General features: G+C 38.0%; 3 protein-coding genes across 3 annotated transcripts; all 3 read right to left on the bottom strand.

The window, feature by feature from the left end:
* Window positions 1–16478: 16478 nt before the first annotated feature.
* On the bottom strand, window positions 16479–38419 carry Dmrt99b (doublesex-Mab related 99B). Its single transcript, XM_070294002.1, has 6 exons — window positions 38150–38419; window positions 35894–36227; window positions 20948–21070; window positions 19477–19763; window positions 18333–18639; window positions 16479–18040 (listed from the first exon to the last, which is right to left on the bottom strand). The coding sequence occupies exons 1-6, from the start codon at window positions 38417–38419 to the stop codon at window positions 17712–17714; spliced, it is 1650 nt and encodes a 549-aa protein (XP_070150103.1). The 3' UTR covers window positions 16479–17711.
* Window positions 38420–46723: 8304 nt separating this feature from the next.
* Window positions 46724–47654, bottom strand: LOC138932706 (thioredoxin domain-containing protein 12). Its single transcript, XM_070294797.1, has 2 exons — window positions 47389–47654; window positions 46724–46973 (listed from the first exon to the last, which is right to left on the bottom strand). Exons 1-2 carry the CDS (start codon window positions 47652–47654, stop codon window positions 46724–46726), a joined length of 516 nt encoding a protein of 171 aa, XP_070150898.1.
* Window positions 47655–51920: 4266 nt separating this feature from the next.
* Reg-5 (Rhythmically expressed gene 5) lies at window positions 51921–65512 on the bottom strand. The gene is made up of 4 exons (XM_070294484.1): window positions 64838–65512; window positions 58821–58992; window positions 58608–58700; window positions 51921–53863 (listed from the first exon to the last, which is right to left on the bottom strand). The coding sequence occupies exons 1-4, from the start codon at window positions 64967–64969 to the stop codon at window positions 53451–53453; spliced, it is 810 nt and encodes a 269-aa protein (XP_070150585.1). The 5' UTR covers window positions 64970–65512; the 3' UTR covers window positions 51921–53450.
* Between the last annotated feature and the right edge of the window lie 6577 nt (window positions 65513–72089).

Here is a 72089-nt window from a genome sequence, read left to right as displayed (position 1 = left end):
GGACATTCTGCTCTTTAATAATGTCCATAGTTAATCAGCCGTATTAATAGGCACGATTATAAACTCGTCGCATTAATTTCGGAATTATCGATCTCGGAATATGAGCGATTGGCATTAACGAGTCAATACGAGATAATATAAAACGTCGAAAATATTAAAATATCTCTGCGTACCTATTCGAAATGTGATGATTACGCGAGCGCGATTACGATTGATTTATTCTGCGGCACGAAATGCGGTTACGGGCGCAATAAAGATTCTGATGGCAAGTCCGCATGCGACACGTCCTTCATCCTGACAGGATCGAAAGCCGTAAAAATCCTTGTCCGGACGAAAGGGTAGCCAGATCTAGGTACGCATGCGTTTGACAGAAGAGATATATTTCGATCATGGATTTTGGATAGCCGGCAAGGATTAGGGGTACACCCCATTCGTGTGTTTGTTGGAAACAATGGGCGACTCTCGGCTGATTGGCCGTTGCCGGCCATGTACAAGGTATAACCTCTACATGTCTACATAATAGAGTATATAAGTGCATAACGATCGAATAATGATATTCTACTTTAGTTTAACGTGTGCGACCCGAAATCTCGCCGTTTCATTCGCTTCATTAATCTGGCGAATCGTGAAAAATTTCTCGTTATTTATCAATTGTATTTAATGGCTATTTTTTTATAGGTTACATTTATATATAGAGCCTTTTTAATTTATATATATCTTATAATATTCCTAATACACTTCATATTGATTCATAGATTTTATTTGCAAAAGATTTAAGTATAAAGTAATTATTATTGGCTAACATTAATTATTAATAAAAAATATATATATATATATTTTTTTTCTAATTTTATTTTTATTGTTATATATAATATATTTTTAATATTTACTTTATTATATCTATTTTTTAATTATCTAGGATTTTTAAATCTTAAAGCAGAGAATTTTCTTTCGGGTTCCTAATGCGATATCTTTTAAATCAAGCCCGGTATCTTAATTTAAAACAGCGTGTGTGTACTTCGTGACGTTTAAGATTCGGCAGGAGACGCAGAGACGCGAATAAGGAGCGACCGCGAGGAAGCTCGCAAGTAGTATGGGCGTAGCCGGCGATAATTTGCATGGAAATTTTTATCGGCTCGCTCGAGGGGGCAATATCCGGCAGACGCGTTTAAGATCTCGCCGGTGATAATAACAGACGAGCGGAAACGACCGTAATGCCCCGCGTATACCGGTGACACGAGTATACCCCCCACAAGGCTACGCGTCATCTATAAACACATACACACACATACATATCCGTTATATCTTCGACACGTAGCTTCTGCTTTTAGTAATGCACCATCGGGATGGTGCAAGGTGACAGCCATTGCCCACCCATATCGTGCTCGCGCCGAAGGGAGGAAAAAAAATGGCACCGCGCCCCCTCTCGCAGCTAGATTATATAGATTCTTTCTTTTTTGCCACCCCCGCGCGCGTTCTTTATCGCCGCCTTATGATAATATTATTATGTCGCGTGACACGCGGTCTGCGCTATTTTTTTTTTTTTTTTTTCCCCGAGAAAGAGAGAGAGAGTACGGAACATGTACTCGATTGAATTGTGCGAGCAATCTGTTCCCGGGGTTTTTTTCTTTTTTTTTTTTTTTTTTTTTAAATATCGAAGAACAAATTGAGAGAGAGATTATTAGAGCTAATGCGATAAAATTTTTTTTATCTACATATAAATTTGTCACTCTTAGTTGTATTTTTTCGAGGCCGTTTTAGACGATTTATAATTCAGGACAGAATTCTATTTATAGATTTTTTTATACGTCATATATAATATAAAAAAAAGAACAATCAAAGTTAAATATGACCTATATTAGGATATACATATATTAAGATATATATATATATATATATATATATAATATGATACATAAAACTCTAAATAAATCTCTGTTTTAAATTTGGTCACGAATAACGAATCTAAAAAATGAATCTATGCATTTTCTACTTTTCAAATTGAAATAAAAATGATAATAATTTTGGTGGTTGTATAAAACAATCGGCATTTTATACGATAACTAGAACTCTTTCGAAGATCATTCATTCGTATACGAAAAATGTCAATATAAATAATATATTATCGCCTATTATATCTTTAACAATTGCGATAATATATTTATAGGAGAAAATGTACGACGTTCTTATTAATGATTTAATTTTAATAGTATAAATTACGAGTTTTTTTTTTCACCTGTTATTATATTATTATTTTATTAATACTTTCTTGATGAAAAGGAGTAAATTTTATTCTTCGCATAAACATTAGATTTTATATGCGACGATAACTCATTTATTCAACGTAAAAATCGAACAAAATAAAGCATACGCATACACAAATATTCAACGGGGGGAATTTATATTATATAACACATATTTTAAAAATATATATGTCTTCTTAAATTTGTTATATTATATATATTATATACCAATGACAGTAACAGAACCTCGAGGACAATAACAAAAAATTGATTGGTATGCGGCCTTGATGTTTACGGGGTATAACGTACTAATGTTTACATTGAATTGTTGTCACGCGAAGGTATGCGGCCTTGCCTATACAATACAATGTTGATATTAAATGTTAACATTGGCGGCGCGATCAATCGTGCCGTCAGTCGTGCGGCGAAACTCGAAAGAGGAAGGTTGAGGCGGATTATACTTGGATAAATTCTACATTTATTATAATTAGCTATTAATTCGCGAGTGCGTCAAAACAATTATAATTACGAGTGTCGTAATCATGTGCAAAGAAGAAATAGTAAAGGATGAAATATAAAGTGGAAAAAAAAGACTCAAAGAGACATCGACCGCGGCAGCAACCTCGAGATGAGTGATTTATAACTATATTTAATTTATTATTCATTACTCGAGATTCATTGTGCTCGTTTCTGTCTATTCTTAAGAAAGGCATATTAAGTCGATCGAATGTCAATGAAATGTCATTGCCTCTTTCCGTAATATCGATTGATTTTCTCGCTGTTGTTACGTTGGTCATGGTCAGCTGTCATCGCTAAGATTGCATATTTAGTTCGAAGAGCATTGGTAAGTAGTATGAATATATTGTTATCGCGTTTATAAGTATATATATAAACTTGTATTAAAATATATATATATATTTTTTAATGCGAATATATTATGTATATTATATAATATATTTATTAATTTTTTTATTAAAATTTATAATATATATTTATTAATGTATATTATATAATATGTTATATTATATATTGTATAATATATTTAATATACTTTTAAAGAATGAAAGAAATCATAAGACATTCTTCTCGAGTTTATTAGACGTTGAACGGTCGTCGTTGTAGAAATTGTGTATCTTGAAAACTCGAATATTCACGAGCTTAGAATTCTATATAATTTTTTATTCACATATATAAATTTTTACATCAAATTTGTTTTCAAAGTATATAAAAAATAGAAACACGTTTATTTTAGATAATTATTTTAAATTATTTTGTAAATTAACTTTTCTAAATACATTTGTATACATTGGTATATAATATAACAAATTCGAGAAATTATTATATAATATATATTGATATGAAATAATACGCAAAGTCGAGATAAGCATCGTGAAAAGGAGGCAACAGTACTTGCGAGTATCGATTTAACGTGATGCCTTTTTTAAGAGCGGAATGTCTCGATGTCGTCTTCGTTATAGGTTCTTTCGAATTAAAGAAAGATTTATATCGAATTAATTGGGGAACTTATAACATAGATACGCCTTTTGTACGCGTTTAAATAATCTCGGGTCCAACGCGAGCGCGAGAATGCGAAACCTTGGAAAGAGAAATCGTAAGAAAACAAAGCGCGCGATCGAGGGATCAGAGCGGGATTCTGTATCTCCATCGGAGCGGAGTCGGCTCTCAACGAGATCGATGAACTCTCTCTGCGGGAGGATCTAGAGGATCGATATATGAGACGCAGAAGAGTATACGACTCGACGATATATATACATATATATATATGTACGTAATACTTATGCGAGAGAAGAGAGCGTGGCTGCTCGATCGTCCGGAAAGTTCCGCGGAATGCCGCGAAGTGCCGTCTTACGCGAGCGACCTACTGGGAGAAGAAGAAGAAAAAGAAGAAGAAGAAGAAGAAGAAGAAGAAGGCCTACCCCCGATAAGTGCTCGGCCACTCGTGCACGGAATGGTGAGCACGCAGGCCACCATATTACTGTGACCGAGTATCCAGCTCCCGGCTGGCTGGCTTCTGGGGAATTCCCGCTGAGCTTCTTTCTCCCGCCCTCCATGAAAGAGTATTTAAGAGACTTTTGCGGAAATAAAAAAAAAATATATAGACGCGGGGAGAGGAAAACGGGATAGAGAAGGGGATCCCGATATGTTGGGGAAAGCGGGGGGGATAGAAGCGAGTACGTGCGTGTGTGTGCGTACGCCCCGTGGCGGGCACCCCGTTGATACGCCTCGTCGTTTTCGACGAAGCCCCATTGAAAACAATCAAGCACAATGGCGCTCTCTCTTGAGAGAGAGAACGTTCTTATTTTATTATACTTATATATAGGCGCGCGACGCTGTGCTTAAAACGCGGCCGGCATAAACGGTTCTGGAGCAGCGCGAGCGTTTCGGAGAGGTAGAGAGACGTGCGAGAGCGCGTGTGCATTTTGCGCGGCCTCAAAAAGCCGCGTGCGTGAAAGAAGGCGCGCGCGCGCGCGCGAGCGAGCGAGCGAGCGATTCTATGTAACGGCAAGGGAAGGGAGGTATTCGAGAGAAGGGTGGGATTCTCGTTTTTTCTCTTTCTTTCTGTAAACGCACTGTCAATTGACAGCGACGGGTCGTCTTGTGAACCGAAATTGTCAATGTTCTTTAGCGATATTGGATAAATCACAATCGCGCAAAAATTTCTCTCTCTCTCTCTCTTCTTTTATAATCTCAATTTCATTAATCTCGTTAGAGTTTTCTCTTCGCGAAAATATATAGAAAGAATCAATATTTGACTTAATTCATGTGTATATATATTATATATAAAAATTTCTTTTTCATTATATATATATTTTTGTATTTTTATTTATAAAATGTATTTTATATTTTTCAAATCTTTTTCGTGTTTAAAAACAAAATCTAACGATCGCGCGCTTTCTTTTCTTAGGATCTCTCTCTCTCTCCGAGATTTCGCATTCTCGCGCTCGCGTCAGACAAGATTATTTATACACAAAGTGTGTATCCATTATAAATTCCCCAATTTATTGGATAATAAATCTCTTTTCTTAATTCGAAAGAATCTATAAACGAAGATAACGTTGATTTATATAAAACATGGACTGTTATAATTTTCAATATTTGTATAACTTATTATATATTTTTTATCTCGATTAGAAAAGCAAACAATCATATAGATTTACTTTCTTTAGATTCCTTATTATTCACGATTAAATTCAAGATAGAAATTTATTTGGAGAATCTTATGTATCATATATATATATCCCCTAATTTGTGTCATATTGAAGTTTCGAAAATATATAAAAAGAAGTCTGTCGTTAAAAATTTTTTGATATCGCTCTTAATTGAAACAATTTAGAAAAGAGGCCGCGGGGATAGCTATTTAAGTAAAGCGCTAGTTTAGTAAGGAGACAGAGTCGGTAAATGCATTGAATTAACAATTGGTTAGACTGGTATTGACAATCTTTTCACATGTTTGGAGAGCTCAGTTGGACAATATCGTGTGCACAACGTATGCAATGCAACGTTTTTATCTCGAGTATATTCCGAGAGAGATATACGGCGAGGAGTACGTGAAAAGCGCTGTGGCGTGTACATAGAAACTCACGACGTGTACACACGCATTTCTAATGCCTCTTATGCGGGTATCTCATTGTGCAACGATCTCTCTTGTTATCCGGTAGAATCGTTACGAACCACGAGAGGAGATCCACCCGCGGCAACCCTCGAACGAATGAATGCGCCTACCTGCCGCGGTCGACTACATCACAAAAACTATTAATTTCTTGATTTCTGATCACGCATTCAAGATGAAGGATGGAAATAAAGAGAGAAGAATTGAGTATTATTCGTAATCGAGAATGGGAGAATCGGAATTAGTCGTGCAACTTCTATATCATTTTTATCTTTTTATTTTATTTTGTTTCTCTCTCTCTCTCTCTCTCATATTAAATAGCGATTAAATAATCCAAAATATAAGAAATAATGAGCGAGTATAAGACTCTCCTGTCTCTCCTAAAATATCGATAACGAATTTTACTAATTATTTTTTTCCCGCCATTTCGCTTATGTATTTTTTATCGTGCTATAAATTTAAAGATAAAAATGATATGATTTTATCACCATTATCGGAAAACTTGATGAAACGATCAAAATTTACAATCATTCTCCCGTGTCGCGATTACCTCGGCCGAGGATTTTGTAAACAAAACGAAACGGCCAGCCCGAAAAAGCGCGGGGGGGAACTTTTATCACCCTATCGCGGGCATGTGACATTGGCTCTGAAATGAACGATGCGAAATAATTTTGCGGAGAGGACGGATGCGTGTGCGTGCGTGTGTGTCGCATGTATATTCGATATGCGCGTTTGCTGGCCGTACGAGTGGCCCGTCGTACGAGCGGGATTCGCGCTAGCCCGTTGTAATGGACGACGAATCGTCGTCCGCGCAAGTATAATCGGCGTGTATATACATACTATATCGCCAAAGTACTTATGGCAACGCTGCGTTTATGGCATCGTACGCGACCGACACACCGGGCGGGCCTGGCAGCGGCCGGACATGAAATCCTGCAGTCGAGGACCACTCGATCCACGTCACGTGTCCGCCACTGATTAACATTAACTTCGTCGAAAAAATTGTGCCAAATAGCAGCCGCGCGAATTCGACGCTTTGGCTGGCTAGCTGGGTTGGCTGACTGGCCGGACGCGTCATTGTCGATCTTTTCCTTTTTCTCTATCTCTCTCTCTCTCTCTTTTTTTTTTCCCGTTACCTCGCGATCGAGAGAGCGTAACCCAGTTTCCGTTTTTGACGCGGCCGACAAATACGCGGCTGTTGTCGTGTAAAGGCGCGGTATCGATAACGAGTATTTTAATGTTTGACAGAAACGTTATTAAAATTTCGCCAGAGGAAACGATTGTATATTTTTGTTTATTAATACTTACGAATAACAGATATCGCACGAATCAGCTGATCGTACGTCACATTTTAATTCGAATAATAAAATTATATTATTCTAATATTATTTTATTATTCGAAATAAAATTTGACGTACGATCAGCTGATTCGTGCGATATCTGTCATTCGTAAGTATTAATAAACAAAAATATACAATCGTTTCCTCTGGCGAAATTTTAATAACGTTTCTGTCAAACATTAAAATAATTATTTTCTTTCTCTTTTCTTTGCTAAACGCGCAAGGGATATCTTTTATAATAATAAACATTTGCATTCTTAAATAAGGATTTATAGCTGTATCGGAAGACGGTATCTCTTGCAATTATCGCGTAGCAAGAGAAAAATTATACAAGATGAGAATGAGAAAGGAGCGCAATGAAATGTGTTAAAAATCACAATCTACGTCGAAAGCGTTGGTAACCCGTACGCCACTGTCACCCCCGTATATCGAAGGTCGCCCCTTGGAGAAGCGCGCAGGGGTGCAGTTAATTCTAAAGCGATTAGGCGCACGCGACGGGGCAAAGGTGTCGACCTGCAATTGACAACGACTCGAGGGTCACGAAGCCTTCGGAGATGATCGTGAGGGGGGGGTGGGGGGGTGGAAGGGGCAGATGCGGGGCGAAAAATTAAATTAAATTGCCCGATACGTGAATCGGCATACCTCGTCGCACGATCGGAACGTAATCCCGGATTAATATGTATACATGGTGGGCGCGTAGATTCCACCTATAATAGTATTCGCGCGCTCTCTCCCCCCCCCCCTCCCCGCTTGAAAACTGTGCGAGATCGTTTGATTTTTTGAACGCGGCAAATTTATCAAAGTAATTCTCCCCATCGATATATTATTACTATATTTTTTTATAATAATCTACAACAGAAATATTAATTATACACAATTAGTTTTTGACATGTAGAGAGTTAAATAGGGGGAAAAAAAAAATGATTGCAACAATAAAGAGAACGGTGACGATAAAGAATCGCATTAAATTTGTAGAATTAACTTATTTGAAAAATTATCCAACCGAAATTTTAATTGTAAGCAAAAAAACACACACACTATTCTGCAATAAATAAAAAACATTTTGTTGGATACATCGTCGAGTTTAGAATTGAAGAATGCGATCTTTATAGCGTGCATCTGCGAGGTCTTAAGGAGGTAGCTGCGAATTATTCAAGCCACCGCCACCCTCGATTATAGAGAAGACAATTTTAATATCGTCGAATAATAGAGAGCGCACGAAGAGGGGGCGAAGGGGACGAGGATGCGCCCTGAAAACTCGGGCGGGCATAAGGTCACGGCGGTGCCACCCGATAAAGGATGAGCACGAGGAACTGTCCCGGCTCCCGTGGGCTGCTGGCTGGCTACGTGGTGGGCATGTGAAACGGTATTCAATATCTTTGGTATCGGCGGGAAGAGGAAGGGAAGAGAAAGGGAGAGAGAGAGAGAGGAGGAGGAGGAGGAGAAGTAGGTATGTTCATTGTCATCGCGAAACTATTTCGGGCGATTCCGAGATCACGTAGCCTGTGAAAAGAACAATGAAAATATCGATAAAGAATTGTCGTGGATCGATACGATATATATATTGCAGAGCGAGATATTAATTCTTTCGGATTTAACCACTCTTTCTCTCCTAAACGTCAAGCTTGAATTTTACATAAAAGAGATAACTTTTTTATAATTATTTATAATTAAAATCTGGAAGAGGTAAGTATACGTAACATATTACGATTAAATCTTGTATTGCAAGAATCGTCCCATACAGCACCGCAAGATTGCAACAACATTGCAGCAACATTTTTCTGCAAGATTGCAACATTGCAGAAACATTACGAAATATTGCTGCAACGTTGTTATGATATTGCAGCAACAGTAAATTGTCCGCCTACAGAAATATTGCAATATGATATTGCAGCAACATAGCAATATAATATATATGCAATAATGCTTTATGTATATTTATCGACATAATATCTTTAACATATGAAAAAAATAATAAGAAATTAGGCATATAAGAATCAGGATTTAGTGTGTATATAGATTTTCTATATTATAATAATAAGGAAATTATAAATTGTAAATTTTTTCGATACACATTCGACTTCCTTCAGTGACAGAGAATATCTAAGAGAAATAAGAAAAAACTCAATTTGCATTTTTGTAAATTTACAATCTCTTTGTATCCGAAATATTCAGATATGCAAAAAGATTGTGGTAGATTTACGCATACAACATGTTTTTTCACATCTCTCTTGTCTTCATATAATCTCAAAATTTATTTATTAAAATCAGAAGTATCTTGCATGTTTGTCCATTCTTATATAAAATCAAAAATTATTATCAAATTTTTGATTTTATATAAGAATGGAAACTATTAAAAGAATTCTTAGTCCAATGTCTGAGTCCCCTGTGTTGAGGTTATATCATACAATTTAAACTAATAAAAATAGTTATTATATCTTTAATCTTATTAGCCGCTCTTTGTAAACTTTATATAATTATCGTGACTAAAAATTAAATGCGGAATAGATAGCGCAATATGCGCCGCATAGCGGTAAACGAATGAACTAGCGATTATCGAATACTTTCTTTGGAATATTTTTGGAATGTTGTTAACATTACTAAAGTTATATTGTAAAATAATGTCTTTGTAATATTTCTGCAACATTAAACTACAATATGCAATATTGCAATATTGCAGCAATGTTGCAGCAATGTTGTTGCAAGCTTTAGTGCTGTATGGGGTGCTTGCAATTGATACTTTTTCCGAAACGGAACGAATCGCGCGAATGCGTCAATCTTTTTTTTCTTTCTCTTCCTTTTTTTTTTTACACGTCAGATGATTCGCGAAGATGCCCTTGGTACTCTTCGTACGCCGAAAGCATTTTTCTCACCGCGCCAAGACCCTCTCGATGCGGTATGAAGACACCCGAGATGGGGGGACGGTTGCTTAAGAGGGAATAGGGTCAACATCGCGCATAATATAATATACACGTGAGACAGGAGGGGGGAGAGGGGGGGGGCGGGGGAGGGAGCGCGAAGGGGACTGTTGCGAGTACCGACGGATGAAAGAGGCGTGGGAGGCATAGAAAGAAGCTGACGGAGTGGACGCTCCTTGTTATTGTAGCCATAATGGATGGGCAAACATAGCGACACACACGCGCGGCGGAAGCCGCCCAGGTAAAAACGGGCCCACACGGGGCTTCGGGGTACATATGCGTGTACATATGCCGCGCACCGAGTCCGATTACTCGGCAAATATTGCGCATTATTTCGTCCCGATGTTTTGTCGAACGTTACTCAACTCATCGTCCCGTGACGCGGAAAATAAAAAGCCTGCCGTATAGCAGCCGTCGTGCCCTGTGGCGTGTACGGGATGGCTCTCTCTCTCTCTCTCTCTCTCTCTCTCTCTCTCTCTCTCTCTCTCTCTCTCTCTCTCGCGCGCGCGCGCGCGCGCACGTTGATGTCCACTTGGTTCCCGCGCGTGAATATATACGTACGAATAATTAATCGTCCGTGTAACAGGCAGAATCCGCGGCGCTTTTACGAGCAAATATTTATTTCGTTAGCCTCGGAATCTCGACGTGCCGTCCCGGAGATCCTCCGCCGGGGTGACATGTGACAGTAGCGAGCCTACAGAAGCGTCGCATTGATTATGGACATTGATAGTCGTGTAAAGCGGGAGGAGAAAATAATTGTACGAAAGAGATGGAAAAGCCAGATTACACCGGCCATCTATACAGAATACATGACGTAATATAAAGCATAATTATATTTAATAATAAAGATATTCTCTTCATACAATTCTCTTAAGATTACATATCCTATAAATACACTTATCTATAGTTTCTATCGTTCAAACAAATTTCTAGCGAGTTTATACCACCATATACTTTGTATTCGTATAAATTTAAATATCTCTTTTAATTTATATGAGACAATTTGATACGTTGCGGGAAGCAATTGTTCCAATAGCGCCTCAAGGATAAAGATCAAATCTTGCCATTGTTCGTCGTACTTGGAAATAACGTTAGTCGCGAAGGGAATATCGCGGAAACTACTGAGCTTTTGCTGTCGTGAGGAGTTCTGAGATTCCTCGTCCAACTAGCGAATGGCTTCGCCTCCTGGCGACTCGATGCCAACAATTACAGGCAATACGCGCAAGCGTTGTATTCCGCCTACAATGCGAAACGTATTTCAATGAACGGACGGCGATGGAATCCCGTTGGTATGAGGATAGAAGGAGGGATGGGGGAGGGGGGGGTTCGAGGGGATCGTGGCGATGTTCGCGATGGAGCCGCCGGATGCTGAGGGCAGGACGAGAGACGATCATTGAAATGGAAATGCCATTGACGCAAAGTGAAAGTAATTAATGGAATACGTCCGAGCGATAGAGTGAATTCGATGCCTGGCGCCATTGTCGCCCGCGAAGCGAGATACACGTACCTACGTTAAACTAAAAGGGGAGTGAGGAGAGGCCTCCCCTGGTCCGTTTCTAAAGAGCGCGAGGCGAGTGAGCGAGGAGAAAAACGACGAGAATTGTGCGTAAAAACAAATGAGAATGAAAAGCGGGAAGGAAAATTGGAATGAGTCGAGAGAGTGCGGAGAGAGATGCTGTAACGATACGACGAAGGGTTGAAACGTAATAAAAAGCGGAAATTTTTCAATTTTTAATTAGCGTGAGGAAGGGGGATGGGTGGGGGAGGGGGAAACAAATATTGCAAGCATAGGAGATGCGTATTTCGTAAATCTGGATGAGAAATTAAAAATCCTCAATACAATACGTTTTATGAAGCGACGATTTCACATTTCTCATATTCCACGATTCATATAACAGAGATATATTAAGAATTACGAATATAAATTGAGAGAGGGAGAGATATATATGAACGATGTATAAATATTTTGTACAAATTTTCTACAAATATTTGTTTGCGAAACTCGTATCGTTAAAACATCGACAGACAAAATTTATAGAAATAAAGCAGACAGATTTCTCAAGGCAACGTGTCTGCGCGTAACGAAGGACGCGATGGAGACTGGATAGTGTATGGGAAACTGAAAAGGTTTCTCGTCGAGAAACGATCGCCGGCCGGGAGGAAGAAGAAATAGAGAGAGAGAGAGAGAGAGAGAGAGAGAGAGAGAGAGGGATGGCAAATTTTCCTAGATTTAATTAATATTTCATTTGCATGCTATTTCTCGCCTTGAGCAGCTTCGTATCCTCCCCTCTCCCTCCCCTGCCCCCTCTCACCCCCTGCCCCCTGCCCCCCTCCCTCCGCTACCCAGCTACAGAGAACAAACACCCGGATGGGCGCGAAGGGAGTATCAGCCGCTACGTGATCTATCCACGTGCACCTCGACATACACCGACATTCACAAATACACACACACACACACACACATATACATATACGTATACATACACGCGTACACGTCAGCGGGGCGCGGACGTTTATAACGGCGGCGGAGAATGCGGGGCGGCGCGAGCCCCGTGAAACAGCGTGGTGCTCTCTGTATTTCAATTTAGCACGTCCATTGTTAGATACTAATATTATTCAGTTGGGAATTGTTTCGCGACGCCCCTCCGGTGGTGGGAAGGGGAAGAGGAAAGGAAAGGGTGGGGGGAGGGAGGGGGGGGGGACGGTGCGGGCGAACGGACGGACGGACGGAGGGCGAGATCTCGATTTGCACCGACGCGGCGCGTCCCCTGGACTCTTATTACTCCCCCGTTCTGTTCTCGCGAAATGATCCTGCCCAAACGTCGAAAGAATAATCGACTCGATGGGGAATACTTTATTAAGAGTACCATCAGCTTGATCAACTCATTCGTTTCTTTCGTATTAAATATCTTCGCCGCGAAAACTTTTGGCTTTCGCGTATGAATGATTAGGTGGGGGGTTTTTTTTTATTTTTTTTTTTAATTAAAATTATGTAAAACTTAACAAGAATACAAAGTAAGGGAGTGACTGTTATAATAATTATTTATTTTATTATCGTATATTATATTATTGTGTATTTTATCGCCATTATGTATTACTGGCAATGATTAAAGAATAGAGTGTATTAATAATTATTATGACGCAATATTTATATGAATATTGATACAGAATATATAATATTTATAGTATATAAAATATATATAAATTATATGAGTATCGATATAAGATATTGTTAAAAATATAAAATTTATAAAATATATATGAAATAAATGTACATAAAATATGTACATAAAATACATAAAATATCGCTATTAAAAAATCTATTGTAATTAAAAAAAAAAAAAAAAAATTAAATATTCTTCATACGTGTATTTTATTATGTAACATTATCAGCTGGCAAAGAAATGAATTAGGAAGCTGATAATGTAAAAGGACGTATAAAGAATATTAATGGAATACTTTATTATAGTCAGCAAGTGACACGCGATCTCCGGTGTCATCCTTCGCACACATTGAATCACGCACACGGACACGTTTCTACGTATATGTGCGCACACACGGTCAGTGGTACCGAGAGACCGATCGCTTGACAGGGCGAGCAAATACGACGCCATGTTTGCCGACGTTCGGCAACACTTTATTCTCTCTTCCGTAGAAAAGGCCGAAAAAATCTCCCCTCTGTCTCTCTTCGATTGGCTTTCACGCATTCGTACGTATGTATATTCAAGCGAGCCGGCTTGCGTGTGTATCGTGAAAACACGCGTGTGGGGTGCGCGTGTGGATCGACGTGTAGGGTAGAGGAACTCGGTCGGTTCCCATACGAGGTAGAAGGAGACGAAAAAGAAATAGCGAGCGAGGGAGCAAATATTGATGGAAGTCGAAAAAATGTTAAAAGCCATTTCGACTTCGTTATTCGGTCAGCCATAGTCGAGGACGAAAATTCATGGTCCAATGAGAAAAGAAGAAGAAGAAGAAGAAGAAGAAAAAAGAAGAAAAAAAAGAAGAACAAGCAGTCGAGGAAGTAAAAATCTTCATCTTGGTATTTATTATGTAACGTCGTCGTATCTCTCGAGTCATGCGTTACTCCCTCTCTGTTAGATTTATATTTTAGAGAACCCGTCACACTTTTGTTTCGTCTACCCCAGGCTCAAGAGCACAAATTAATAAATGGGAAATTGAACGGCGCGGCAAAAGGATTTTAAAGCCGATCATTCCCACGCAATTCGCGTAATTCGATGAACAAAATCTCGGCACCTCGACCTCCCTCACCTTCGCTCTCTCTCTCTCTCTCTCGGGGGAGCACCTGAAATTACTTCTGCCCCTATCGTCCCGGCGCACCCCCTTTCGCAACAATCGGATCGGTTTCCAACTCTAACAACCCCCTCTCCCCCATCCCTGGTGGCTTAAAATTCCTGGATGCGAACGCGCGACGCGACGAATGGAAGGGGTAGGAGGGGGGAGGGTTGTTGCACTCTCCGACTGCGAATTAAGCCCGGCCGGGCGGAGGTGAAAGTAAGGAGAGACGGTGGAAGAGATCGGCAAGGGAAAGGGGTGGGTGGAGAAGGAGGGAGGGGGGAGGGGCGGGGGAGAGGCACGGGGGAGCGTGCTATTATGCTCCATTATGAATGGTAACCAGTAGCCAAAGGAAGGGAAACTCCGTGGGGTGTCGATATATTGCCGTCCCTGGAAATACGCGGCGGCCATGCCTCGTATAAATAATAACCGGTGGCATATTATGTGCGCACTGGGGTACAAATTGCCGGGGGGGGGGGGGAGAGGGAGAGGGGGAGGGGGAGGGGATATATAACGCCGGGCGCGTGTTCAGGCATCGACCTATCCGGATATGCGCCTTGTAGAGGCCAGTTCCGATTATCGATACCGTGTACCTAAGCGTGCCGGTACACGACACGGTACCGACGTAATTGCCGAAGTATCCGCCGACGTGGATCGACTCTTCTTCTCCGTCAGAGAAAGAGAGAGAGAGAGAGAGAGAGAGAGAGAGAGAGAGAGAGAGAGAGAGAGAGAGAGAGTCGCCCGAAAAACATTAATTGAACGGAGCGATTCGATCCGTTTGCACGTGTTTCGAAATATTATTTGAAAATTTTTTTAGACATATAATTAGATACGTCAAATTTAAAAAAAAAAGAAAAATGACTGATAATATAATTATTATTTATCTTTCATTATTATTTATTTAATTATATATTGTATTTTATATCGTGTATTTTATCGCCATTATATATTATCGAATAAGAAAAATACGAGTATATTAATAATTATTATTATATGAATATCGATACGTAAAATCGTTTAAAAAAATTTTCTTCTGTTATTAAAGAAAAGGAAAAAAAAAAAAAAAAAAATTAAATATTCTTTATACTTTATTATAAAACATTTTGTACTACAATTTGTACCTAAGAAAGATTATCGTCGACGATCTAAAATGGAGATATGAAATCGTTCAAAAATTCCACGATACACATCTCGTGGTGGATTTTATGCAAGTGTGGGAAATTTTATGACGCACCCTCGGCGACTGTGTATCCGCGGATTGTAAATTGAGCGGAGAGAATTGACTACGCTCGTACATTGACCGGGTAGATCGGTTTATTGGAAACGGGACAGCGCGATTTGAGATCGATCGACCATGAAACGATCTCGGGAATTCAACGACGACGTCGCGTATCCCATTTCTTCACCTGCGAACGGCGCTCCGTCATCCGATACCTTTTCCTTTCGTTGATCGAAGGTCGCTGTAAAATTTCTCATTCAGCCGGAAGACCTGTCTTTCGTGAAATCAGTCCTCGCTCTTTATCTCCCGCATCTGGAAAAAGACACCGTGTTCCCCGCATCTCATTCCGCCGTAACGAATTACATTTATTTATGTTTCGCGGACGGACTTTGCGCGACATTTGTAATATGAATTACGAGATCTTTGAGTTATTTTTATTTTTAATTTATCTTTAAATAATTTTACATTATTAATAACAATAGGTATTATATAAGAGAGCGACGAAATGTGAAAGAGATTCAACATTCAAATATCTGTTATTCGAATATAGATTAATGCGAGGCGAGATAAATTAGGGCGTCTGATTTATCGAAAAATACAATACTTTTGATTAATTTTACATTTCGAAAATTCAAAATTATTTCTACGGCAAATTAATTTAACGGATTGGAGAAAAGAAAAGTAAATGGGACGCGAATGGAATGCGAACATGAGACACTTATGTGGAATATCAATATCTTATTTATTGGATGTGTATCTTCGGTCTATACATTTTTTTTTTTTTTTTTTTTTTCGAGTAACATGTGATTTCTGGTAACTACGGTAAAACGACGGCTCCCGGTACCGCTAGGCGGCTAAGATCTAAATATTTTGCAGGCGTCATTTACTTACAGGCAAAACACTTATATGTATATTACGTGTGTACGCGTTTAACATATTCCGGCAAATCTCGAGATTAATGCAAGATAAAATTAGCTATATAGACGTTGTATTTACAGACTCACCTCCCCATCTCCCCTTCGGATGATACACTCGTCGAGAACTTGTTACCTACATACACACACACACACACATATCTCTGTCTATATTAGTCTGTCTTTATCTACACATGTGTAAAGTATAGTCTGGAGACGAATCGCAGCTGAGGATCCCTTCATCTTCCGGCTTCTTTCCTCGCATCCATCGTGTACGATAATAGAATCTCGACGCGGATTTTTTTTTTTTTTTTTTTTTTACGCGGAGATGTCTGATTAATCCGAGCATCTTTTCCGCGCGTAGAGAAATGTATACGTGTATGGGTATTAAAACGGATTGTCGGACACCCTCGCTAAGTCCTCGACGTCCTCGTAAAGATGCAAGAAGCGACGATATTTATTCATTTATTGTCTACTGGAACAGCTTCATTGATGAGTCGATAATGAGGGGATCCGATTCTTCGATCTAGAGTTTCTTCTCAAGATGATCGGTCTGTCAAAGTCATAGTTCTCTTCCTGGAGTACAACTTCTCTCCGCCAACATTTATTTTGCTAATCGTCGAAATTACGTATACTTCTCGCTAGCGAAAGGACGGCCAGTCATTAAATTTATTCGCCGTGTAAAGATGATTTAAAAACGATGCCCAGTCCGAGGAATCGGAAAAGGATCTCTCTCTCTTTCTCTTTCTTACCTCGTAGATATATTTAGGATATTCCGTTCTCTCTCACGCCACCGCGAACTCTCGTCTGTTTCGGCGCATTCAGAATATTCAAAATGGTTCGCTTAGGAGATGCTGGAAGACTCGCCGATCGATTAATTCCAAGCAGTTGCTTTCTCGATAGGAGGATTGTCGATTCCGCCAGTGTATAATTCCCGATGGAACGATCGATCAAGCCTGATCGCGTTATTGTCGTCGCGCGATTATAGGATTATACATAAATAATCTTTTGGTCATACACACACACGGATGAGACCGGCGTCGAGCCCCCCTCTCTCTCTCTTCGCTTATTATCCGGCAGGAACACGCGTCGTCGTCATCCGTTACGGGACTATCGAGGGATACGACCAGACGGCGGCATGGCTTTCGTCCGGTCACTCGGAGTAGCTGGTCTTGTCGCTGGCGTCGTCGGGACTGGTCTCCCGATAGGCGTCCCCGGCTGTGCCGTTGGCGTGCAGGCTCTGGTTCGGCGGCTTGATGACGGTGGGCAGGTAACCGGTGCCGGTATACGGTGCGGCCAGGAAGCGGTGCCGGGTCGACGGTATCGGGGTCGTGCAGTAAGCGGCTCGGGTCGCGTACGCCGAGACGGATGCGGCGGAGGCCGCGGCCGCCGACGCCAGGGCTCCCGCCAGCGGCGAGAACGCCGACTTGGGCTGCAGGCTGTCCTCGCAGACCATCACCTCCATAGCTGACACCACGTCACCTGCCGACAAACAGGCACATTCTCTCCTTCGTCTCTCTGGCATCGCGATCTTGTAGTATTATCGGGGCTCGATATTATACGATTTAAACGAAAGCACGTTTGCGCGTACAATTAGTACAGGGTGTAACAGAGCGCCCGTATCAGCAGTGGGTTTTTTTTTTTTTTTTTTTTTTTTTTTTTTTTTTTTTTTTTTTGAGGAAACAAGGCATTTTCGTGAAAAATGTTTCATGCAAAAGTTGTAGAGCTTGCCCAAGTGGCGCGTTATATAATAATATCAGTATGACCATCCTACCTTTGCAACGATGGAGAAGCGCTTCGACGTCGCCGCGACGTCTTCCGGGGAACACTCGCAGCAGGACGTCCACCGGCGAACGTTGTTGCTGTTGTTGCTGCTGCTGCTGCTGCTGCTGCTGTTGCTGCAATTGCAATCCGCAGGTCTGCTGGAGATTCTGCATCTGCATCTGCATCTGAATCTCTCGCGGCTCGGGTATGTGATGGTGGTGCTGATGCTGATAGAGCGCCGGCGTGCAATACGCAAGCGGGCTCGCCGTCGGTCCGTATAGAGGCGCGTACGGAGGAAAGTGCACCGTCGCCGCGGCCTGCAAAATCGCGAGAGCGAGAATTTGTAAATTGTCGGATCTCACGATTTTGCCTTTATGAATATGAGAAAAGAAAACCTCTCCCTCTTTTCCCTTTCATCCATATAATATATCCCGCGTGTTTTTCCATCAACGAAAAGAATCTTATTCGCTGAAATATTTTGTGACGATGATTACGAGAAAGAGATGAGGGTGTCTACTCAAATCTTGTAAAAAGAATTTTCCGATTATATTTTCGTTCAAATTCTAGATAAAGAATACTTTAAAGATCTTTTGGTGCAACTGTTTATAATGAGCCCTTTTTATTGTACGCGTCTTCTAATCATTTTCATTGCATACAGAGGGAAAGCATAGAGCTATTTATTAAGTTTCAAGCGCTAGATTTGCAAATATATTGAAAAAAACTGAATAGCTTTCGTGAGATAAACATTTTCTACTTGTGTAACACTTTTACTTCTTCATCGCAATAAAAATTATAATAAAGAATATGTACTGCATATTCAATATTATTGAACATACAATGTCACTTAAAGACTACCTACATAGAGTATAACTACATTAACATAAGTACATAGTGTTATTCCTTAGCAAAAAATGAATTGAAAAGTCTTGAATCATTTTTTTTTTCCAAAATCCCCGAGTCCTAATAAAATTCTACGATCTGTCCAGGTACAAAATAAATTCAGGTGTTTCATGTTTTTCCAGAAAGTAGACACCCTGGCTTTTATCTTTGAATGTACTATCAATGCATAAAGCCAACCATGAAGCTAAAATATTCCTTCGATGGATCAATTAGTTTTGACAGAAATATACTTGGTAAAGGTAAGTAGAACCCACAGCTAACGGAGGAAGCGGGGGACTTGGCCTAGGCTGCACCAGGTCCACCGGTTGTAGGGAGGTCTGCTGCGTCTGTTGCGGGGGACTGTCGCTCTTGCGTAGGCTAAGGTTCTCCGGCGCCGGGGTGTCCTCCCTCTGCGGCGTCAAGGCCGGCGTCAAGGGTGGCGTGTGCGTCGGACTCTGCGAGCCCGGTTCGGGGCTGCCGTCCTCGGAATCGTTGAGACTGCTGGTGCGCTTCCTCAGCGTCACCTCGCCGGATTCCGGTATCCCCGACGAAGTCGGCACCACTGTAACATTCGCCACTTTAAGGGAGAACTTTATGCGGGCCGACTCAACAGCTTATTGACGTGTGCGAGAATACGAGGGGAGCTCGAAGTCGATTGTAACGAGGGGTAATTAAAATTTAGACGTTAACTGCAGGACGGAAAGAAACGGAACGATTAAGTAATGACCCATACAGCACCGCAAGATTGCAACAACATTGCAGCAACATTTTTCTGCAAGATTGCAACATTGCAGAAACATTACGAAATGTTGCTGTAACGTTGTTATGATATTGCAGCAACAGTAAAATGTCCGCCTACAGAAATATTGCAATATAATATTGCAGCAACATAGCAATATAATATATATGCAATAATGCTTTATGTATATTTATCGACATAATATCTTTAACATATGAAAAAAATAATAAGAAATTAGGCATATAAGAATTAGGATTTAGTGTGTATATAGATTTTCTGTATTATAATAATAACGAAAATTTATTTATTAAAATCTGAAGTATCTTTTGCATGTTAAAAAATTATTATCAAATTTTTGATTTTATATAAGAATGAAAACTATTAAAAGAATTCTTAGTCCAATGTCTGAGTCCCCTGTGTTGGGGTTATATCATACAATTTAAGCTAATAAAAATAGTTATTATATCTTTAATCTTATTAGTCGCTCTTTGTAAACTTTATATAATCATCGTGATTAAAAATTAAATGCGGAATAGATAGCGCAATATGCGCCGCATAGCGGTAAACGAATGAACTAGCGATTATCGAATACTTTCTTTGGAATATTTTTGGAATGTTGTTAACATTACTAAAGTTATATTGTAAAATAATGTCTTTGTAATATTTCTGCAACATTAAACTACAATATGCAATATTGCAATATTGCAGCAATGTTGTTGCAAGCTTTAGTGCTGTATGGGGAAATATCATATATATACTTATATATATATATTTTTTTTTTTAAAGATATTGATCTAAATCCGTAATAAGATATAAATCTATTCATCTACAGGCGCCTCGCCCATCGTATAATAAAACGAATAGAAAGATAATTCTTTTATATTTGTTTGATCTCTACGAGAGACAAAGATATAGGAGATTATTATTTCATACTGATGAAAAAAGGATAAGGTTAAAGATGTAATTCTCAGACAACGTATACATGTGTATTAATGATGTTAGTGTACCTAATGAATGATCGACTCGCAGCTCGCCACCGGAGTCGGAATCACGATCGTCCTCGTTACCGATATCGCTGGTCGACAGGATCGTTGCCGTCGTGCTCTCGGAGACTCTGGATCGCTTAGATCCTGTGAATACAGAGAGAATGTCTCTACTTAAATCTTGTAAAAAAAACAACAAAAAAACGGAAAATCATGATCTCCCCTGTTTTTATCAAGATTATTGGAGAATAATTGAGGGAGGTCGCGCAAACGTATAAAGAGGCACCTCTCTCTCGTTTTATCCCAGCGAAAAGTAAAGCAGAACACGGAACACACGCTCGAGAGCACGCCTCGAGTTTGTAGCATTCGTGTATGCACGCGCGCGCGCGCGCGCACACATTGATGAAAAATGCGTGAAAGAAACCCCCCGCGCGTGCGAGCGCAAGTCTCTGACCGCTCGTTAAAAAGTTTAACCGTCCGTTTATTAGCAGGGGGGGGGGGCGGCGGCGGGGGTGGCGGAGAGAGAGATTGATAGACCGGGGAAATATATGTAGCCAGAGGAGCGGCTACGCGAACAGCTTCAGCCTTCGTCTTCCCTCTTCTTCTCCCCCGCCTCCCTCCCTAACCAATCCTCCCTCTTGTTCGAGCGACCCCTTCGCTCGTGCCGTTCAAGCACACCGGGACTCTTTAGCTTGCGTGTGCGCTTAACCGCGATTTCTCCTCGTACGGTGAATTACATACGTTTCCTCGACGCGATACGCCGGCCGACGAGTGTATATATACCGTGTGATTTTATCGATCAGTAGCGATTATTTAATCTCCTTTATGGTGTACGTTTGAATTCCAATCTTCATTCGATTCGCGCGTTTCTCAGAAATTTTAAATAATAAGAGAATAATCGTTAATTCGCTTTCGTATCGATAACGTGCTTTATCTCGATTTAAACGCGCACACACGTCTATACATTCGTACATTTATTTTCATTAATTTATGCCGCTAATCAATCTTCAAAATCCATCGATCGCGACAATTCGATTTCTTTCAGCGCCGCCGTTGAACGAATCGAGATGATATCGAGCGCGAACGGGTTTCTCCTCTCGAAAGGGGAAAAAATTCCGCCAACGGAGGATACAGCCTCTTCTCCCCATTTCCCAACCCTCCCACCCTACCGGCATCCAGATAATAACATTAATAATTGACATCCGGCCGACGTCAAAGGAAAGGAATGCAATATCGTGGGCCGGTGTGTTAATGTAGCTGCTGGCGCACCGAGATAGAGGAGACTCTTAATCCCCCGCTCTTTCCCTCCCCCTCTCTCTCTTCGACGCGTGCCTCGAAGCGTTTGTATGTAAGTGTCACCGATATAATACACGAACGCGTGTATCCACGGATGTATACCGGATAAGAGAAAATCGCCGGTAGATATTACCGGCGGTTATTAAAATATCATTCTCTCGCAGGGAGATTCATCCCTTCCCCCTCTCCCCGTCGTAGGATCAACCCCTCCGGCTCTCTTCGTGCGTGCCACACGACGTTGAAATTCATATATCCCTCTATCCGTAACCTTCATAGAGTCCCGTGGCGGCGTAACGAAGTGCATGTCTGCCACCGGGTCCTTGAGGGTGTCAAGTGTCGGGTAGCGATGCGTTCCTCGGAATGTACACGTCGGGTGTCTCGGGTGACGCCCGGTGCAAACACTGTTACGATCCTGTATCATGATTCACAATGACAGAGAAATTATCGGCGATTTATTCGCGATCTTTTAAACGCAACATGAAAAGAGTTATCCTCTAGCGCGTATTATTGTTCGAGGTGTCGTATGGAGTAACTCGAGAGTTCTCGGCGATTTTCCTCCCTACTTACTATTCGAGAACTGTCGGAAATATATATGTATAATAGTTTTTGAATTGCAAAATATATCAAGTTGATCTATGGATTCGTAGAGGGGAAGAATAGCGGATGAGGAAAACTGGGAATATATCTCGCGCGATACGTTTCGAAGCGTCCAGTGTCATTCTCGAAAGTGCCCGTCTAATCAATGGCGGAAAAGATGGGAAAAACGAGAACACGTTGTGGAAAAAAAAAAAAACGCCCTACTGGGCGAGGCGAAGCGACGCGGCGGCAATACAGAACACAGTATCGCGAACAGGAATCTTTTTCTTCCCCTTCCTTCTTTCCCTTTTTCACCCGGTACTTGTCTTGAATTTCGAGAAGGGTGCGTGTGCAATTTATTGTAATCTCTCCCGTCCTGGGCATACACGTACACATACAAGAATGAGAGATCTAACTTCTCTTGGGTGTGTCTTTCGACGCGGGGCGACCGTATATATATACCTAGCGTGTATTTTGAGACGCGAGGAAGTTAATAAAACTTGTTTCGTGCCTTGAAGAAGAGAAAAGCGCCAGCAGAGATATGTACTCATCCACGACTTGGCGGAGAAAGAACGACATTAAATCGAATAGCGTAAACGTGGCGGTAAATATCTATAAATGTTGTCGAACAATCGAGTCTTTCGTTAAAATAAAAATGTCGATTTCATCATATACACAGAGAGAAAAGTTTCTTTGGATTTAATAAATTTTGTTGTAACCAAAGAAATATAATGCTCGAAATCGTCCAACCATACTAATGTTTCAAGTAACAAATATAATTGTTTGATTTTCAAATAATATATTTATTTATTTTAAATAAAATATTTTTTAAATGAATTTCATTTTTTCTTCGACTTAAACAATTATATTATTCTTTCAAACAATATTCTTCTTTTATTTAAAAGATTCATTATATTGCTTTTAACAATTTAAATAAATCTTAAAACAAGTTGGATAAAGGTAAATGGCACGTTACTGCATCTTTCTAATCAAATCTTTGAAGCATCTTAGAACCATGGCATATAGAAAAACTTAATTTTATTTATTTGGAATTTCTATCCGAATAAATGAATATCGGACATTTAACTGTCCGATTTTCCAAAAATCAATTTTATTATCTGAATTCTCTTCTATAGAGATCGTATCAGAAATAAAACTGATAGAACTAATTGTTAAATGTTATTAGCCGGATTTTGTAGGCCTTATACACATATTCTCATGACAGAAAGTTGAATACGAGTATAGTGAAGTATAGCGGGCCGCATAGCGGTAAGCGAATGAATTATATTATTCCAAATAATAGTTATTTTTCCGTCAAACAACATGGTTTAATGCAACAAAAGCATTAAATTTTTTCAACAAAATAATGTTTCGTATAAAATTATGTTTTTCTAATGAAACAAATATGAGTCGAACAAATAGATATATTAAATTTAAAGAAACCTTTTTCTCTATGTATTTATCTTTCAATTATGAAAGGAGATTTTTCTAAACTCTTCTGCAAATCGTCAAAATTACGAAAGCTACTTGTCGTTAAAAAACTATAAAAATGACAATATCAGGAACTGAATGTATGTTAATTATAATTTATAATTCGTAAATTGATATAAATTCTAAGCTCAATTCTCATTATATATAATCATGGTATATTCGACATCGTTAAAACTCATTCATTTCTTCGATTCTTATCAACCATGAGAGACTGTTGCTTCAAAGCAACACCCCACGATGTCTAGAAAACTTATCTAACCTATGTTATACACATAGTAGCCTTTGGCATACGAGCGACGATAACGTCATTCGCGATAACCGATCACCCAACCGTCACGAACAGGTCCCTATCGGTCCGCACATTCTTACGGCGGCGAGATCGGTAGCGGCGATTAATTAGACGTGTTCGACGATGTACATACGAGAGTGCGGATCTCTCTCTTGACCGACGCGATGACAAGACGCGCACTCGAAGCAGATACACGCTCACACAACACCCGGACCGACGTGGCGGCCGGGTGTTGTTGTAGGTCTACGCCCTAACCTGCGGCGGCGTGGCGTATCAGCGCACGGTGGAGACAGACGCGGACAATGGAATCATGCGAGGACAATACCGAATAATTTAGAATGGCACATAGATATCGGGAGAGGCTCCCCGGCGGCCTACGGTGGCGCCGACGGCGCATAATAGAGAATAGGAGTAATAGGACACACAGAGCCTGGCGGGGCAACTGTGGAGGACACGAAACATCCCTATAAATTAGGCTTAGGCGAAACGCGCCCGCGCGCGTTCCTGGATACAAACCCTTGCGTCCCTTTGCTTCTGGGTAAGACGATTCAAGATTCTGTAAGGATATCTCTACGATAATTCCACTTTGGAGCGCTATATAAAATCGCTTGTCGAGGAAACGGAGCGCGTATTGTACCATCATATCATTATCCTTTAGTTACAAGAAAAAGGAAGCGAAATGTTTTCAGCAAGATCGGAATGTGACCGTCTTAAAAAATTTAGATATTTTTTGGGGGTTAAAACTGCATAAAACGTAACACACCTCGATTTTAACGTTACTTAAATATGTTATAGGGGAGGTTCTTCTAAGTAATTTGCTGCAAGAAATAAGTGGGGGCATTGGTTTAGGAGATATAAATTAAAGTTTTACAGTTTTGATGATTTTTCTCAGGTATTATAAAGTAATATTAGGAAAAGTGAAGTTTGTTTACATTTACGGGAGATACACGGTCATGGATATTTTATCAATAATGTGTTTCGTCTATTTCTCTCGCAGTTCGTCAACAGCTTCCAAACATAACTACACGGAATTTGTGAGTCCTGTCTTGAAAAATATTATTTATTGAATTCGTGGGCGGGAAGGGACTCCGCCTCCCCTGCATTCCCATTCCGAAAGAATTTAACCTAATTCGACCCAACTTTACTTTTAAAACTGAAAATAGGTTTAGGTTAGATTAGAATTTTCTTGAGGTGAGGATGCAGGGGAAGGGGCTCCATCTCTCTCCCGCCTACGCGTAAATGTCACAAACAGTTCTTTTCAATAAAAAAATAAATTATACAGTATACACATACTTTAATGTCAAACTTCAATTTATTATATCTTCTAAACCAATGCCCTCCCCCCCCCCTCCCCCCTTCCCACTCTCTTATCTCTTGCGAGAAATTACTCAGAAGAATCTCCCCTACAACATATTTAAATAGCGATAAAATCGAAGGTGTGCTATCTTTTATGCAGTTTTACCATTTTTTTTTTTTTTTTTTTTTTTTAATTGAAAAGTATCAACGTATTTGGTCGCAATTAAGTATTATTTGTTGCGAAGATATCCTATTTGAATTTCATTAATTTTATTTTTACCTAGTTCCCTATCCCCTGTTACTTTTCCTCGAACGTAACCCTGTAGCGGCATGAATTTCGAGCCTGCCGATTCTGGACCCCGATATTACGCGAGGGAGACGACGAGTGAGTGAATTATCAGTTTCTATTGTTCGTAAGACCGTGAAGTAACTCGAGTGTGTACGCGCAACTCGGAAACGCTTTCTCTTTCTTTGACCGCGCATGCGATTGATAAACGACCTTTGCGAATGATGTTAATTTCGAGAGGCGGGGGGGAGGGAGGGGAGGGGGGGGTGGGTGCGGGAGGTCTATATTAAATTACAGCTGGAGATAATTTACGCCGAAAGTTTTCCTATTATAAACTGAAATCCTGCTAGCGATCTAATATTTATTGAGCGAGACACTAAAATTTATATATACATATATATGTACGTAGAAATGAGATGCATTTGAATTGAATGATCGAAAAAGAATTTTTATATGCAAAAAAATTATATACATACGTATACGTGTATAATTTTAGAGAGAATATAACTATTGCGATTTACATACATTAGAATCTCTGTCCTATCGTATAAATTGTAAAAAAATTCCGTAGCTAACAACCATAATATCTTTATGTAGAAACAATGGAATCTTCTCTCTCATTCATTTATTTATTTGTATATCATATATTTATATATCGACCCTTTTGATTAATTAAAACCTAAAAATTAAATAGAGAATCTCCAGCAAGAGAATAGAAAAATAGAGATTGAGAGAAAATAATTAATTTCAAAACCGATCGTGTGTGTGTGTGTGTGTGTGTATGTGTCTTTACGCGAGATACCAATTAAATTTATCAAACAGCGTGGGGCTTCGAGAGAAGAAAGCAAAGTAGAAAAAAAAAAACGCATAGCCAGTAGGATACGCGCGATATATAACGCTGGAGCAGCAGCAGCAGCGGCTCGTAGACTCAAACCCGGCAACGGGATCTGAGCAACGAGAAAAGACTCTCATTATTACGTATCGATACGCCCGGAAAATAGCAGCGCCCGATCTGTCGCTCATAAATGAAGCAATTGATTCGGGAGGCCGGTGCGAGAGCTCGAAGAAAAGGCAAGTTCCTTATCGAGCACACCATGAGAGAGAGAGAGAGAGAGGGGGGGGGGAGGGAGGAAGAAAGAGCCCTTCAGCTTGCAGCGACAGCAACAGCGAGCAACAGCGAGCAACAGCCCGCGATCAGTCATTAAATCGTCGCGATTCCCTTTTATTTACAAGCCTGTATACATACATGTATGCGTACACGTGTATGTATGCGATCGCGTGTCTGTATATACGTGTGTGCGTATGCGCGTGGGAGCCGATGCTTCGCGACGTCCGTGTGTTTTCGTTGTGTGTCTCGCGGTGAAAGGGGTGAACACGGGATGGTTGTGTGTACACCACGGGGTATATGATGGATAGGGTGAGAGCTAAAAGAGAGAGAGAGAGAGAGAGAGAGAGAGAGAGAGAGAGAGAGAGAGAGAGACAGAGAGAACCGAGGGCAGAAGAGGAGTACGTTGGAGAGCGATCGGGCGTAACGTTTTTAATTGTTTCGCGCCAAGCCGTCTTTTGTTTTGGCGTTTATGCCTCGTAAACGTTTGCCGGGGCCTCTCTCTCTCTCTCTCTCTCTCTCTCTCTCTCTAAAACGATTTCCTCGGCGGGAGCGAAGGGGAGAGGGGAGCGATTCTTCCCTTCCCGTTCTGTCGCGTTTCCATTCCCCCGCCCCACAGGGGTTCCTTCGAGAGCTCGTCCTTCCGTTCGTCTCGTTTCTTTTTATTTCTCGAGGAATATAACGTGATCGTTAGTTTTTCCTTCCTCCACTCGGCGTGTCGGTTTTACAACGATGATGGCTTTTCACGCACGGCTGGATGCTCGCCAATGCGTTGCATACGCGAGGCTAGACCGCCATGTTGTCGCGTTTCGGAAAGGATTTGTCTCCGGCGAGTTGCAGTTTATACAGACATTTTTTTTCGATTAAAAATTCACATTATTCTTTAATCTTTTCATCGTGTATTAAAGGAAAATTCATACGATTATTATTGATTAAATTATTTGTAATTTCGTAAAAAATTGTTAAATTATTAAATAATAAATGATTACATTTTTATTAATTTGAAAAGAAATGTCATTATAGAATCTTTATGCCAAGATCTCTTTTCATCCATCATTCAATGAAATTTACGTTCGATATTAAACCATAAGATATTATGCGAGTGTGTATCTTTTTACGGGAAAATGAATACTCGAACGTACCATCCCTCTATCAAATTAATTAAGTCGACCGGATCGAGAGGTTCTTTTATACACTCGCGGAAGTAGCAGAGGAGCCGAAGCCTCTACCGCCGTTAAGTGTCTGATTTCTCTCTCTCCATCGCTGCTTTTTCTGTTTCGAGAGGGTTGATACGGCTTCGGAAGATTATTTTTTAACCGTCGAAACTAGGTTGCATCGAGTCAATCGTATAGGTGTATGTGAGCGATACGATAATATTGTATTTCCGAAATTTTCGTGAGCGCGCGCGCGCGCTTTTTAGAAGATTGAATTAAAGATGAAGAAAAAAAAAAAAAAAAAATTCGCGAAGAGAAATATACGAAGAAGAGAATCTGATCAAGCAGGTTGCGCTTGTCGAAGGATTCGTTTGATTGTCCGTACACTCTGTTATAATAGTCTCGAGATCTTTCTACCTCCTCTCTCCTCCCCCTCTCTCTCTCTCTCTCTCTCTCTTCCCCGACATCTTCATACCAAATTTTCAAACATTTCGAAAGAGCCGAGCGACAGCTTCACAGCCGCTCGCAGCGCATCTCCATATCATTTTGTATGTGGAGAGGATCGGCGGCTCTTCTCTCTCACTCGCTTCGCATTCACGCCGAGTTTAATCGGGCATTGAAATCACGTCTTCGCAAAGATGATATTTAGCGACATTCCCGAGCGTATCTCGTATCATCGATCAACAGAGAGATCCAGCTGCCTGCTAAGGCCCGCGAGAGTTCCTGTAGAGGAATCGCGAATCAGGGAGGAGGAGGAGGAGGAGGTGGAGGGGGGTCATTGGCGAGAAGGATAAAAGGAGGAGTGAGCGGGGAGGGTGGGAGAGAAAACGCGCGTAGTCGGAGAACGGCCTGGCAGAGGTTTTGTTCAAACACTCTTAGAGACGTGCTCCTTCGGCGGCGTTGCACGTGTACATGCATCCGAACCCGAGAGGAGATAGGCCGGGGTACACCTATGCAAATAGGTAGATAGATCGGGCCCATGCCTTACCTATCTGTCCGCGTTTGTGTTCCCCGAAGTCCCGCTGACTCTTTGCAAACAATGTTGCCAGGCACGTCGTAAGAGCATAAGTAGCCGTGCCGAGCGTGCCGCGCGATCCCGCCGCGATCCGGCTTCGGATTTGATTACTTAAATCCGTGTGTTTGTCTTGTCGAGTTCTCTCTCTCTCTCTCTTCCGCGCGGATTATGTACCTCGATGTACCATCAAGCTGATGTAACGGATGATCGATTAACGGCACCGCCGTTATTAATTCTGTTTCTCTCTCTCTCTCTCTCTCTCTTTTTTTTTTGCTGCGTTTTACAATTAAATACTTTTAAAGTGACGAGATAATATCTTTTTTTTTTCTAGCTAATTTAATCGACAAATTCAATCGATTTATTTTATAAAAAAAAAAAAAAAAAAAAAAAAAAATCTTGTTTTTTTTTCTTTTTTTAAATTCATAATTTTTAATTTCTACTTCCAATTCATGTATTAAAAATCGCGCGTATGATTAATGGAATTAATGGATTGATTAATCGATCCAACTCGCGCAACTCGTGCGATTAAAATTCGAAAATGCGGAAGAGACAACAGACAGAGAGAGAGATGGAGCTTTCGATATGTCTCTGGGAAAGAGATCGGTCATGCGATAGGGAATCTTTCTCGCGTCGCTTATTCCACGCCGCGTGAAATCACGCGAGCGCGTGCGCGAATGATCCAAGGGGGATCCCGTATTACAGAGGGAACGAAATAATTTCCTGGTGTCCTCCGCAGCCGCGAAGGACGAAGAACGGAAGCGAACTGGTCTTTCACAAAGTTTCTTGGACACTCGAAGAAGCTTCTATCTCTCTCCCCCCCCCCTCCCCCCTCTCTCTCTCTCTTTTGCCGAAGAAACTGCCGGATAATGGTCCCCCGGTAGACGGACCAAGTGATCCTTACGGGATAAAGGGTGTGTCGCACACGTACGTACAAAAGGCGCCCATCGCGCGCGTGTGTGCCATCCGCGCGTATTCCTACAAAGAGGCCGCGGTACATCCTCCCTGCTCCCCCACAGGGAGAGAATTTCAACGGAAAAGACCAAATACTCTACATCCGCATCCTTTTCGACTGTAATGACTGCCGCCCTTTGCCACGCGTAAAAGCCACGACTCGCGCACATTTCTATCAATCCCTCGCGTAAATGTCAGTTGATACGATCGAGCGTAAATAACACGTGGAATTGTTCGTAGCAATCAATTATTGATATAGACATTATTGTACGCAAGAGGACAAAATTATTGAACTTTGTTTACGTATGGATTTGAGAAAAAAAATTTAATTTTATTCGAATATTAAAAGATACGTGTCGTAAATAAAATATAGAGATATATTTCATAATTTTTGAAAGATTAAATGAATAATCAAAGAATATGAATGAGAAATTTTCAAAATCACGAATCAAAAATATTACAAATACATTGGGAATCGAAAGATGTAATATTATGATTAAAATGCACGAGACTATCCTTATTATCTCTCTCTCTCTCTCTCTCTCTCTCTCTCTCTCTCTCTCTCTCTCTCTCTCTCTCTCTCTCTCTCTCTCTCTCTCTCTCTCTCTTCTATCCTTAGTATTTTAATTACATTATTAATAAATCGTCAATTTGATTAAGTTAATATTTATTATAACAAAAATCGTTTCAGACAATTATTATAAATTTTCAAAACGAATGAACTGTCAGATAAATATGCTCTGTTTGAATCGCGAAAATATCTCTGAACAAAGGGGATCAATGACATTCCTCACGGTTCTCCGCCATATCGCGATGGCGATAAAAATTATCAAAATGGAAAAGTAGCGTTAATCTGCAAAAAAAAAAAAAAAAAAGAAAGAAAAAAAAGAAAAAAAGAAAAAAAAGAAGAACAAAGAAATCGCAGAGACCCTCCCGGCATTTCTCGTCGAATGCTCTCTCCGCGCGTTCGAAGAAAGGCAGATCCCTTCTCTTTCTCCTTTTTTGCCAAGTCGCGCGAGTGTCCGTTCCCTTAACATTAAGTATAAAGAGGTGGATATCTCTTTCCCCGTTTCGCGATATAATGGGGGCTCGTCGAGTTTCTCTCCGCCACCGAGAGTGCCACCCACCCACTTGGCAGCAGGGGCAACCTCGTGATCTTTCCGACCTATCCGGAAAGAGAGAGAGAGAGAGAGAAAGATGGGGAATATTTGTGCGTGTGTGTGTGTGTGTGTGTGTATGCGCATACTACCGACCAACCCAGAATCCCCCGCGGTCGAAGGCACTGGCCCGAGAAATTCAATTACTGCTAAACTTCTCGACCGGAGACTCTCCCCGGCTCGCCTATATACTACTGTAAGCACTCTGTTTCGAAGATCGGCCGGAGAGACATCTTACATTCCCTCCCTCATCCCGCAAAGACGTAGACAGGCAGGTACACTTGGGATCGTAATTGAAACCAGGTGCGCCCGAGGGGTTCCCTCGTCCTCGCCGTGGTGGGACAGCGTCTTCGTCGGTTCTTCGCGGTTTTTACTGTTTTCAACGTGACACTTGGTATGTCGATGATTAAAATTTCCACGCGATTAGACAAACGGACCAGCGGAAGTAATTTTGCGTACGGACTAACGGAAAGTTATCACGACGCGAAAAGTTATTTTCATCGGCGCGGGGTGCGATAGATCTTTTTATCATTCCTCTATCGATTCTTTTTAAAGGAATTTCATTTCGATGAAAATTGTATTTATGACTCAATCGCATCGACCTATATATTTGATATCAAAAATAAAAAAAATTGAAAAGGGTTCAAATTGATCGGTAGATAAAAATAATGCTGCGCGATGAGACAGATATCTTAGATAATGATTTATAACTCTCTAAATGGCGAGTAAATCGGCGCAATTTTTTGAAAATCTATTTTCACCCATCATTATTAAAAATTTATTTATTTACGGATATAAATTTATCGATTCATCGATATAGGACTTGACAGATTTGTGAATTCGTGCATTGATGGAGAGAGAGAGAGAGAGAGAGAGAGAGAGAGAGAGAGAGAGAGAGAGAGAGAGACAATTTCATTTTCGATTAATCCTTAATTACTTGTAGGTTACTTTTTGAAAGTTAAAGAACGTCCTTTACAATCCTTTTTTTTCCGCCCCCCTATCGGTGACAGAATCCGTGTTCTATAAAGAAGCACCTCCATCCCGAAGAAAATGTTCGCTCCTGATATTCTTTGTCGACATCGTTTGCCTTTTTCTTGCACGCTTCGAATTCGCCTGCGCGACGATTGCCATCAGACCTCGTGCTTTTCTCGTCTCTTTTTTTTCTCCTTCTTTCTCTTGAAGCGATTTAATCAGGAATATATCGCGGAAAGGCCGGATAAAATAAAAATTCCGACAACAATAATAAAAGTGAACGCGCGTATATAAAGGCGAATATTTTATAAAACTTAAATGCAATTTTTCTAAAGTAAAGATTTAACAATATATATCGTTCTTATTATATATTAAATTGAATTTTTTTATTCTCTTCATTTCTCATCATCAATAAATTATTTACAATATGTCTATTCTTATTTCTTTTCAGAATCTATGCCAAAAGGACACCAAAAGCGCTCTCGCATTTGTTTCGAAAAAGACAGAGATGTAACGGATAAAATGCAATGCGTGTATGAATTGTCCCGCACACTTTTGTTGCAAGAGCGAGCTGAATGGACATGCGTGTAACGAGATGTGTCACGATACAGGTAGATTTTATTAACCGCAACTATTCGCGACACGAGAGCGCCAACGAGAGGGGTCAATCTTTCGCCGAACGTCACCGCCAGAGATAACAAATAAAATGCAATTGCGAACGATAGAAAAGTGTTACATAAAGTGGTCGTTACGAACCGATAATTGATTGCAACTGCATTGTTATAAAGCGATACGGGCCGAAAAAAAAAAATCGATTTTGAAGAGTGGATGCCCCGGATACAGATATTCTCGTTGCGCATTTCATATACAGAGAAAAAGGTTTCTTTAAATTTAATATATCTATTTGTTCGACTCATATTTGTTTCATTAGAAAAACATAATTTTATACGAAACATTATTTTGTTGAATAAAAAATTTAATGCTTTTGTTGCATTAAACCATGTTGTTTGACGGAAAAATAACTATTATTTGGAATAGTATAATTCATTCGCTTACCGCTATGCGGCCCGCTATACTTCACTATACTCGTATTCAACTTTCTGTCATGAGAATATGTGTATAAGGCCTACAAAATCCGGCTAATAACATTTAACAATTATTTCTATCAGGTTTATTTCTGATACGATCTCTATAGAAGAGAATTCAGATAATAAAATTGATTTCTGGAAAATCGGACAGATAAATGTCCGATATTCATTTATTCGGATAGAAATTCCAAATAAATAAAATTAAGTTTTTCTATATGCCATGGTTCTAAGATGCTTCAAAGATTTGATTAGAAAGATGCAGTAACGTGCCATTTACCTTTATCCAACTTGTTTTAAGATTTATTTAAATTGTTAAAAGCAATATAATGAATATTTTAAATAAAAGAAGAATATTATTTGATAGAATAATATAATTGTTTAAGTCGAAGAAAAAATGAAATTCATTCAAAAAATATTTTATTTAAAATAAATAAATATATTATTTGAAAATCAAACAATTATATTTGTTACTTGAAACATTAGTATGGTTGGACGATTTCGAGCATTATATTTCTCTGGTTACAACAAAATTTATTAAATCCAAAGAAACTTTTCTCTCTGTAAATAAAATTATTTTATAAATGCCATCCATAAACCATCTATCATTCCAACTTTATCTGATGTTTCATAAAGAGTAAGTGGCGACAATTCAAAGACGTAGACACATTCAGTTGTAAAAAATATATTTTAAGGGTAAGATATATATTTTTTTATCGAATATCGATGAAACGAGCTAGCAATTTTGCTAAATAGATTTGTCGATATCTAAAGATGCCGGGCAAGGTGCGTGCATTTATCGAAGAAACGAGAGAGGATCCTTATGCCAGGTCGCGTGTGCATTCCACTTGGATCGTATGGGGTGAGAATGAGCCTGCGATGGAAAAGAAGTCCTTCCGCGGAAGGGTCGAACGTGGAGAATTAAAGGCCGGCACTAACGAGTACACGACTTTCGCCCTCGAGTGGTATAATAAGGGCCCGCGAGCCCGCGGCCATTATTTACTTAACAACATTACGGGGCCCACAACGGTGGGCACTTGGCCTACTTAAAGGCGTGGTACGCACGTTCCTAATGGGCACTCTCAACGTCCGCAAGTCACGCGTGTGCCCAAGAACGCACATGCGCGCCCGCTTCTTGGTCGCGTGCCGCCGATTACGCGCCCGCGATTTTATTGGCGCCCTCGCTAAAATAGCGATACGCTAACTTTCCTTTCATGGAGAAAGGATGCTCGTTTTTTTTTATATATAACTGCAAAATTTTGAGCGACGCGACTTTAAAAAAAAAAAAGAAAGAAAGAAAAGAGACATTTTCTCGTAATCTAGAGTAGCCCATACAGCACCGCAAGATTGCATCAACATTGCAGCAACATTTTTCTGCAAGATTGCAACATTGCAGAAACATTACGAAATGTTGCTGCAACGCTGTTATGATATTGCAGCAATAGTAAAATGTCCGCCTACAGAAATATTGCAATATAATATTGCAGCAACATAGCAATATAATATATATGCAATAATGCTTTATGTATATTTATCGACATAATATCTTTAACATATGAAAAAAATAATAAGAAATTAGGCATATAAGAATCAGGATTTAGTGTGTATATAGATTTTCTATATTATAATAATAACGAAATTATAAATTGTAAATTTTTCGATACACATTCGACTTCCTTCAGTGACAGAGAATATCTAAGAGAAATAAGAAAAAACTCAATTTGCAATTTTGTAAATTTACAATCTCCTTGTATCCGAAATATTCAGATATGCAAAAAGATTGTGGTGGATTTACGCATACAAGTTTTTTCACATCTCTCTTGTCTTCATATAATCTCAAAATTTATTTATTAAAATCTGAAGTATCTTGCATGTTAAAAAATTATTATTAAATTTTTGATTTTATATAAGAATGGAAACTATTAAAAGAATTCTTAGTCCAATGTCTGAGTCCCCTGTGTTGGGGTTATATCATACAATTTAAGCTAATAAAAATAGTTATTATATCTTTAATCTTATTAGTCGCTCTTTGTAAACTTTATATAATCATCGTGATTAAAAATTAAATGCGAAATAGATAGCGCAATATGCGCCGCATAGCGGTAAACGAATGAACTAGCGATTATCGAATACTTTCTTTGGAATATTTTTGGAATGTTGCTGTAACATTACTAAAGTTATATTGTAAAATAATGTCTTTGTAATATTTCTGCAACATTAAACTACAATATGCAATATAGCAATATTGCAGCAATGTTGTTGCAAGCTTTAGTGCTATATGGGAGATATTCGCTCACCAACGACGGGGTCGTTCTTCTCGACCTTGGGCTGCCGGTATTCGTCCTGGGACCTTTTCCTCGGTAAGAGGCCGCATTCGGTAGGTTGATGCTGGAGTTGCGTCTGGATGTGAACGGCGGCGGCGGCGGCGGCCGCCGCGGCCGCCGCGGGTATCGCGAGGCCCGCCGGACTCGCTACGTGAGCCGGGTGCGGGGGCGGGCTACCAGCTGGCGTCGAGCCGGCGGCCGCCGGTAGAACGGGAGCGGTGGTGCAGCTGCCGGTATTGTATTGCAATTGCAGGCCCAGCTCGCGCGCCTCGCTCTCCTCCTGGGCCTGCTGTCGTCTCAGCGCGACCTGAAACAATTCGTTTGGCCGCTTGTGAGGCAACGCGGGAGGCAAGACACGTCGTAAGATGAAACCGACTGTTTCTTTTTCGCGGACGTACCGTCTGAATTTTCAGACAATACGTTGCATGAATTTTCAGGCACCCTCCTTTGAACTTTTAGAAAGGATCGACTCTTACGATTGAGACAGAGGGTGTCTGAAAGAAATTTCGAAAAATTCAAAATCTGTCTTGTATTTATTAGAAAATCTTTTACATCGTAAAATTCGTTTCGCGATTTATTACGTTATTTCAAACTACTTTGCGGAATAGGAGTTTCCAGTAATATTTCTCGATTTATCGTCCCGGTTTTAAAAGAGATCACGAGTTATTTATTCTCCCTCTCCCTATTTATTTCTAGAGCGAGCGAATATCGCTTGATGTCCGGTGTTGACAGCCCGATTTCATGAAATATTCTCGTTCTTGACGAACCATCGGCACGACTGCTGGAAGATAAACGAGCCCCCGGTTATAAGATGCACATCCGCGCACAGTGATATTGCGTCCGGGAAACGATGCATTTAATAAATGGACATTGCTCGTGAATTGAAACATTCCATGTTTTTAGAGGATACGCGTCGCGATATTAAATAACTCGGGAATCTCGTTACCGCAAATCGCGATTAATTAAATTTCGTGCCGTAGCATTTCCTATATAAGTGCATAAAGTTTGTGCACACGGATCACAATTATGTATTCATTGATCATTTTGTTAGCGCAAGGAATATAAGAAAAGTTTGAAGCTCGCAGAAATAGAAGAGATTTTCAATGAAATCGAACCGGGCCCGGTTATAAGTCGATCGTCCCGAGGGGCCCTGGAAACGAAATCTCGGGTACACGTATAGTATTACGATCCTGAAACGTTACATGAGCTGGTAATTTTATCTCATCTATGAGCTTTACCCTTAACGTATACGATCCGCGCTTGTGTTAAGTCGAAAAACTGTCTCAATGACAGCTTTTCAGGAAATATCAAATAAGATCATTTTCAATAAACATAAAAAAATATAAACAATGCAATATATATACAATATATAATATTATATCTACATTTTACATATATAAAATATGATGAATTGGAGAAGAGGATTATAAGGAGAATTTAAACGAATTAAAAATACAAACTGTTTCTTTCTCTCGTGCTCTAAAAAGAAAAAAAAAAAATATATATATATATATAATAAAAGAGCATTAATAGAAATAAGTAGCGGCAAATGTAACTCGCATATTTGATTGTACTTTTAATTGATAATTTAATTCATCCCGCAATTCTATTTATCCACTCGTCACGATATAATCTCGAAACCCCTCTCTTGACATAAATAATGTTATATTAACTGCCATTGATTTTTTAATGAAATATATTTTGTCCCTCAACGCGTATACATAATATTTTATAATTGATATCTTTTAATCACACATACATTTTTATGGAAATGATAGCAACAAATCATTAAATAGTATAGAATGAAAGTGTAGGTGTAACAATAGGCATGTATCTTGATATTTCTTATTTGACAATCTCACTCTTTTTATATTTTTTTCTAAAACTACAGACGGGTATATAATCTCGACGAATTTAAATTTGCGCGTTGATACAGACAATGACGAATTACAATTTTTATATTATTTATAACGATAGTGAGCAGCGTGAGATAATCCCTCCCGTATTTATTGAAGCTTGAAAACCCATCGAAGCTACGTCAATTACAATCCCCGCACTCTATATGCCGATGATTTTTCTCCGATGGACGAGTAAAATTCCGTTAACGATAAGTTTCTAAAATTATTCAACACAGTGTAATCGTTACATGTGAGTTGGCATTTTGAAAATAAATTTCTCCGTTGGAGAACGGGAAAATAATGAGAGACTCGGGACGCGCGACGATCTTACCTGAGCAGCCATGACGCGTTGCCTCTCGGCGATGAGGGTGCACTTGGCACACACGCAATCCCGCCATCGGCAATAACGCTTGTGCCCCTTGAGCGCGGACACGACCCCGTGATTACGACAGCGCGCGCACTTGGGGGTACGCTGATATCTCTCGGCACTGGCGCGCAGGAAGAACGCGGCCGGCAGCACGTGATGCTGCTGTTGCTGCTGCTGGTGCTGCATAAGTTGGCCGACGTCGACGCCGAGGCCGACGCCGCGGGGTAGCGACATGTCGTCCGTTGATCGTTACGACGTTAACGGCACTCGCGACGCCGGGAGGTGTATCCCCCGACGATGACGATGACGATGACGACGCGATCACCGGGCGCCGCGGATGACTCGGACCGGGCGCGATGCCGCGTACACGATGACGATGCTCGCCCCCATGCCGGTGAGGACGATTCCGAGAGGCTTTCCCCGGGCGCTCCAATCGACCTCCTCTCCGCCACGGAATCGATACTGCTCCGACACTGTCGTGTGCCACGATCGCGTCACGATCCGGCGATTCCTACGCGCACCATCGTCGTGACAAATCGAGCGAAATCGCAAGGTTCGCGGCGAGAGCGACGGTCTTTTATAAGGTAGATGACACTTTTCGGTTAACGCGCGCAACGCGCCCGCACGCTCCCTTAAGGTTTCCGCTACGGCGGCCGTCGGAGTGTCATACGGAGAGTCCACGGAACACCCGCTCCCTTCGGCTGTCGGGGGCCGAAATGCGGAATCGCGCGGAACCCCGCGACAAACTCTCGCCCCCTCTCACTCCCTCTCGCTCGTCGGCATTGTCAACAATTGCAGCATCCCGGGTGAGTCGATTCAGGTAGCGCACGCGGATAGACAGAGAGGCGGTATCGGCGGTGACGGCAGCAAAGTGGGAGCTCGTAAGGGGGCCGCAGTTGGCGGCGGCGGTGGTGGTGGCGGGCCACCGCCGCCGCCGCCGCTCTCTCATCGACGACAGGGGCAGGGGGAGAAGGAGAGACGAATACCCCCGTGGGAGGGATAGGGCAGAAACTAACGGTCCCCTCCACGTTACGTAAACGCGAAATAAAACACTGTGCCACAGTGTTCCACCCCGGGGCCTCGGCCAAACGCGAGGCCTCGCTGGAACGGGACCACGCCCCCGTTTGCCGCCGATTGGCAGGGCCGCTCTGTACCAAACTGTGTAGGATGTTAAGAGTTTATATCCGCCGTAGAGTGAAAGAGGGACATACCTAGCCGCGTATCCACCTACCTATCTACCCTATCATCCCTCTCGCCCCGACAATCGCAGGGGGTGCAAGTATGCGCGTCGTTTGTATATGTATCTTCCCGTATAGGCGGATGGTGGTCGATGTTGGCGATATATAGCGATAGCAGAATGGTTTGGTGCGACGACGGCGGCGAGAGATGGTAAATGGTGGTTGGCAACGGACAAACACATTACTCTTTTATTTAAAAACCCGTTCCGGGGTATAAAACACAATGCGGAGCGATGCTCAGACGTTTCTCAACGCTCCGCCTTTTGTTTCGGCCGACTGTTCTTAACCACGCACGCCTTTCGCGTTCCGCTCCCTCTCGAGAAACGTGTCCTTTTTCTTTCTATCCTTCTCTCTCTCTCTCTCTCTCTCTCTCTCTCTCTCTTCCTCGCTCTCTCCCTTTTCTCCCCCCTCCCGTTCGCCCTCCACCCCTCTGGCTCTCTTTCGCTGGATACGGTCTATAAACCGCAACCAACACCGTCATCGTGACGAACCTTTTTTTGAATCATATTGTACAATGAGATTTGAATGGGGCAGTGCGGGGAAGAAGAGGGGGAGGGGTGGGTAGGGGGAGGGGAGGGGAGGAAGGAGCTGGGCCCCATTGTCGTTTCACCAATGGCGGTCGATTTTATAGTGATCTAATGTACAGATGTTATTTACCCCGCAATGAGAATAGAATAAAAGCATTGTACGCATTATGATTTGGATCCCCGTATCTCTCTACCTACCTACCTACCTACCTACCTACCTACCTACCTATCTATCTACCCTGCCTAACCAAGCTTAACTCACCAAACACGTGATATACGTAACGTAGAAGTAGCGTGCGGAAGCCACGCACCCGTTTACTTCTTCGACGTGTCTCTAAGTCCCAAAAAGTAACAATCGATGATGAGGGTTTGTCACGGATAAGATACTCCGACATACTTGTTTATGAATGTACACAGATTGAGGGGATTCGTCCTAAAAGGGGCGTACAAGTAACGTAAGTGGCATTCCCACTTTTTATAGAGACAGGTTTATATACACATGTGTATATATGGTATATCGTGACGTAACTCGGAAAATTCGTTCATCGAGAAGATAAAGAAGAATTGAGGGATAGGGAGTGGGATATATTCTCCATACGTCCTTTTTCGGTCAAACGGGATTAATTATAATGGGATAATACACATGTTATTTATCGCCATGTCATAAGGTGTCACGCGCAATATCCACTCGATCACATTATCCACATTGTAATTTAGCAATCGATAGAATTGAATAATACACGCCGCGAGCGTCATCGGAAAATGTCACACGCGCGAGGGTTGCCGTAATAGGTACAATCGGGGATCACTTTTTTTCCGATGACGTTCGCGAAGGTATTTTTTTATTTGACGGCGTGCAAAATTTGAGCAATAATAAAAGTATTCCGAACGTATTCGTTTTGACGTTCGATCCCATATATGTATATACAGCACGGACACCGCATCTTTTTTTACTCTCGCACATCGGCCACTCAAATCCCAATGTACGCGCCGATTGGGGGGGGGGGGGGATCGATAAACCAATAGGTACGCCAATACATGCCCGTTTTTAAAGTATCGTGGTACTCCTCGTACAACCCACACATCGGACGAAGCGAATTTAAAAAAAAAAAAAAAAAAAACATGGCGCGTCCATATAGAAATTCGTCCATCGTTTTCTTCAGATTAAATCAGTATCCATGTTAAAAAGGTCGTTGGGCAAAAAATAATTTTTACGCGTCTTCACGAATCTGACGATTGTTACACGCGTACGCGGACGCACTTGCGCGCAAAGGAACTTGAATGGGGTTTAATCGCAGGTTGCTCGCGTTTCTTCCACACTTGGAAATGAGAAGGGAAACATTTATTTCGCCCTCTCTCCCACGGGTCTTTGATTCTCGAGCTCGCGAAGAAAAGAAAAAAGTAAACGTTTCCGAGAGTATCCGATTTATCTTTGATCTTCGAGTGTGGCGGAGTATTGTTGCGCCCACACGCACTCGAGACTTCCCCGCAGGCACCAGTGTGTACTTACTACCCTTAGGTAAATAGGGCGATCGAGATCGAGATCGCGGCAATATCGCGTTACGATGTTTGCAAACGTCGTGTTGACCCCGCGACACCAGACTCGCCGGCCGGTCGATCGAATAAAGAGTCGCGTCGCGATCGGATAATCGAGATTAGATTATAGTCGCCACGTATAGTCGCCCGCAGGTAGAAGAAATCGCAGGTAAGAGGCGCTTCCATCTTTTCACTTTTCTTCCTCGTACACTGAGTTATAATGTAACTGTTTATCCGATGGATACGATAATCCAAGAGAGAGAGAGAGAGAGAGAGAGAAAGAGAGACCGCTCGATCGAAAGATTATTCGAGATTCTATGTAAACACCTGTTACGCAAAAGGGACGATAAAATGATAAATTGTCGATATAAATTTATTTCATTAGCTCGCGTAAATGCTAATTCGAGATATCCATTAATTTTAAAATGGATTACAAGGCCGATTAAAAAATAGGGGGCCCGCTGTAAAATTTCAATTTAGGAAAGACAAATGTACACGATTACTATCAACGAAATTTAATTCAGACCCAGCGGTTTTCTTTCAAATATAATAATTTCTTCGAAGATGACCCTCATTTAGTTTATACGTGTTTAGTTTATCAGTTTCTTCGGCGATCGTTAAAACGATTGAATTTCTTTGTCAACCTCGTATAACATCGTCGTATATCGACTCGCGTATCAGTGTCGTAACTGTAAATATGATTAATTAGTTTATTTTTTTTATGCATATATAATTATCGGCAATTGTACCTAATCATTTTGATATAGATGGTTCGTGTGATTAATTCTATCGAAATAATCATCTTTACCGGAAATGTTACATAGATAAAATTTATAAAATTATAATTATATCCATTATACAATATATTATTTTTATATAATTATATATTATATATTTATATATTTATATATAAATTATATATAAAATTTATATATAATTTGTACGTTTATTATATATATATATATATATATATTAAATTTAACAAAATCATTGTAATTACAGTAATCCTGTATAATCGCCAAATTAATGAAATTTACGGTAACATGTCCATCTAACATCGGCATTATCGGTCTCAGTTATAAAGCTCGCGCGCGATCTCATCGTCGCGATCTATCGCGCCGGTGAAATACCGTATGACTTTTTGACGTGCTTTTAACAGATTGAATTGAAAATGGCTCTCCCTGGGCTCTCTCTCTCTCTCTCTCTCTCTCTCTCTCCCGATATACCCGGGCGTATATCCATATCCGAACCGAAACGACCGAACGGACAGACGAGGGAGACACGCGAGAAAGATATATAATTCTTCCTCTCTCTCTCTCTCTCTCTCCCCGTTACTCCCCGCGGCCCCCTCCGCGCCCCGTTCGCTCCGTCGAATTCTCCGTCACTGTCCGCGGGCGCGAATTCTTCTTCTCTCTTTTCATTTTTGCACATTCGCTGACGCCGGCACATTGCAAGCCGCGCCGGCGGAAACGACGTCGGGTGAATAAGAGGGATGAGGGGGGGGGGGAGAGAGAGGGAGTGGGCTTGGTAGGGATCGAGAGCGACTGGATCGGTCAGTCTGATCTGCGGTGGAGGGAGAATCGACGGGGAGGACGGGGGCGAGCCAGAAATAATGTCCCGGCTCATTTTTTTAAAACCCTCTCACCTCTCCCCTCCCGTCCCCCTCCCCTCCCCTTCTTCCTTCCTTCCTTCCTTCCTTCCTTCCTTCCTTCCTTCCTTCCTTCCCCCGGGATTCGTCGGTGGAGTGGCTGGTCAGGGATCTGCGGGGAACGAAAAAGAAAAAGAAAAAAAGAGTGACGGACGCGTAGAGATATAGATGTACGCGCGAGAAGGGTGGGATGGGCGGGGGGGTGGTGGTGGGAGTGCGCTATATTACGGGGCGCAATAGCCCGGCACAGGGCCGATCGGTTGGTCGGTTATACGATCGGGTCCAGGGTCCGGTCCGTCGCCGCGGATGTGAAACGGTCAAAGCTAAAAAGCACTCTCCGCCGAAACGGGCTATATATTATCTGCAACCCTTCAAACACAGAACACCGTCCGCGGAGAGAGAGAGAGAGAGAGAGAGAGAGAGAGAGAGAGAGAGAGAGAGAAAGAGATCCATACATAACGTATAACGTGTGCGTAAGCTCAGCTCGCGTCCAGCGGGATCGCCGGAGAAGAGCCGCCGCGTCTGCCGTTATATGTATGCTTATCCCTTACTTAAGTGCTCCGCGTCTCGCATCAGTTGGACCTCGTTCGCGCTCTTCGTTTGTATTTCCCGTTTCGAAGAATAACGTGGACTTATTTTCTCTCTCTCTCTCTCTCTCTCTCTCATACATTTCTGTCCTATCGTTAAATCTTTGAATTAAAAAAATTTATTATCAAATCTCTTCTCCCTTCTTTTTCCCTCTCCCTCTAGAGAGTAGAGAGGGAATACCGATATATATATATATATATCTTTCTATCACATGGATATTTAAGGCGATAAAATTATTTACGAAGGCTTTTTATATATGTATATATTTTATGGGGCAATTTCGCCCAGAAGATGGAAAGAAATTCTAAAGACGCTATCTATTATATACATCCTGTATTAATTTCATCCGAGAAGAAGGATATACCGGAATATAAGTTGTTCGTATTCGATCACACGATAAATCGTCTTTAAATCAACATTTTCACTTGTTTTTTTTTTCTCCCCATCGACTTTACTCCACGATTGCTATCAATTGATTTTCGCTTTCCAATTATTGCGAAAAAAAAAAGAAAAAAGAAAAAAAAAGCAGCAATGCCGACTTAATCTACGGCGTTATGCGTATAATATAATCCCGTGTTACAGAAGGGATGAAATGGGCGTGGTTACGAGGGGTTGCGAGTTCTTGGTTACGATCTCGTTGGCCAATGCGGGGCCGCTTTACCATCTGGCAACTGTTGCAAACGCAAGCGCCGTCAAGTCTACCTTTGCGAGCTCGCTATAGGCCACCGTATATTCGACACAGCATCGAATCTGATGACGTACAAGCGCAGACTCGATGCTGTCTTAAAAAAAAAAAAAAAGCAAATAAGAGAGCAAGAGAGAGAGAGAATGAGCGAAAAAGAAACAGAGGGGAGAAGAGAATAGAGGACAGACTCAGCCACGCGATTCAACTTTAACTGGTTCCTTTATATCGTATAACTATTATTATATTCCTGCGGAAATATACAACAGCTTATTTACACGGACGGTAAATAGGAATAATAAACTGATACACTGATACACAAATTTAATTTCCGATATAAATTTCGACGATTGCACACATTATTAAATATATATGCAATGCCCAGGTAACCAGTTAAAAATATTGACTTAGTTTTTCGAAAATTTAGCGTTAAGTGGCAAAGGACTTCAATTCTTATTTTGCATTTATGTTAAAAGCACTTTTCACGTTTGCCAAATAAAAGGTAAGAACTAAACATTTATTTACATCATATAATTTAAATTTTATAATACTTTTTATTATAAAATTTGATTTTTTTTAATAAAAATTGTATATTTCATCTAAGAGAGATAATTAATATTGCCACATGAATACATACATATATATATGCATCTATTAAATACAGGGTTGGGAAAGTTACTTTATAAAAGTAACTCGTTACCGTTACCGTTATTTTTTCTAAAAAGTAACTCGTTACCATTACTCGTTACCAATTTTAAAAAGTAACTCGTTACCGTTACAGTTACTAAAAAGTAACGAGTCGTTACAATTTCCGTTACTTTTTTACAATACAAATTAATAAATTATTTTGCATAAGAAAAACTTTTAAAAAATTGTAAGCAAGATTTCATTCAAGGTTTATTACAAAATAAATGATTAAATTTTATCGAAATTCTTTATTAATTTTTAATAAAATTTGTTACTCCATAGTATCATTATTTAAATGCCCTCTTTGTGGTGTTAATACAGAGCCACCGATGCTAAACATTCTTTCTACAGATGCACTGCTTGGTAGAGCTGTATTATATTTAATAAAAAGTTTTTTAAGTTTTGGATAGTCGTTTAACATTTCTATATTACAATTATTTGATTTTAAAAACCGTTGCAATTCTTCTTGTTCAGATTCATTTTGCACCGTTTTTTGCTCAAAAATGAAAAAATCATCGTGATCGTCAGATTTTCCAGCTTTTGGAGAATTTTCAGTTGATCGGATTCCCAATAAATCCTCCAAGTAATTTTCAGCACGTTTTCTTTTTTCTCCGGTTAACCAGTTTAACTTAAATTTTGGATGTAAACATGCTGCTATTATTAATTCTTTTGTTTCAAATATTGTAAGAAATCTAAAATCAAATATAGTAAATTAAGCGACATTGTTTGTTTTATTGAAATTAATACTTTTGAATCAATAGTTTAAAATAAAATAATATTTTTCAATTAAATCCTTATTTAAAATTAAATAACATATGTATTAATCAAATTAATAAGTTATCTTTTATTTAAACCTTGCTAAATAGCTTCAACTAATGAATGGCAATCTATAAGGTCAGATTTATTGAGATTTTCTAATTTTCGTTGCAAGGTACTTAGAACTGGTAGTAAATGAGAGCTCTGCTTTTCCGAAAAGATAAAGCTCTCATTGGATATCGCGCGTCGCGTCATCGCACTGGTCTGCAAGAGCCATAAGTTGATCAATCACATTCAAGCATTTTTACAACATAATAAGAATGCTAATTGCTCGATTTGCTTACGGCTTTACGGTTAAGATAAAAATTTTATCACGCACAATAGCAAGAATAATATCTTAAATAAATGAAAAAATTTGAAAAAAGTAACGATAAAAGTAACTGTTAAATTCGTTACTCGTTACCGAAAAATGTAACGAAGTTACTTTTTCCGTTACAAATAAAATTTGTAACGCCATTACCGTTACAGTTACCGAAAAAAAGTAACTGTAACGGTAACGGCGTTACAAGTAACGCGTTACTTCCCAACCCTGATTAAATATACGTACGTTATTTTATTTCTTTTTCCTTTGGTTGTTTTTATTAAAATGTAATTTATTTGATTGAGTTTATGAATTGAAGAATTTTATAGACTTTTTCTGTATCCTTTTCATTCTGAAATATTATTTATTATTATAATTTAAAAGAATGTTATATATATATATATATATCTATGTATAGCAAAATAAATTTATTTTCGCAAATATAATGATGATGACATATAATCGCGACTATCATTTAATAAATGTAAGATTTCAGCTTCTTTTGAACTTTGTCGTCAAGATTTCCGAGCAGATTTATCGGCGCATCGTTCCAATGCCAAAAGCATGCTATCTATTATTTGGCTCGTCCTGCTGTAGAAATATTTATATTTGTCGTCGGCTTTCGGATGACGATTATAAACATCTTCCATAAACTCGCCGTCCGGAGTGAAGAAGAGAATTCTCGGAACGTACGTTCCGTCCGGTTGAAATCTCGCTTCATCTTGCGCGGACATCTCGCCTTTTCTCGCATCCACCATGACGAAACTATACATTGTTACAATGCACAATGAATCCGATAGAAAAAATCCTATCCTACTTATACTCCTTAGATACGGCTCATTATGCTTAGTTCGCTGTCACTCGGTTGCTATCTTTTTAAAGTCGTGCTTGTAAAAGCTTGCTTTGCAAAAACTATGTGTATATTGTACATTTTATACATTTTGTATCTATTATTGATTAATTGTATTTTTAAATTGTATTTTCTATGCATAAAATATATAATGATTGTCCCGTTTATGTTAAAAACATGCTCTCATTAATAATTAAAAAATTTTATATATATAAATATATTATAGAAATATATTTATTAATATATTTTAATTTTATAAAATTTTAATATCTAATAGGGTTGCAAAAAAAAAAAAAAGCTTTGTAAGAGAGAGAAAGATGCATCACTCACTGTTTGCTGAGATCGAGGAGTCTGATGGAGTTGGTGAATTTAGGCTTGAGTTTCTCGCAGGTGGGACAACCCGGTTTGTGAATTAGGAGAAATATCGGTTTCCTGCAGATCTTGGCCTCTCGGAAGCCCTCCTGCAGATTCTTCCATTTGTACATGCGCCCGAAATGGTGATTTGAATCGTCATCGGCCGGGACTGCACTTTTGAATATATAATTTGCTAGGACGGTAAAATTGACAGAACTGACGATACATTTCACATAACGCATGATTAACTTTTTTTTACGAAGAAATGTTTCTTAATTCAGTCATTACTAATATCAATTTCGTGGTTCGACGTGTGTGTGTGCGTATGTATACGTGCGCGATTTAAAATTTTTGATGCTAACTTCGCGCTTCGTTTTTAAAACGGCCATCGAACGCCATCTATCGATAAGTTGACGGTATTAGAATGATAGAAAATAATAACAGAAGAGACGTCGATAAAAATTATATAAGTGCCGGTCCACAATAGGTGATTTAAGCCCTAAGCTTTAAGAAATTGACCAATCGCGATTAAGTATGAAAAGAATACGATCGACTGTGATTGGTCAATTTCTTAAGGCTTAGGGCTTAAATCACCTATTGTGGACCGGCACTAATACGATTGTGTTCGATGTTACAAAATATATAAGATGTTCTCAAATTAGTTTCTTTTTATTTTAAAAACGATATGAGGATAATCGAATTATTACATGGACGAATATCAAGTAGATCGATAAACCGAAAATGTCGCGATTTTAAAATCTAGTGATTTTAAATATAGAAGGCTGTGGTTAGAGAGAAATCTGAGAGGGGCCACGCCGTCGTTTTTCATGAGACCGATTTCCTAGCTGATACAGTGGCGCTAACTGGCTTCATTTTAAAATCGGCAGAACGACATGGCCAGATTCATTTTTCGATGCCATGCTTAAAACGACCGAATTTATGCATATCCGTGTTATATCCATAATTATGGGAAAAAAGTACGAAAAGATTATGGATTGACTAATATATTTTCATTTTAGTACATATTACGGGCAGCAATATATGTATTATTATTGAAATATTTTTATTATAAAATAATAAAATTATTTTTTATGTATATACCCATACAGCACAGAACATTGCAGCAATATTGCAGCAACATTGCAACATTGTAGCAACATTGCGGCAATGTTGCAATGTTGCTGCAATATTGCTGCAATGTTCTGTGCTGTATGGGTATATACATAAAAAATAATTTTATTATATATATTATATATATATATATATATATATATACACGCACACATGTAGAATATATATTTTATTATTTTCATAAGAGAAAGAACTAAGTATATAATTACTTTAGACTTTAACAAACTAAATTTGTTTTAGAGTAAAACTTGTAGATTGTAGAGATTATCAATAATAAAGATGTCTCTTGACGAAGATACTTATAATTATTACGAAAATCGTAAAATGGTAAAGAACTTTTCTCCTCGGTTTTACCTGCTCTATTTGCATATTACGGGTGAGGCGATTAATATCAGACACTCTGTATAAGTAATATGTTTTAACTAGTAAAAATTCTCATTACGTTTTCAAAATACATTACTCAGCCCTCTCCCCCCCCCCCTCCTCCTCTTTCACAAACCACTCAATTATGGGGGGAATGCTTATTTTTTAACAATAGAATTATTTAATGAAATATGTTTATATTATGTTACAGCATGATTATTGCGGCAGAGAAATTACTGATGATGCAGGCATTAGCAACGTCGTTGTAAAATTAGCTGATCTGGAAAATCATATTGCATCTAAATTGCATCCGATATGCGATATATGTATATACGTAACAAAATGCTAATGTGTATTATTGTATAACAATAAAAATCACTGCGTGTGCATGCGTGCGTGTGTATGCAAGATATAAGTTAATAGCGAAAGCGATCGATCCAATTTTACTTACAAATGTATAAGCAGTTGCGAAAGCGATCATGTCCGATATCCGAAACATGTACATATATACGTAATAAAATTGCTAATATGTATTATTTTGTATAATAATAAAAATGATTGTGTGTGTGCGTGTGTACAAAATGTAATATGTAGCAGCGAAAGCGATTGCATCCGATACTCAATATGTATATATGCGTAAATATATATAAATATAAGAGAATCGATAATATCTGTCTTCATATTTTGTAATATTTTAAAATTTAATAAACTGTATTATTAATACAAAACGCATATGTCTTTTGATGAACCTACCCATCCATTTCCACATATCTTATTATATCTTCCATATATTTTCTGATACGATTTTGCCAATTTTTCATTCTTGGAATTTCTGAAACTACATTTCTTGGAATCAAGTATCAGGAAAATATAATTAGCAAAGAGGTGGCACAAACTAAAATTTTAAAAAGCGCGAAAATTTAAAGCTTCAAAATCCGCACGAGTATCAGGAGAACATGATAAGCAAAGAGTTCGCACAATGCTAAATTACAGAAAGCGGAAAATTTAATGCTGCGAAATTCGCACGAGTATCAGGAGAACATGATAAGCAAAGAGTTCGCACAATGCTAAATTACAGAAAGCGGAAAATTTAAAGCTGCGAAATTCGCACGAGTATCAGGAGAACATGATAAGCAAAGAGTTCGCACAATGCTAAATTACAGAAAGCGGAAAATTTAATGCTGCGAAATTCGCACGAGTATCAGGAGAACATGATAAGTAAAGAGTTCGCACAATGCTAAATTACAGAAAGCGGAAAATTTAATGCTGCAAAATTCGCACGAGTATCAGGAGAACATGACAAGCAAAGAGTTCGCACAATGCTAAATTACAGAAAGCGGAAAATTTAATGCTGCGAAATTCGCACGAGTATCAGGAGAACATGATAAGCAAAGAGTTCGCACAATGCTAAATTGCAGAAAGCGGAAAATTTAAAGCTGCGAAATTCGCACGAGTATCAGGAGAACATGATAAGCAAAGAGTTCGCACAATGCTAAATTACAGAAAGCGGAAAATTTAAAGCTGCGAAATTCGCACGAGTATCAGGAGAACATGATAAGCAAAGAGTTCGCACAATGCTAAATTGCAGAAAGCGGAAAATTTAAAGCTGCGAAATTCGCACGAGTATCAGGAGAACATGATAAGCAAAGAGTTCGCACAATGCTAAATTACAGAAAGCGGAAAATTTAAAGCTGCGAAATTCGCACGAGTATCAGGAGAACATGACAAGCAAAGAGTTCACACAAAGTTAAATTACAGAAAGCGGAAAATTTAAAGTTTCAAAATCCGCAAAAGTATCAGAAGAACATAATCAATAAAGAGGTAACACAAGGTAAAATTTCAAGGAGCATGAAAATTTGAATGAAAAGGCTTCAGAATCAGTAAAGGTACAAGTTTTTTTTTTTTTTTTTTTTTTTTGCGAAGGGAGAGAAAAATGCATTATGCATTCCCACCGGCCGGTCCGGTGGGATATGCGGGACTCGCACCCGCTAAAAAACTCTCCCTGCAGGACTAATTTTCGGTTTCCTGCCGATTCTTACACAAATTCTGAGATATCAAGGTGTTCCCCGACATCTCAGAATTTGTGTATCATATTTGATAGGCAACGAATACAAATAATACAAATAAAAACTTTAGAAATTGAAATTTTAGAAACTCCAACTTTATTTTCTTTTTTCATTTATAATGAAAATTACTATCTAAAAATTAATTGTGCTTACAATACATTTCTCAATTTTCGCAAATGATTGCTGTACAACTTATAAACACCTTAAGAAGAAAAAGATCCATATATATTCTTTTATAAAATGTATATAATGTATGAAATTCCATATATATCTATAAATATGAAATCATTCATATATATATTATGTATTTTTATGTATTAAACAAGTTTCAAAAGCATAGAAATTGATAAATTAAGACGTATATAAATATGTTTATATATTAATATATTCATTATAATATCATGTATTTAATACATCGATTAGTATTAAATACATAATATATAAGTATATATATTATATAAGTTTTTATACAACTTTCAAAGTATAAAAATAATACGAAGATGCAATATAGTGTGTTGCTTCCTAAAGTCATCTTTTCACTCTTAAAATATGTGATATCACTATCATACAAAACTTACACATATGTATATAATATTATTATCATCTTAGTATAAGTCAACATTACATCGTAATGTCAAATCTTTATAATATCGAATTTATATATATATATATATTCGTATACGTAATGATATTTATTATAATCTATATGTATGTTTTTTAATCTGAATTGATGTCAAGATGATAAGATAAAAATGTGTCAAAGTTAAAAAAATAGACACAAATTTCATTTATTTATGACAAGATAAAGAATTGAAAGCTAAGATAATAGATATTTCAACTTTTAGATAAGATAATGACTTAAATAAACAATCCATAATATACACATAAGACTGAGAAGTGATAATTTTAATAATTGTATTAATAGCACAGAATATGTGTGTGTGTGTTTATAGCGATTATTATGTATTAATAATAACGAAATTCTGTTAATCTTGAGCACTTATAAAATAAATATTTTTAATCATATATCAAATCTCGAGATTCTTACAATATAATAGAGTGATTCGTATACATATATATGTGTATATGTATGTTTATATACATATATATTAGGCATCACGTTAGTCTTAATTTATCACATATTGTCTTATTGTTAATTTCTTTTCAAATATATATTACATTCTATATTTTATCATACTTTAAGTTTTATCTTATTGATGTAGGTATTTAAATTAATAGCAAATGCGTCAAATATTTACAAATAAGCGTGAAAATGTATAGATTTAATAAACAATTGTAATCGTCACGTAAGTCGTCATGTAGATTTTTTAAAATTGTTGCTTGCTTATGCAAACAATGATTTGTGTGTCTGACAGATATGATCCATGAGTATTACTATTATTATAATGTACATATTTTATGTATATGTAACTAGCTATGGATATTTTCGAAAGCAATAATTTTTTTAGCACAAATATTGTTATACATTAAAACGTAATGTATGTGGTGATTAAAATGATAATATATTGTATATGTAACATATTATTTTTTCAGCGAGGTGCACTGGTTCCCTTATGCGACACAATGATGCGTATATATCAGAGAAAAAATAAAGTATGATTTAAATTCGTGGAATAAAAATATAAGGGAATTTCACTTTAATCAACCGCTATTTTTTTCGTCTCGAATATATCGCAAAATAAATTTGGATAAATGATACGTGCGATTTTTTGTGTTAACAGATTGAATGAAGAGTCTAAGATTTTTGAATTAATCACAATCCAAGAGATAATTGATAAAATTTCATCGATGTTCGTGTCGTAATATTTTACATGTGCCGTGACAATTATATTGAGTATTAAATAAATAATAAATGAATAAAATTAAATAAGTAGAAACTAAATGATATTTCATGGTCGGCGATTATTCGTGTGTTATCGAGATAAGAATTTAATTACCGACCAATCGTCAAGCCAATTTAGGTGGTTCGCAAACCGTGATTTCCTCTTATTTATATAAATCGATACATAAGCGATTTATATAAATCGTAAACTTTTATCTTAAACAAAGTTTTTGGATCACATTCCTCGTTACGTCCTAAATTCTTATTCTACAGTCAAAAGATTCGGAAAAAAAAAAGAATACGATATTTTGCATACTTATAGCAACAACGATATCAGATAAATAAGAATGCGCGTTGGCAATAAATTTGTAATTATACAGCTGATTAAATCGTAATCTATGGCGACGCGTACCGCGATTACGATTATATATCGCTAGATATCTTTAGTTTGTCTCTCATGCTTTCCATATATTATCGCAGTAAGTACGATCACGGAAACATCTCTTCGCAGGATCTTACAATTAGCGGCAATTTTTTTTCAATCTTCTATTTTTTCACTAGATGATGTATAGCGAGGTAACTCGTATCGAGTAGAAAAGACACGAAATATATCCCTCTTCTCTCTCTCTTTCTCTTCAATAGAAACGCACTCCGCGTTCATTAATCGCGCCTCGAAACGCTGTTCTTTCGTAGGTCAGCGGATTGCCGTGAAAACGTAGCGGTTCCGATCGTCGATAGTCCTTGTCGGTTACGAAGGACATTCTCCTTTTGGCCGGTGCCGGCTCGTTCGCGCCTTTCCCGTAGAACTTGCTACCGCTCTTAGCCTCGATCTCCTCTATTGATGGCAAACGAGAGTATCTGAGCTCATCGATGTCTTCGTCTCTCGGCAACGGACGTTTCTGATCCTCCGGAACCGGTCGGCCATCCGGATAAACTCGTATCACCATCGGACCCGCCAGATACGGCCCATTTGATTCTGATGGTAGAACGTAATCGCCACTCGCCGCGGTCTCCTCCGCGAGGCCGTTCGTCTCGCTGCCGCTGCTCGCTGGAACAATCAAAGAAGAAGATAAAGAATAAATAGATAAAATAGAGAATAGAGAGAATAAATTAGCGAGTGAATAAATGTAAATATACTACATCATTAATTTCTCAACAAATGTATGATTAATAACTATTAAATAAAAGTAAAACTAATAACATGTAAAACGGAAAGAATATCGCTGTCGTTTCTTTATTCATCAACATCGAGAAAAGTATCTCTCTTATACATTCTTTTTTTTTTTTCTTCTTTTTCATCAGATTTCTCGTTAGCAAACGCGCCAGCGTGACCACGAAAATGACGTTGATTTAGTTACCGAGGATTAAGCAACAGGCCCATTTACATAGACATAACGGATACCGGGAAGTATATGCATTTAGCTACGCGAAATCCGTATTCGAAATAATACATTGCTAAGATCGAGCTTGTTAAAGTCATAAAAGGCATATACAAGGTATTTCATAGATTTCTCAATCGCGAAACAATATGACAGAAGTCGAATTACACTATTAAAATGTAGTGTCTCAATTGTATAAATTTTCATATGTGATTATTTTTTACAAAGCTAGAACTTATATAATACACACATTTTATATTTTATTATAATATTATTAACATATTTCAAAAATTATAAAAATATATATATATATATTTTTTTTTATAATTTTTGGATGATTGCATAAGTTCGTGCCCGATTTTCATAGATGGCATTAAGTTACTGCATGGCGGAGTTCTACTGTTTTCGTGTGGTAATTGTTGCTTACACCGAATAGATGACGTTGTCTTATGTCAATTTAGCGTCAGATATTGTTCAGATAAGTCCATTTGTGCATAAGAGAAATCATTAAAAATGGAGAACGAAAAGGTGCATTTGCGGCATGTAATGCTATATGAATTTTGGAAAGGCGTGAGTGTTGGGATTGCACAAAAAAATATTCAAAGTGTTTATTTGAATCGCGCTCCTGCTCTCCGAACAGTCAAAAAGTGATTTGGCAGATTTCGAAATGGTGATTTCAACATGGAGGATCAACCCCGCTCTGGACGGCCTTCTGGCATTGATGATGACATTGTGCATGCCTTAGTGGAAAGAAACCCAAGGATTACAACTGAGGATATTGCTGAGAGGCTGAACATCGATCATTCAATCGCTTTTCGTCATTTAAAAAAGCTTGGATACATTTCCAAGCTTGATACGTGGGTGCCGTATCTTCCACCACGACAATGCTAGGCCACACGTCGCTCAACAGACGCTGCGAAAACTGCAGGAGTTGCAATGGGAAATTCTGCAGCACCCGCCATATTCTCCAGATATTGCGACTTCAGATTTTTATCTGTTCCGGTCTTTGCAGAATAGTTTAAATGGCAAGAATCTCAATTCCGAGGAAGCTGTCGAAAACCACCTTACAAACTTTTTTCAAGAAAAACCAAGTTCTTTCTTCAAAAATGGAATTGACAAGCTTATAGATCGTTGGAAAACCATTGTAGAAAAGAATGGAGACTATATAATTGATTAATAAAAGTGTTATCTCTAAAATATAATCTATTGAAGTTTATATTTAAATCGGGCACGAATTTATGCAATCACCCAATATTATATTTTTATTATACTTTTACTATGTTTATTATATTATATTTTATTATAATATTATTAAAATATTATAATTTATTATATTATATTTTTGATATATTTATTATATTATATTTTATTATAATATTATCATACACGATTATAATTTATTATAATCGTTTCTTAGATTACAATAACTCCAAATCCCTATGTGCCGTATCCATATTTTCGAGTCTTACCAGACTTGCTTAAACTTTATTTCCGCTTATATTAGAATGCTCTTTCATACCATTCGATACGATAGATTGATAGATAGATAATCGACATGTTGAAAAAGCGGTATTACATTGTGTTTTAAAAGGGATAGACATCCGTAAAAGAAAAGGAACAAGAATAATGGACTTTCGCTCCCGGGTGATCATCATTCTGGATCAACGGCCGCGTTGTCGTTTCCACGCACGTTTATATTCCTAAACATGACCTCCGCATTATGATAATTCAGAATCCAATATCTGCACGTCAACCGTGTTCTTTTCGCTTCCGACAACCGGCCGAATGTCATCGATTTGTAGGATACAAGGACTTTGTAAGAGACGTGCGGGAATTTGCTTTCGCGAAAACACGTACGTATTTGCACACATTAAAAATACAATTTTTTCCAATCAAATAAATACATTTTGATGCGTCTTTTACTTGAATAAAATATACTTTGAGTCTAAAAATGTTTTGTTTTATTGAATAAATTATTACTTGCATGCAATAAAAATTATAATTTTTAAATTACATTATTTAAAACTTTAATATATAAAAAGAATTTATATTTGAAGATAAAAAATTATTTATTAAAATAAAGAAAATCTGCGTTTTTTTTTAAACAAGCAGCCGAAATGAATTTTATGAATGAATAAAAAATGTTTTTTTTAAAAGGAAATAATAGAGATAAAAAACAATTTTTTTTTTTTTTTTTTTTTTATACAAGCGTACCTTGCTTTCATTTCGTATTTTACTAATTCAAATATATTTGCTGCCTGATTGAAATAACTAATTCCTTTGGAAATTTTTTAAATAAATTTTTGTAATCAAATAAATTTTTTGGGATTTGGTGTATTTTTTTTTTCAGTGCGTGTATCTGTATTTTTAGCGAGTAAACGAATGTAAATATCTACATTATAAATTTCTCAACAAATGTAATGGGCATAATGGTTATTGACCTTATCACATTAATCATATAAACAGGAAAGAATATTGCGTTCCTCTGTCCATCGAGATCGAGTTAAAAGTTTTCTTATACATTCTCTTTTCTTTCTTGCCTGTCAGATTTCTCGTACGCGAATGGTTTGATAATTGATCGGTAAACGTCTGAAATCACGGGCGCGCAACGCTCGCGGCTTTCATCGCGTGTCGATGTATCATTAGCATATACGCATGTTAAATATGGGCCATAGAGAAAATGTGAAAGCCACAATGGTACGCCCCTGTAGGGACCCTCATCTTCGACATTGAGAAAAGTGACCTCCTTTCGCGACCTGTCCATTACCTATCTCCGTCTAGGTGTCTAATACCCGTATTCATAGTCCGTCCTTGAGGAATAAGGATTCCTTGTTCCTCGTTCCACGTTTCATAAACTTTCCTTGACCGAACAAGAAATCTTACTGGCTCCCTTATCTCAAGGAAGGTCACGAGCTTCCTTGAGGAGTGATGCGACCTTTTTAGCAGACGATACGCAGAATATAACCAAATATAACCTCCAAAAGTTAGTTTCGTTACATGTGTGGTTTTGTGGTTATTTGTTGTCGCGCTCTCAAACTGAAAGTGTATAAAGGAAAAAGGGATAATGGACAATGAATTTTTAAATGATTCTGACGATGGATTTGAAGACGAAAATCCAGAGAATCGGATTCTGTGGCGGATTCCGAAAAGATGCATTCGCGATTGGGAAAATCCCGTGGAATTTTTTGAAGATACGAAAAAGTTTTCATATGTATTATATGAAATTAGTTGCAGGCAGCATAAAACGGTGCTGCCTCCAGTCGGTCACTAAAAATCCCTAAAATATTCCTTCCTTCTGAAAGGGAGACTCGAGTCGTCCATCTATGAAACAAGGTGGCCTTGCAGATTCAAGGAATCCTTCATGGAGGCTTCCTCCGTCCTTAAAATAAGGAAGGACTATGAATACGGGTATTAGATGCGTAAAACTGTTATTACGCTCATTGTCAAAAATGCTAATCGATCATTCCATCGATTAAATATATCTCGAAATATTCTGTATTCACATGACAATGTAAATCTACACAAAAATATATTATCTGTATATTTATAAAATATTTAATATTGCAGTATGTCATATTATTATTCGCAAAGCAACCTACAATAAAACATATGTAAATATTTAATAATTAAAAATATATTTTAATCATTATTTTTAGTATCACTCTCTTAAAAAAAAATTGAGATTTGTCTTTGTATTGCTAGTATAAAATGATCTAACGAGTATTAATGTTAGTTTAATTTTTCATTGAGGAATTTTATCACCTAATTTCAATACCAGAGAATTGGGAGAGGTTTTTGCATTAGGCCGTGCGACGATCTTTTGGATTGCCTTCGTTTCTATCCGTTCGTGATACAGCGCATTTAACAAAAGTCTATGGTACGACGAGGACAATACAATTCTAATAATGTTACAAATTCAGAATTCTAGGAGTCGAGTTAAATCATTTCAAATCGACGCATGACACACGGTGCTCCTTTTTTCAAAAAGAATGGAGAAAGCTCACGGCGATTAAAGCATTAAAAGCAATCAACGAGGGACTGAAGGAGAAGAAAAGACTTTCTAGGAGCGTGATCGAAATCGCCGCTAAAACTTTCTCGAGAATGTGATTCCGTTCACGAGGTCGCCGTCGAAAAAAAGATTTTTTGAAATGGAGAAGCGCTGCCCATAACGTCGTTCTTCTCCCTCGGATGAACCAGGATGAACTAGATTTCTCTCTTTATCGTGTATTTCTTTGATATCCCCCTTCTTCCCCCCTCCCCTCCCCCCTCCTCTCCTCCTCCTCCTCCTCCAATCTCATAATTCATATTATTATATCTAAATGCCTGGAGGTCTTTTTCAACGATCATTATATTGACAAGGAAAGATTCGCGATTCTTAAACAACTTTTTCAATCATTTCTAATATACACTTACCTAGCAAGTCGGCTTCAGTCGTGAAGTAAGATTCGTCATTCTCGTGGCCGATTCTCGATGCAAATCTATTGTTTCCCACCATGGCGCGCCAAACTGTAAACGAGAAGAAAAGAGTGTCAAGACCAACCAATTTGTAGTTTATACGTATGTTTCGGTCAGAAAAGTAAACGCAAGAAATTTCTATCGCTCTTGGCTACGAAAACGCTTCCTTACTCATTTCCTTGGCACCGCGTTGATAGGGATCCAATTGATCGAGAACGATATCATTCGTGTTGGCGAGGCTCCTTATGCCGGATACAAGTAGATTCTTATTGCAATCCGGCCTCGATGAATCGGCACAAAACTGTGCTACTTGTTTACTGAATAATCCGTATAAGTGACTCATCTGAAACAAGAGAGAGAGAGAGAGAGGCAGATTTAAAAGCTGTAATAATCATCGATCTCATACGTCTGCGAAATATGAATATGCGATGCGTTAAAAATATCTTTTGATTATTATTTTTAAAATCAGAGAATTACTCTCTTAAACGTATGATTCGTCTTTATTATTGGTACAAAATAATCCAACGAGTTGTAATATTAGTTTTATTTTTAAATAAGGAATTAAATAAGAAATTTTATCATCTAATTTTAACACAAAACTTTAGAGAATTAAGAGAGGTTTTTCAATTAAATAAGGAATTTTATCATCCAATTTTAATATAAAACTTTAGAGAATTAAAAGAGGTTTTGCAATTAAATAAGGAATTTTATCATTTAATTTTAATACAAAATTTTAGAGGATTAAAAGATGTTTTGCAATTAAATAAGGAATTTTATCATTTAATTTTAACACAAAACTTTAGAGAATTAAGAGAGGTTTTGCAATTAAATAAGGAATTTTATCATTTAATTTTAATACAAAATTTTAGAGGATTAAAAGATGTTTTGCAATTAAATAAGGAATTTTATCATTTAATTTTAACACAAAACTTTAAAGAATTAAGAGAGGTTTTTCAATTAAATAAGGAATTTTATCACCCAATTTTAATACAAAACTTTAGAGAATTAAAAGATGTTTTGCAATTAAATAAGGAATTTTATCATCCAATTTTAATACAAAACTTTAGAGAATTAAAAGAGGTTTTGCAATTAAATAAGGAATTTTATCATTTAATTTTAACACAAAACTTTAAAGAATTAAGAGAGGTTTTTCAATTAAATAAGGAATTTTATCATCCAATTTTAATACAAAACTTTAGAGAATTAAGAGAGGTTTTTCAATTAAATAAGGAATTTTATCATTTAATTTTAGAGGATTAAAAGAGGTTTCGCGTTGGACCGTGCAAGAGAAGAAATGAAACGAAGAATAATTATTTTCGAAAATATAAAGTTGAATCGTGCGGAGTCGCAATGCGGACCGCACATTCCGATCGCGTCCGGTGAAACTCCGCAATGTATAACACCGGCGATGGAAACCGACAGTTGCAAGCAAAGAGATATATATGTATGCGCGATGCGACGTCCCGTTCATCACGTTCATCGGGTTGCGCGATACCGTCTTTTCATCGGTCGCGTGAAACGTGGCAGTCGCGATCTCGCGCCGACGATGAGGATATAACGAGAACGATGTCCACACACAGAGACGGGTTCTCCTTTTGCGGCACGCTGCTTCGATGACGCGCATATCCGATCTTAGAATTTCTAATGATACTTCTGTAACGAACCCGGTATCCACTTTTGTCTACTTTTGTTCCTCGCCTCTCGACAAAGAATTTATGACGATTTAAAAAAAATTTTATGAAATTTTTATAAGGTGAGACAAAATCCTTTTCATTTCTCGGATCTCTCTTTTGAATATTTTTCAAAGTTTTTGTCGCTAAATGTGTGCTAATATTTTCTTCATAAAAAATTATTAAATATCTATCAAGTCTTAAAATTATCATTAAAATTGAAACCAAGTAATAATAATAATAATAATAGAGGGAATATATTTTTTTTTTATCTCATGTTTCGCACATACGGTTACTATTAACGATTAATATCCTTTAGATCAATAATGGATTATTATTCCGTTTCCGTTGCGATTCGGGAAATTTGGAGAAAGCGGAGATTTTTTTTTTTTTTTTTTTTTTTTTTTTTTTTTTTTTTTTTTTAGCGAGACTCTCGGCTACAGGTGAATTAGCGCGGAAAGACAATGATATGACTGTATGTAGTTACGCTAGAGAGATATACTTTTACATTTTCAAGCGATATTTGTACTTTCATTTGGAAAATATTGTATTTGCCGCTGATTATAAAGCAAGATACGATGTATTTGAATTGTTCAAGATTCATCTATTTGTCTCACGATGATAAATGTTACAATCGAACTAAACTTTAAAAAATTTCAAACACATATTTCTTACCAGGGTACATTATTTAAAATTCGAAAGAGATACGCCAAATTATATTTCTAGTACGATATCTTTTTACTCGTCTAATTAAAACCGAAATCGATATTTAATTTGTACATTAATTTGAAACTAATCTCAGATAGCGCACTTGAACTTCAACTCGGTATTCGCGATCACTTTTACTTGCTCTAAGAATATTGCACACATTTAATCGGGTGCATGCAGACGCGAAATGCCGTGTCCACAGCCTTGGCCAAGAGTATACCAAGTAACTCTTTCAATAACTTGCGGTAAGTTCGACCTTAAAGTCAGCGTTCGACAATTAAGATTCTGCGTACATTGCACTCTATGTTTAGATTAATTTGCGATAAACGTCAGCCCCCCACAAAAAAAAAAAAAAATAAAAATAAAAATAAAATAAAATTTAAAGAACCTAAACATCCACATACATTTCAAATTTATTTAATTAGAAAAATATCCGTACTAATGAAATAATTATATATAATCAAGAAATATTTTATTTCCAGCAATTTCACAGGTCGATGAATATTGTTGGAAACAAATGTTAATTAATTTTCGATCATCTTCCGTACGTACGTCGGCTTTCGAGAATCCGCACGATTATCGTGTCATGGCGACGATTAACAATCATCGCAATTAACTTCGCGGTAGCTGATCGTTGTAATCGCGATGATTTTTTTTCATTTTTATAATCATTCATCGTCTTACGGACATTGAAAACATTTCATGGAAAATATGAGAGCTTTAAGATAAATGCTACGATCCAAGCATAAAATCAGCAACAATGATCGACGACCGATTACTGTTTGATAACATCGAGTAGCTTGAGATTAATATATGCCTCCTGATTTTTACAACTCCGCAATACCGAATGTATAATTTATGAGACTATTCGCATTATCGGAAAATTAACTAACGAACAAATATTACATTGGAGCACGATCTGCTCAATATTCGTCAAATAAAATAAAAAAAAATATATACATATACAGGGTGACCCATTTTAACTTAGGCAGCCAAATAACTCGAAAAATAAGCACACTACGAAAAAATGTTTAGAATCAAAATTTTGTCATTTCGAGGGGGACGTACAATGACGTTAAAATGAGCCCCCCACCCCTTCCCCTGGGCGGTGAGGGGGGGCAAGTTTGAAATCTTAAATGGGAACCCCTATTTTTTATTGCATATTCGGAATCTTTGGCTAAAAACACATACAATTTGTCTGAAACATTTTTCTCGATTCATGATAGATGGCGCTGTAATCGACGAAATTCAATTTCTTCGATTTCTCTTACTGAGAACCCATGCTTACGATTCTGCAATAAATTAACAATAAAAATACCACGTTTTCATTGTTAATACTCGAAATTAGTCTTAAAACAAACTTCTCATTATTTTTTATTACTCATTAATTACTTCTCAAGAAACTGCTTTTAGCGTAACCCAGGAACAACGTCGTGGACGTAGCAGTTTTCTGTTTTCCGCATAAGTACGGGCAGTAAGTCTGTAATTTCTACCACATTCGCCAAAGGTTATAAGAATATCGACTACTTCTGTAGGCGTATAATTTGCCATTTTACCAGAATTTTATCAGAGTACAAATGTTAAAAAAATACATAAACACTTGTGACTTTGGCACTAAATGGACAAAATTTTGGAGGGATACTTAAGGGAACTCCATCAGATGGAAAGTCCAAAATGTCTCGGTACTTTGCACCATTCAAGTTGCCTAAAGGGCAGGTTACGCTAAAAGCAGTTTCTTGAGAAGTAATTAATGAGTAATAAAAAATAATGAGAAGTTTGTTTTAAGACTAATTTCGAGTATTAACAATGAAAACGTGGTATTTTTATTGTTAATTTATTGCAGAATCGTAAGCATGGGTTCTCAGTAAGAGAAATCGAAGAAATTGAATTTCGTCGATTACAGCGCCATCTATCATGAATCGAGAAAAATGTTTCAGACAAATTGTATGTGTTTTTAGCCAAAGATTCCGAATATGCAATAAAAAATAGGGATTCCCATTTAAGATTTCAAACTTGCCCCCCCTCACGGCCCAGGGGAAGGGGTGGGGGGGCTCATTTTAACGTCATTGTACGTCCCCCTCGAAATGACAAAATTTTGATTCTAAACATTTTTTCGTAGTGTGCTTATTTTTCGAGTTATTTGGCTGCCTAAGTTAAAATGGGTCACCCTGTATATATATATATATATATATATATATATATATGACATTACATGATCTTCAAAATAATTTTTAATTAAAATACCTTTGTCACCAAAAGATATTCAAATACAAGTTCGTTAAATGAGCGATGGAAGAAGGAGAGTAATTATTTTTCTATAATCTTCGGATTTTAAGTGCTCATTTAAAAAATTATTGAAAGAATTTTTAAAACAAATACTTAAAATTCGAAGACGTTCATCAAATATTTATAGGAATGTTATAAATAGATTTATGAAACGAATTCTTTTTTAGATATTTTTCACATACGTAATATATTTTTCATTCGTGTTTTTCATTTTAACTCATTTAAATGTGGATATCGTTAAATGAAATTTGTAGGACGAATGAGATCGCGTCCGACACGTGGTTCGGATGCAACGCATTTGATTGTTTGGTGAAAGTCCATCGAACAGCGCTGATACGACGAAGAGATACTAGGAATATCTCCCATTCGTGTTTTCATGCGAGATTAATGAAAGAGATTAAACGGCAGTAATGTCAGTGGAAATAAAAATTAAATGCGTATGTGAAACTACAGTGTATGCAAAAAAAAAAAAACATTTTTAAATTTTTTTTGAAATCTTGCTACGAAGTGTCTTAGTCAACATATCAGAGTCTAAATAAAGATTGTGTTATTATTAGAAACACTTTACAGTAACGTATATATATATATACACTAGGTGTACAACTTTGCTTCCGCCGTTTTCCTATAGATGGCTTTAGCGGTAAGTAGCGGTCGAAATAAATAGATCATAGACGTCATGCGATAAACTTGGGCATCTGTCAACATAACCCCATAGAAACATTAGTCGATTTGTGTCCGCATCATAAAGTTATTCTCGATTGAAAATGTCAGTTTACGAGCCAAATTCTCGTCATTTGCGGGAGGTTTTAATTTTCTGCTTCAATATGAAGAAATCTGCGGCTGAGGCTCATCGAATGCTCTCAAATACTTATGGTGAAGCCGCTATTAGTGAAAGAACGTGTCGCGAGTGGTTTCAACGCTTCAAGAACGGTGATTTTCACGTCGAAGACCGGCATAGCGGTGGAAGAGAGAAGGTTTTCGAAGATGCAGGATTGGAGGCATTACTTAATGAAGACTCGAGTCAAAGTCAAAAAGAATTGGCACGGTGGACAATACTTTGAATCATAAATGTATAACCAGTTTTTTACAATAAAGCCTCGAATTTCGGAAAAAAACCGGCGGAAGCAAAGTTGTACACCTAATATTTTTTTTTTAAATTGTTCCAAAAAAGGACGTGCGAATAAACTTTTTTCGCTCATTAAATATCTGAAAAAAAAAACCGATCTAGAGTATCTTATGTCAATCCTCTTTTACATATTACATTAAAGCGCAAGTAGTTTACCATATTTTTCTAAAAAAAAATAGAATTAATTAATAAAATAAAATTTCGGAGTAAATTTCATCAATTGGAATAGGCAACATTTACTAAATATATTTTAATACGATTTCTCTCACACATCTCGAGAGAGGAGTTCTTCATATTTTTATTTATAGAAACTTAATAAAAAAAAAGATCGATAAATCTTCGTCGCGTCAAACTATTCGCTATATATTTCGAGATAATCAATGATTCTTGGTACTCACTTTCTCATCTCTCGAGAGAAATTCCCACATCGGTATCGCTGAGCCCGCAACTCGCATCGTCACGCAACATCCTAGCAGAATGCAGGTGATGACCTTCGCGATAAGAGCCCTGCTGATCATCATCATCATCATCGTCGTCGTCGTCTTCGTACGTATACTTATTCTTCCTCCTCGCGTACTCGCGACACTCGCTTCACGCCGGCAGGTGTGCAAAAAATCACGCGATTGCAACTCGTGCCGTTGTCAAACAATTGTTGTCAAACGATCGACAACGAGCATCCGCACAGATCGTTCCGATTATCGTTAGCGATCGACCGTCAGATACACACTGGGCTCCGGTCTCGTTTGCCGCTTCGTTTTATGTTGACACGCGCATCTCAGTGGCGACCACGTGCCACCGAGTGCCCCCACTTTATTTCATGTATCCGGATTTCGTGCATACGTCAGTAGATACGAGGAGCAGAGTCCACGGGATCCGGAAAGTATTTACGCGCTCTAGGAAATCGCGCGCTGACGCAGCGCAAGTATGCAAAAAAAAAAAAAAAAAAAAAAGGCATTCCTTAATTTTTTTATTCGACGCCGTGCCGAAATTCCTGGGCGCGAGACACGTGCAAAGTCGATGAAAGCTTATATACAGTTTTTTTTATCACAACATGGAATGAACTAGATACGTAGAAATTCATCGAGATGCTCTATAAATTTATTAGATATATTATTTTAATTAAATTTGCAGGTATAACTTTTTTTTTTATGACGTTGAAAGGTCAATAAAAAAATATAAAGTTAATCTCTCATCTTATTCCGACACGGTGCAAACTGTATCCTGTGATGTATCCTTTCCCGTATATGATTCTGTTTATTTGATAACATAAATAATTACCTAATAAATAATGTATCTTGAGATATTCGTGTGTGAGAAAGAAGTTCTTTAAACAATATTCAGACAGATAGACATTTTATTGAAGAATTCCAAAAATGCCTTCTACACTGAGAAAAGAAATTTGTTAGTCTGATTAATTTTCATCCAACTAATTACTATATCTTTGTATTTCTTTAATTAAAGTAATTTTTTAGTAAAATATTCAAGTCAAATATACTTATATATGTTAGATTTAATATATGAAATATAAATATTTCAATAAAAAAAAAAAAAAAAAAAAAAAAACCAAAGAAGTAGTAATTAGTTGAACGAGTTTAGTCAAATTTTAATAAGTTTCTTTTTTTTCTCGGTAAACAACGAGAATAAATGCAGAGTGCAATTCTATTTTTTTAGAAGATAAATAAAAGACATTAATTTAGAGATAATTCTATATAAATTGTTTTCGGATTTAAATAAATTTAATCTACACAAAATTCTTCCTAATCGTCAGAAAAAGTATATGTTACTTTACGCTAGTATTTACGTGTTATAGGAAATCCCTGATGTGACTAAAGACGCGTAAAAACCGCAAAAAAAAAAAAAAAGAAAAAAAGAAAAAAAAGCGCTTCTTAATTTTATTCGGCGCCGCACTGAAATTCCTGCGCGCGATACACAGACGTAGTCGAAGAAAGTTTTACGGTTCTCATCTCGCACAACATACGAGTGAAATGGATGAGGTAAAAGGTGAGGGATTCGTTGATGCTCTAAAAAAAAAAAGAAAAAAAAAAGAAAGAAAAAGATACGCTCATTAAACATATTATTTTATACGTTACCTTTGGCGAACTCCGCCGCCGCGACAGAGGTATGCAGAAAGCGCAAAAAAGCGTTTCTTAATTTTATTCGGCGCCACGTCGACATTCCTGCGCGGGCCATCCCATCGCCGAAACGATCATCATTTTTTGGAGCAGGGAAAAAGAATGACACTCCCCCCCCCCCTCCCCGCGCTCGAGTCATTTCAATCTCTCGCTTGATATATATTAATGAGTAGAATTTTTACGAAACTAATTATAGCGAGTTGATAGACGAGCTCGAGGAAGAATGAAGGGACTCGCGTACTCGGAACATTTGGTCAAAACGATTCGCGAAGAGATAGCAGCCGATCCTTTTGAAGAGATCGCTTCAAGATCGATCGCGTTAAGTAATCCGATTTTGGTACCAAGATCGCGTCTGAAAGGGATTCATCTGCAAAGGACTCGGGGATCTGGATTGTCCGGTTTTTCCTACCTCGTCCTTATAGCTCCTGGAAGCTCACACATGCAACCCCGGAGACCCGGGGGTAAACTTTTCTTTTATCTCGTGTTTGACATCGTGAAGCTGTAAAGATCGTTTTTACGATCATTTCACACACACACACACACACACACACAATTGTCGAATAATTTTACGTCATCGGGGGAATTTTCGATAAACATAATAAAGAATATGAGTACTTATGTTGTTAACGACTCGCGCAGCGTATTACTTCAGGAAGATGAACGATCAAAATTTTATTATATTCTCTTTAATTCTCGGCTTCCACCGATCACGAAATAAGTTGAAACATGCGTTAAAAACAAATCAGAAAAAAAAAGAGAAAATTTTTTTGACGACTAGAAAAATTTGCATGAATATTACTATCGACCTTCTGTTAGCGAACGGCCTTTTAAACTTCTTGCAAGTTCATAAAATTTAGGTGTAAATTTGAAAAATTTACGACAGTAATAAATAACTAGACCCCGTTCAATTCTCTAACAAGATACGGGATAAACCACACGTATAGGTTGTCATACATTCTACCATAAGTTTGTTTCTCGTAATTTTTCTCTAACAAAATCTTCGTGTATGTATGTGTGTGTGTGTTCGTGCGCGTGAGGTCAACACTTCTTGCGAAAGAGAGAGAGAGAGAGAGAAAGATTTTGTTTTTAATATTAAATACGTCAATAATAAAATCAAAAAATCTATTAAAATATAATTTGAATTGATTGAAGAACAAAATTATCCTCTCGAAAATGGTTTTGCTATTATAAGAAATTGATTCTATCATCAAAGCAGATGATTTCGCTCTAGATTAATACATAAAATTCATTTTATCTATAACATATTAATTCTGTGAATATAAATTTACTAAAAAAAAAAAAAAAAAAAAAAAAGCATACCCTTTCCTAAATATTGTCGAATAAACAATTATGTTAACTTATAAGTAGAATCATTTTTACGTAAAATGTGCAATAGTAATGTAAATGATTTTACCGCAATGGCAAAACTCTTTTTCTCTATGTATTTAGAGCAGCGTATACAAAAGGCAAGCGCATGCAACGTGCAGGTATACAATTGCGGCGATTAATCGCGAATCGAGTATCACATCGGGCACGATGAAATGAGCGCGTGAGCGGTGTGCAAATTAAGAGCGACACCGATTTTGTGCCGTGCCCCGTGTGCGATGGCTATCGGCACTGGTTACGGCGATTTGTCAGGAAGACTATAAGCAGGTAAAACGTAACAACGACGCGTACATCACATAACGCCGATTGTGTTATTTATTCACCGCGCGCTTATAGCATACGAATCAAATTTGTACATCGTTTCTCAATTTCACTTTCACATTCGTCCCTTCCCGTGCAAATGATCGGAAAACGATCGGTTAACTTCGTTTTAAATCATTTATATCGAATGAATCGAATGGATCGATCCATCGTGAAACGATAAAAATTGTCAGAATATTTAGTTTTAAGAGGCGAAGAGTATTATATTTGCATAGTATGAAGAGAGAGAGAGAGAGAAATTTATTTAGATTATTTTTAAAACTGCAATTTTTCAAGAGATGATATAAGATCTTATTTTTAGATTGAGAAAACGCTTATTTTTGTTGCTAACGTAATAAGTAATTTCGGAAATTTATTTCTCTGAAAGAACAATCTTTTAAAAAGATTACTAATTAATTTATTATCGTAAAAGGAAGATTGAAGATTTCAAACTTTATGAGATAAATTTTTATTAATTTTTTCTTTCTTTTTTTTTTTCATTTCGAAGAAAAAGAACTTTCGAAATTTCTATTATTTGTTCCTCTTTTTTTCTATCCCATTATTGCAAGCGCCTCAAAAATCATGTGTATCTTGATAATTATATAGAATATTTTTAATTATTATCTTTTTCTTAATTCCAAGCAAATTGGTTCCCCCAAGCTTCAATAAAATTCTAAATATTTAAAAAAATTTCTAATATTATATTCCTTGACAAGAGAAAATATGCCATAAATAAAATGTTTATTAATAAGTTTCTTAACAAAATTAATTTAACATTAATTGTGTGCAAAAGGGGGATCGCGACGTGACTTCACGGCGCGAACATTTGCGGAATGTGTGTGAACTCGGGAAAATTCACGCCTAACAAATCGAACAATGGCATACCGAGGCTTTTCCGTGGCGATGACCAACGTGAGAACGCAAACATCGCATCAGGCCATGTTCTGCGTAATAAGTTTCGTATATGCACACCTCTTGTGTTATACGTGCAGTTATGCCGTGCAAATATGCATTTGCTTCTACTACAACGTATATCGTTCATGATAATCTTCTATAGATTAGTAATTTAACAAGTCTTACACGGCACTCTAAAACTTGGATCATTCAAATATCGATATTTTTTGTTGGAGAAACGACATAAATTTTTATTCAATAATGGCTTAATTACTCAATCGGTTTTAATACTAAATAATTAGTGAGATAAATTGATCCTTATTAAAAATTAAATAAAGAATATATTTATTAGGTGTGCAATTTTGCTTCCGCCGTTTTTTTTCCGAAATTCGAGGCTTTATTGTAAAAAACTGGTTATACATTTTGAAATTGCTTGTTGAGTCACTCCCAATGATCGTGCCAATTCTTTTTGACTTTGACTCGAGTCTTCGTTAAGTAATGCCTCCAATTCTGCATCTTCGAAAACCTTCTTTCTTCCACCGCTATGCCGGTCTTCGACGTGAAAATCACCGTTCTTGAAGCGTTGAAACCACTCGCGACACGTTCTTTCACTGATAGCGGCTTCACCATAAGTATTTGAGAGCATTCGATGAGCCTCAGCCGCAGATTTTTTCATATTGAAGCAGAAAATTAAAACCTCCCGCAAATGACGAGAATTTGGCTCGTAAACTGACATTTTCAATCGAGAATAACTTTATGATGCGGACACAAATCGACTAATGTTTCTATGGGGTTATGTTGACAGATGCCCAAGTTTATCGCATGACGTCTATGATCTATTTATTTCGACCGCCACTTACCGCTAAAGCCATCTATAGGAAAACGGCGGAAGCAAAGTTGTACACCTAATAAATGAGATTGAAAAGCAGATTACGAATGTCCGAATGTTAATTTTGTCTTTTGTATCGTCACGCGTTGTATTGAATAAACAACAATAGGTATAATGCAATAATGCACGTAACGAGGACTCGGTCCTTTGAAAATTTCAATTCGCCTTTTTTTTTTTATCTAGTAAAATTGACCTTCGCGGGAATTGAATGGAATTGAAAAGTGGAATACAAATGTGTATAGACGATCGGGAAAAAATTTAAAGGGGCACGCGAAAAATATACATAACAGTGCGACAACATACCGTACATGAATATCCTGGTGAAAACAACTTTTATACGAACATAGAGAAGGATTCTACGTGATAGAGAAATTTTTTTCAATACGCTGTGTCTCCAAAATATTCTGCTTTTTCGAAGAAATATCAATTTGCATTTTTAGCATACAATATCGATAAATATTGCAATCGCTAAAAATTTCTATATCGAATACTCCTGATATTTTTGATCAACCGTCGATTAAATTATTTATCAAAATTAACGAGCATGAAAATAAGGATCCCCCGCAAGAAATAAGTGGGGAACGTCATTGGTTTATAAGATATAACAAATTGAAGTTTGACATTAAAGTATGTGTGTTGTATATGTTATTTTTTTTTATTGAGAAAAACTGTTTCGAACATTTACGAGGCGAAAATCCTCCTTCCCCACCCCCGAACAAATAATATTTTTCGAGACAACGTTATTCACGAATTCGTGTAGTTACACGTTGAAAGCTGGTAACGAACTGCGAAACACATTATTGATAAAATATCCATGACCGTGTATCTCCCGTAAATGTAAACAAACACTTTTTCCACGTCTGCTCTACAATAAATACAATGTGTATACAAACTTCTCACTCTTCTTAATGTTATTTTATAATACTTAAGAAAAAGCATTAAAATCTCGTGAAACTTTAATTTGTTATATCACTTAAACCGATGCCCCCGTCCCCCACTTATTCCTTGCGGGGAATTACTCAGAAAAATCTCCCCTATAAATATATTTAAGTGGCATTAAGATCGGAGATATGTTACCTTTTATGCAATTTTATCAATTATAATTTTTAATAAATAAAAAAACAATAGACTCGATAAATGCAATAAAGTATCTCCTTTTCACTATAAATTATGCCTATTAAATATTTTTTCACATTTGCTTAATGCCTGTTTTAATAGTCATTTTTTGATGGTTCTATTGAACGATAAACAAGGTAGAGTTATATGATATAATTTAAATAAAAATTAAGATCGCAAAAACATCTGCCTCGGTCTACCAATAACAGGAATATTCAAAGTGGTCATTCTATGGAAAGAATAATAGACCACGTCGCTCTTATGGCTTGTAAATTTTATGTATGGGCGACTAATAAATTATTATGTAACAAGACGTGAAATTAATTTGCTTCAGCACGTAACGTTATTATTTGATTGATAATGAGATTATGTTTGCGATGTGATGATCGTGAGATTTAAATTATCTAGAAACTGATGATGGTACTTGTTACCATCTGCACCGCATTGTGAAGTTTGAATTGAATGGAATTGGCAGTAACTAATTATGTTCTAGAATAAATCTTTCCTCAGCAATTAAATGAACGCGCGAAGTACAGTATATGCTAAATACACAATACATAACACGTCGGGGAGCTTGAAAGAAACTGTTAAAATGTATAAAAAATTTCTAAAATAGATAAAAAACAAATCGTTATCAATCAAATGCGATAATGCGAAGAATGTTGTCGTCGCTTTTGTCGTGTAATTTTGGTTAATTGGAAATCACCTAATTAACACGTGCCGTTACCACTGTCCCTTGACCTCCTACGCATAAAAAAAGTCATCATCGCCTTCTTCGATCAGCGGATATCCTTCCATGCCTATGATATATTGAACAACTCAAAGGACGCTCGTACGTAGCGAGATCGAGGTCGATTAATTGAATTGGAAAACAGAATGACACAATCTAAACGATACGGCTCGATGCGAAGCGTGGTCGTCCTCATCCATATT

This window comes from Polyergus mexicanus, unplaced genomic scaffold, assembly GCF_030449975.1.
Source record: "Polyergus mexicanus isolate NDT 795.1 unplaced genomic scaffold, iyPolMexi1.0 SCAF_4, whole genome shotgun sequence".
Taxonomy (NCBI): Eukaryota; Metazoa; Arthropoda; class Insecta; order Hymenoptera; family Formicidae; genus Polyergus; species Polyergus mexicanus.
The sequence above is the reverse complement of the archived record's forward strand: the minus strand, read 5'-3'. Positions and strand labels throughout refer to the sequence as shown.

Coding starts and splice junctions, on each gene's coding strand:
- Reg-5 (XM_070294484.1), bottom strand. CDS start 64,969: ATGATGATGATGATGATCAGCAGGGCTCTTATCGCGAAGGTCATCACC. Junction 58,993..64,837: donor TTCTCTCGAGAGATGAGAAA/GTGAGTACCAAG, acceptor CTCTTGTTTCAG/ATGAGTCACTTATACGGATT. Junction 53,864..58,607: donor GACTGAAGCCGACTTGCTAG/GTAAGTGTATAT, acceptor TGATTGTTCCAG/CGAGCAGCGGCAGCGAGACG.
- Dmrt99b (XM_070294002.1), bottom strand. CDS start 38,419: ATGTCGCTACCCCGCGGCGTCGGCCTCGGCGTCGACGTCGGCCAACTT. Junction 21,071..35,893: donor GAAGAACGACCCCGTCGTTG/GTGAGCGAATAT, acceptor CTGTATTCACAG/GATCTAAGCGATCCAGAGTC. Junction 18,041..18,332: donor GCTTCTCCATCGTTGCAAAG/GTAGGATGGTCA, acceptor GTTTGTCGGCAG/GTGACGTGGTGTCAGCTATG.
- LOC138932706 (XM_070294797.1), bottom strand. CDS start 47,654: ATGCGTTATGTGAAATGTATCGTCAGTTCTGTCAATTTTACCGTCCTA. Junction 46,974..47,388: donor CTCCTCGATCTCAGCAAACA/GTGAGTGATGCA, acceptor AACAATGTATAG/TTTCGTCATGGTGGATGCGA.